The sequence below is a fragment of the Bubalus bubalis genome, chromosome 5 (genome assembly GCF_019923935.1).
Source record: "Bubalus bubalis isolate 160015118507 breed Murrah chromosome 5, NDDB_SH_1, whole genome shotgun sequence".
Taxonomy (NCBI): Eukaryota; Metazoa; Chordata; class Mammalia; order Artiodactyla; family Bovidae; genus Bubalus; species Bubalus bubalis.
The window spans coordinates 77,610,376-77,682,036 of NC_059161.1; the positions used below are offsets into that span (position 1 = coordinate 77,610,376).

At 44.2% G+C, this 71,661-nt stretch overlaps 1 protein-coding gene, 1 long non-coding RNA gene and 1 other non-coding gene across 3 annotated transcripts; 2 read left to right on the forward strand and 1 right to left on the reverse strand.

The window, feature by feature from the left end:
* Window positions 1–3,141: 3,141 nt before the first annotated feature.
* LOC112582775 lies at window positions 3,142–13,753 on the reverse strand. Its single transcript, XR_003107146.2, has 3 exons — window positions 13,478–13,753; window positions 8,437–8,576; window positions 3,142–3,201 (listed from the first exon to the last, which is right to left on the reverse strand). It is a non-coding gene; the product is annotated as an uncharacterized LOC112582775 (long non-coding RNA).
* A 1-nt stretch (window position 13,754) lies between these two features.
* On the forward strand, window positions 13,755–36,001 carry PM20D1 (peptidase M20 domain containing 1). Its single transcript, XM_006065674.4, has 13 exons — window positions 13,755–14,009; window positions 16,697–16,783; window positions 18,293–18,525; window positions 19,191–19,277; window positions 20,679–20,812; window positions 21,209–21,328; window positions 22,118–22,193; window positions 22,551–22,612; window positions 22,823–22,901; window positions 24,841–24,912; window positions 30,849–31,017; window positions 33,984–34,083; window positions 35,282–36,001. Exons 1-13 carry the CDS (start codon window positions 13,841–13,843, stop codon window positions 35,403–35,405), a joined length of 1,512 nt encoding a protein of 503 aa, XP_006065736.2. The 5' UTR covers window positions 13,755–13,840; the 3' UTR covers window positions 35,406–36,001.
* Window positions 36,002–40,714: 4,713 nt separating this feature from the next.
* TRNAS-GGA lies at window positions 40,715–40,786 on the forward strand. The gene has a single exon. It is a non-coding gene; the product is annotated as a tRNA-Ser (tRNA).
* Window positions 40,787–71,661: the final 30,875 nt, after the last annotated feature.

Below are 71,661 nucleotides of genomic sequence, written 5' to 3' on the forward strand. Positions count from 1 at the left end.
GAACGAATGCATGTGTTCAGGTGGTTTTACAGAGAGACAAACAAGTCACCTCCAGGAAGAGGTGGCCTTGCTTTGCCCAGTCCCTGGGGGGAAAGAAACAGAAAGCTAAGACTTCTCCTTGAGTCTCCCAGCTCCTCTCTGGGGTCTGGTTTTCCACTCCTGGGAATGAATAAACTCCCATGATACAGCTGAAGAACAGAGATAGGGTGAAACACCTGGTCCAAGGGATCCTCCAACTCAAGACCAGTTCCCAGAGCCAACATTGTGATTTCTGGGGCTATCAGGGAAGTCGAACTTCCACTGTTTCATGTGCTAGTACTTCAGCATTCATGAGATGTCTCTCGAACGGGCCAATTCTATCAATACCCAGCAGAGCTTTCAGAATCCCCAGTTCGGGGGAGCACTAGCCTAATCCCACATTTCCTTCCCCTGTTTGTGAGACAATGCAGGGAGCAGAAGGCCAAAGGACTCGAGTGTCCAACAAGCTTGGCTGATCTGGAACTTTGTTTGCTAACTGTAGGAAATAAGAGGAATCACAGAAAAAGAACAAAGACTCCTTCTGTCTGAAGGAGACAGAAATAGGATGAAGTGGCAAGAGATGGAGGACTAGAGATCAGACAAAGCAAGGAAGGAAGGACGATCAGCAGGATAGACGCATGGAAACAAAGACATCAAGAGCGCTAGAAAAGGGAGAAACAGGTGAAGGAGGAAGAGGATAGGTTGCAGAGGCAGAGAAGCCACTGAGTTCCAAAACAACAACGTATCTAAAATAAATTAATCTTGCCTCACCGTGCTATTTAAATGCCCTTCAAGATCTGAGTAAGCTGGCAATGGGCATCCCTCCCTTTTGAATTGTATATGTATTTTTAATGATACTATCTTAGCCTGACCACTAAAAGTAGAACATGAGACAAAAGCTCCCACACAGGTATTTGAGAAGCGATGCCAGGGAGCAGGAGTGAAAGGCTGAAGGAGTGAAACAGGCAGGGAGGGAAAACCAACAAAAGAATGAGTTACTGTGGTAGCCCCTACGGAGGGCAACTGGGGCTCCAACCTCCCGGAGGCTGCAAAGCGCACCTCCAAACTGACCTGGAGAAACGTTTAACCATCTTTCCCAGCTTCTCTTGGTCAAGGGTGACCTATATGGGTTGCAAGGACGTGAACACAGAGTAGTTCCTGAGGGGCCCTTTGCTATGGCATCAGGAAAGCCCCCCAGGGCAGGAAGGAAGAGATGTGCTTGGCTCCAGGAGAAGCCAGTAGGTAAGACTGCTCAGAATATTACCTCTCGAGAGGGTTCAGAGGAGAGTTTTGAGTGGCATATAAGCAGCATCTAAGTCAGATGCGTTTCTTTAACCTGTCTTTAAAACCCATTTTTACCATTAGTTGTAAAACTACAACATGGCTTTAGCAGTCTTTAGGGAAGAAGTGTCAAAACTTCTAGGTTAGCTAGGCTTATTGTGGTTATTATTTCACAATATAAACAAATATCAAATCATTATATTGTATACCTTAAACTAATAAATTATTATATGTCAATTATATCTCAATTTTTTAATTCTATAAGATGATCTCCCCATTCTACCATGGAATGGAGTATTTTAAGACTATGCATTCCTAAACATGGTCTCTAATACAATTCGTTATTAAGAGGTACCAGGGCCCCTCAGAGCAATGACTGGTTACAGGGCCAGGGCAGGGTAGGGACGAAATGAATCTGAAACAGCTTTTTATGCCAGGAGGCAAGAAATTGTTCCCCAGAAATGATGGAGGCATATCACAAGGTCACAGGAATCAGATTCAAGCACCTTCTACTAAGCAAATGTAGGGTAATTGGGGCACCAAAATAAACACAATGATGGATTTTAAACCACTAAAAACAATAATTGAGACTATACCAATACTAGATAGATAGATCTCAGGTGCTCTTGCCAGTGATTCAGTCACGTCCAGCTCTTTGTGGTCCTGTGGACTGTAGCCTGCCAGCCTCCTTTGTTTAAGGGATTTTCCAGGAAAGAATCCTGGAGTGGGTTGCCATTTCCTCTAGATAGACAGATAGAAGATAGAGGATTTGTAGTATTTTTTTAACATCTGGAAAGGTTAGTCCCCACCTACAACATTTTTATGATATAGTTTTCTTATTGAAGGATGTAGTATTCTTTCCTATTTAGATCTCCTTTTGATAATTTACGTAGTGTTTTCTCATATAGATCTTACACATTTATCAAGTTTATTCCTAGTTGTTTTTTTTTTACCTTTTTCTTATATAATGTAATCTTGTATTTTCTAACTGGTTGATGTTTGCTATTGATTTCTGTATATTAACTTTGTACCCAGAGTACCTGCTGAATTCTTACAATATTAATAGTTCTGTGATAGTTTGGCTATCGAATATTTCAACTTTGTCAGTGATACATACTATGTCTACAAATAATTATAATTTTATCTCCTTTTCAAATCTTTATACCTCTAATCTCTTTCTCTTATTTATTTGTCTTGACTAGTTCCTGCAAAAATGATATTAAATAATACTGGTGAAAGTAGACATCCTTCTCTTATTCTCTGACTTTAATGCTAAAGTTTCTACTTTTTATCATTAAACATAATTCTGACTTTAGTATTGGAAAATATACTTTATAATTTTTTTCACATTTTTATCACAAAAGGATTGAGAAAAATCAATGTCTTTCATGACAGTGTGAGACACTACATTGACCAGCTCCCCATTGAAACTGGTAACATTTTTTTTTTTTAATTTAAGCCTCGGTAAATGGTCCTAAAAGGGAAAACAGCAAATTAAGAAATATCTATTCAAGAAATAGCTATTAAAAGAATATAGATATAAGATATTATAAAAAACACAGAGGTAAATTTTCATGACCTAGGATTTGGCAAAATATTCTTAGATATGACACCAAATGCACTATGCTATGCTGAGTCACTTCAGTCGTGTCCGACTCTGTGCGACCCCACAGACGGCAGCCACCAGGCTCCCCCGTCCCTGGGATTCTCCAGGCAAGAACACTGGAGTGGGTTGCCATCTCCTTCTCCAAAGCATGAAAGTGAAAAGTGAAAGCGAAGTCGCTCAGTTGTGTCCGACTCCTAGCGACCCCATAGACTGCAGCCTACCAGGCCCCTCCATCCATGGGACTCTCCAGGCGAGAGTACTGGAGTGGGGTGCCATTGCCTTCTTCGCCAAATGCACTATAAAAGAACAATAAAAGAAAAAAAATAGGTACATTGCATTCATCACGATTTAAAACTTCTGTGCTTCAAAAGATACAGTCAAGAAAGTAAAAAGACAACCCACAGAATGGGATAAAATATTTGCAAATTATACATCTGATAGCAGTGACTTGTATCTAGAACATTAAAAAACACTTACAACTCAAAATATTCTAACAGACATTTCTCCAGGGAAGATTTACAAATGGCCAATAAGCACATGTCAACATCATCATTTGTCACCTGGGAAATGCAAATCAAACCCACAATGAATTATCCACATATATACGTTCTTAATATTCTTTTCCATTATGCTTTATCACAGGATACTGACTATAGTTCCCTGTGCTATACATTAGGATCTTGTTGTTTACACATGTATAACTAAGTCACTTCACTGAACAGCAGAGATTGGCACAACATTGTAAATCAACTATTCTTTAATATACACGAAGGTTTATACTAACATTATTCATAATAGTCAAACAGTGAAAATCCAAATGTCCACCAATATATAAAAAGATGAATAAATGAAATGTGGTATACTCATATAATGTAACATTATTTGGACAGAAAAAGGAATGAAGTACTAATACAGGTAAACCTTGAAAAATATGTTGAATGAAAGAAACCAGACACAAAAGATCACATATTATATTGTTCCATTTACATGAAATGTCCAGAGTAGTCATGTATATAGAGATAGAAAGTAGATTAGCGATTGCTTAGGTCTAGGGAAAAATATCAATAACCTCAGATATGCAGATGACACCACCCTTATGGCAGAAAGTGAAGAGGAACTGAAAAGCCTCTTGATGAAAGTGAAAGTGGAGAGTGAAAAAGCTGGCTTAAAGCTCAACATTCAGAAAATGAAGATCATGGCATCTGGTCCCATCACTTCATGGGAAATAGATGGGAAACAGTGGAAACAGTGTCAGACTTTATTTTCCTGGGCTCCAAAATCACTGCAGATGGTGACTGCAGCCATGAAATTAAAAGACGCTAACTCCCTGGAAGGAAAGTTATGACCAACCTAGATAGCATATTGAAAAGCAGAGACGTTACTTTGCCAACAAAGGTTTGTCTAGTCAAGGCTATGGTTTTTCCAGTGGTCGTGTATGGATGTGAGAGTTGGACTGTGAAGAAAGTTGAGCGCCAAAGAATTGATGCTTTGGAACTGTGGTGTTGGAGAAGACTCTTGAGAGTCCCTTGGACTGCAAGGAGATCCAACCAGTCCATTCTGAAGGAGATCAGCCCTGGGATTTCTTTGGAAGGAATGATGCTAAAGCTGAAACTCCAGTACTTTGGCCACCTCATGCGAAGAGTTGACTCATTGGAAAAGACTCTGATGCTGGGAGGGATTGGGGGCAGGAGGAGAAGAGGACGACAGAGGATGAGATGGCTGGATGGCATCACTGACTCGATGGACGTGAGTCTGAGTCAACTCCGGGAGTTGGTGATGGACAGGGAGGCCTGGCGTGCTGCGAGAGCAACTGAACTGAACTGGGGAAGAAAGGTGAATGGAATTAGGGGATGATGGTTAAAAGGTACAAGGTTTCTTTAGGGGGTGATGAAAATGTTCTAAAATTGACTGTGGTGATGGTTGCACAACTCTGTGAACATATTGAGTTGTATGCTTAAAAAAAAGAAATATGACATCTAGACACCTTGTAATGAAACTTAAGAACACTAAAAACAAAGAGAAGTCCTTAAAAGGAGCCAGAGAGAAAACAGCTCACTACAAAACATCAATAATTACATTACCAGCCAACTTCTCAACAGAAAAAAATGGAAGCCAGAAAACAGTAAATTAATGTCTTCAAAGTGCTAAAACAACCATCAACTTAAAATTGTATCCTCAAGAAAATTATCTTGCAAGAATGAGTATAAAATAAAGATATTTTCAAATAGACAACAATTGAGAGAGTTGACTGTCATGACTTTCAGTAAAGTAGCTTCAAAAGAATGAATTTGGGGAAGAATAAAAATTATTCCAGAAGGTTTGAGATTCAAGAAGAAAGATTAAACAAGGAAACTGGTAAACATATTGGTAAATATAAAGAAATGTCTATATATAATAATAGCAATAACTATGTTATTTTTTTTAATAAATTTAAAAATTAAAATAACAAACTATAAGAGCATATAAAGAGAAGGCAACCAGAGTTAAAGTGTTCAAATGTCTTCTTATTTTTCAGAAGAAAAGAGTTACAGTATTAAATTCAAATTTATTAAGTATGAATATAAAATTTCAATAGTAAATCATAAGATAGCAAAGAATATAATTTCCAAACCAGTGAGGCAGAGGAGAATAGGATAATAAAAAAATGCACATGATGAAAATTTAATAAGCTGTTTAAAAAGCCAGTACATGGGGGGAAAGAAGCATAGAAAATGTAGTGCTAATAAAAAGAAGATAGAAATAAGCCCAAATACACAAGAAATCACAAAAAATATAACTAATCTCAGTAGTAAAAGAAATTGTCTGATTAGATTAAAAATTAAATTCAGAGACCCTGTAAAACATAGGGTCACAAAAATGGAAGAAAACATATACAAGACAAATATTAACCAAAAGAATGAGGTAGCTATATTAATTGCAAAAAATTGGCTTTAAGACAAGGAGGCCGTGAAGCATAAATAAGACCACTATGTCATGATAAAATTTTCAACAGTTCTAAATTTGAATGTACCCAATAAAAGTCTCAAAATAAATAGAGCAAAATTGATATTTTAAAAACTGGAAAAAATGGCAAATCCAGCAACATAATGGAATATTTCAATATACTGTTGGGAACTCATACAGATTTTTTAAAAGTTAGGTATGAAAGAGTTAAGCAATAAAATAAACAATCTTGATGTAGTGAATATACATAGAATTCTGCACACAACAACTAAAATGTACACTTCTTAAGTACATATGAAATATTTACAAAAATTGTTCATATATTAGGCCCTATAGCAATTCTCAACAAATTTCAAACATAGGTATCATTCCACATTTTGTGACACTGCATTGTAGTTAAAAATCAGTTACAAAAAGGGAATAAAAAGGTATGCATTTTTAAAAATTTTAAAAACACTTCTGAAAAACTCACGGTCTAAGAAGAAATTATATGGAAGCTTTAAAACACTTAGACCTAAACAATAATGAAAATATCAAAACCCATGGTACACAGGGAAGAGTGCATCAAACTAAATTTATAGCTCTAAATGCTTTTATTAAAAAAGAAAAAAAGACAAAAATTAATGAACCAATATTCAACTATGGCAGTTGGAAAACAAACAAATGTGAAGAAAACAAAAGACAGGAGACAGTAAGAACTGCTAACATCCATTCAACGATTACTATTTGCCATGTGCTCTTCTAAGTCCTTCATGTACATAAACTAATTTAAGCTTCCCAACAACTCTAAGAGGTACATACTGTTAGTATCTCCATTTTACAGATGAGGAAACTGAGGCTCAGAAAGGTTAAATGAATTTCCCAAGATCATTCAGCACAACTCAATGAATGTGGAAGGCCTAGGAATTTAGCTCAGACAATCTGGCTCCAGAGTTTAAACTCTTAGCTAATATAAAGTTGAAAACTTAAGTGAAATGAATAAATTGCTAGTAAATATAATGTACCAAAAATGGAATCAAGAAAACAGTAGAAAGCTGAAAAGTCCTGTAACTATTAAGTGAAATCATCAGTTTAAAGTCTTCCCACAGAGAAAACATCAGGTCCAAATTATTCTGTTTTTTAGAATTATGAGAAAATATCTTAGATATTTGATCCTACTTTATATACACTCTTCCAGAAAATGCAAAAAACAAACAAACAAAACAAGTGGGAGGAAAGTCAAGCTCAGATTTCCCTTTCTTTCCCCTCCCCTCCCCTTCTTCTTCTCCTCCTTCTTCTCTCTCCACCACCTCCACCCACAACCAACTCTCTCCCTCTCTCTCTCTCCCTCTCTCTCTCTACCTCCTTCCCTCCCCATAAAAGCAGATCCTCATGGTCCAGCATGCCTGCTAGAGCTGCCAGCCATCACATGTGAAACTGGAGAAAGTGATTTAAGCAGAGAGTATCTACTTATCCTTCATTCTCCAAATTTAGTCACATGGCAAACCTAGCTACAAGGGTGGGTCTGGGAAATGTGGTTTTTTATCTGGGTGTCAATGTGTTGAGTTCATCGGGGTTCTTATTACTTAGAAAGAAGGAGAAATGAACATAGGGGCAGCTAGAAATCACTACAATATTCTCTAACTAGATTTCTACTATACACTTGATACCAAATCCAAAAAAGAAAAATTACAGACCAATCACACTTAAAAACAGAATTGCAAAAACCCTAAAAGAAGACCCAGCAATGGGTTTATCCAAGTTGAGTTTATCCTAGGAATGTCAGGGTGATTTACATTTTTTCAACTTATTGATAGAATTCATTGCATTAACAGGCTAAAGGAGAAACATGCTCCACCAGATGTTGAGACATATTTTAAAGTTATAGTAATTAAGACAGCCATATTAGCATAGGAATAAACAAAGCCAATGGAACAATATAGAAAGCCCAGTAATGGGCTCATTCAACTGAAAACTTAGTAAATAGGCAAGTTGTCCTTGTAGATCACTGAGGAAAGGATAGACTGTTTCATGAACGGTCCTGGGAAAACTGCTATCTAGTCGGAGAAAAATAAAATTAGACCTGACCTCATACCATTTATAGAAAAGCAATTTCAGATGGATTAAGATCTTTGATGTAAAAGGCAAAAGTTTAAAATGATAGCATATCAAAATATATTTATAACCTTAAATAGGAAACGACATTAAACAAGAAAACAAAAGATTGATAAATTCACCTACATTAAAATTAGACTTCAGTTCATCAAAAGAACATAAAGAAAGTGAAAATACAAGACACAAATGAACATAAATATTTACAACATAAATATAACCAACAGAATATTACCATCCGCAATATTTAGATACTCTGAAGAGTCAATAAGAAGGAAAACAACTCAAAACAAAAATGGGCAAAAGAAGTAAACAGCCATTTTGTTGGGAAAACACAAATAGCAAATAAACATATGAACAGATACTTAAACTCCTTAATAAACTGGGAAGTACAAATTAACACCACAATGAGATATCATTTTCCAGCCACAAAATAGGCCAAATTATTCATCTGAAGTGTCTAGTGCTGGCGAGAAAGTGAAGCAACAGGAACTTACATGCTATGCACAGCCCAATGCTGGGAATACAAACCGATTCAGTAGCCTTGGAAAATGATTCAGAATTTCAAGTTGAATACTCTCATACAGTACAACCCAGCTTTTCCACTCTGGGATATACACCAGAGAATCTCTCTCACCTGTAGCCCAAGAGACAAGTACAATAGATGTTTATATATTCACAGAATGCAATATCATGCGTAGTGGAATGTGAACAGACCACAGCTAGATATAACAGTGTAAATAAATGCCACAAACAAAATTTTGAGTGAAAAAACTTTTCACAGGACTATGGATTGCATGCTCTCATTTTTATGAAAGCAAGCAAAACCAAACTCTCCTCTCATACATATACATATATGTCAGGGCTCACACATATGTGGTAGAACTATTTAAAGCACACACATAGACACACACGATTTCAGATAGTGGTTACTTGGGCAGGAATTGAGGGATAGCGGCAATGGATCACATACACATCTTCAGTGTTATTGACCATTGTGGGGAGGTCACAGTTGTTTGCATTATTATTTGCTTTACGTAGTCATTGCATATACTCATTAACTTTTAAATATTACATGATAAGAGAATTTAAAGAATATTTAAGGACAGGGTATACCTTAAATACTCATGATAATGCCAAAAGAAAGAAGCAGAATATAGAACTCTGCGTATAGTATGCATCTGTTTCATTTTAAAACAGATACATACTTCATGTATGAATATATGTGAGTGTAGGAAAAAACTGGGCAACATCAAAATATTATGAGTGAATATCTTTGGATATTGGGATGGCACCTGATTTTTTTTTTCTTTCTCTTTCCTGTGTTTTCCAAATAGTTCACAGGAGCATAAATGTATATTAAGTTGACAATTAAAATTTTTAAGTTTGGGGGGAGTTCCCTGATGGCCTGGTGGTTAGGATTCCGAGCTTTCATTGCCATGGCCCAGGGTTCAATCCTTGGTTGGGGACCTGGGTTCCCACAAGCCCAGCAGCTTGGTAAAAAAAAAAAAAAAAAAAAAAATTAAGTTTGGTAAGAATTAAACTACTTTTAATAAAAATTCTGTCAATGTCCCCTTTTAAAAAATCATTTCAACTCTATTTTTTTTCACATTCAGAAATCTCATCTAATTTGTGGTGCAAAAATAGACATATCCATTAGGACCTTGTACTTCCACAGAGTAGTTTTGCTTGAGAGATGACAGGGGAGGTGATAATGGCCCCATGGTGAAAGGACAGATGCTAACATGGCGTGACGGTGGCGCCGCTGGGACTATGACCCAGATTGGGGCACAGGTATACCTACAGCTCTGCTGCACCCCTGCCCCAACCCACTGCCTAACTTCAGGGCAGACTCTGGCCAACAAGCAACTTCAGTTCAGTTCAGTCGCTCACTTGTGTCCGACTCTTTGCAACCCCATGGACTGCAGCATGCCAGGCCTCCCTGTCCATCACCAACTCCCGGAGTTTACCCAAACTCATGTCCATTGAGTAAGTGATGCCATCCAACCATCTCATCCTCTGTTGTCCCCTTCTCCTGCCTTCAATCTTTCCCAGCATCAGGGTCTTTTCAAATGAGTCATTTCTTCTCATCAGGTGGCCAAAGTATTGGAGCTTCAGCATGAGTCCTTCAATGAATATTCTGGACTGATTTCCTTTAGGATTGACTGGTTGGATCTCCTTGAAGTCCAAGGGACTCTCAAGAGTCTTCTCCAACACCACAGTTCAAAAGCATTACTTCTTCAGTGCTCGGCTTTCTTTATAGTCCAACTCTCACATCTATACATGACTACTGAAAAAAAAAACCATAGCTTTGACTAGATGTACCTTTGTTGGCAAATTAATTTCTCTTCTTTTTAATATACTGTCTAGGTTGGTCATAGCTCTTCTTCCAAGGAGCAAGCATCTTTTGATTTCATGACTGCAGTCACTATCTGCAGTGATTTTGGAGCCCGAAAAAATAAAGTCTGCCACTGTTTCTACTGTTTCCCCATCTATTTGCCATGAAGTGATGGGACTGGATGCCATAATCTTAGTTTTCTGAATGTTGAGCTTTAAGCCAGCTTTTTCACTCTCCTCTTTCACTTTCATCAAGTCTCTTTAGTTCTTCTTCACTTTCTGCCAAAAGGGTGGTATCATCTGCATATCTGAAGTTATTGATATTTCTCCTGGCAATCTTGATTCCAGCTTGTGCTTCTTCCAGTCCAGCGTTTCTCATGACGTACTCTGCATAGAAGTTAAATAAGCAGGGTGACAATATACAGCCTTGACGTACTCCTTTTCATATTTGGAACCAATCTGTTTTTCCATGTCCAGTTCTAACTGTTGCTTCCTGACCTGCATACAGATTTCTCACTCAAGAGGCAGGTCAGGTGGTCTGGTATTCCCATCTCTTTAAGAATTTTCCACAGTTTGTGGTGATCCACACAGTCAAAGGCTTTAGCATAGTCAATAAAGCAGAAATAGATGTTTTTCTGGAACTCTCTTCCTTTTTCCATGATCCAGCGGATGTTGATAATTTGATCTCTGGTTCCTCTGCCTTTTCTAAAACCAGCTTGAACATCTGGAAGTTCATGGTCCATTGTTGAAGCCTGGCTTGGAGAATTTTGAGCATTACTTTGCTAGCATGTGAGATGAGTGCAATTGTGCGGTAGTTTGAGCATTCTTTGGCATTGCCTTTCTTAGGGATTGGAATGAAAACTGACCTTTTCCAGTCCTGTGGCCACTGCTGTGTTTTCCAAATTTGCTGGCATATTGAGTGCAGCACTTTCACAGCATCATCTTTTAGGGTTTGAAATAGCTCCACTGGAATTCCATCACCTCCACTAGCTTTGTTTGTAGTGATGCTTCTAGTTCTTTTTGGTGAGAAATGGCAACACAAGTATGTGGCACGAGTATAGTACATGGTGAAGGTCCACTTTACAGACCACGGAGAGCCGGAGCTGGGGAGGCTGGGGAGAGAGCCTCCCCTCTCCCCAGGTCAACCTTGCGGGAACCTGGAGGGAGGCAGTACAGAGCTGGGAGCAGTGGGCCAAGGTAGCCAGAAAGCCACACATCTAGGGTCTGTGCTGATCTGGGCAGTGGTGTTCAGAAGAAGCTGGAACTTCCTCACTTGTGTTTTGTCATCATCTTCAGAGTAGCACAGACTTGGGTCTTGATGTGCTTGAGCCTTAAGAATGGAGGGGCGGGGGACCCTACAAACAGGACCACACACCCTACCAGGGGTGTGGACAGAGGGCCAGCGCCATTAGCTGCCCATAGCACAAAGGGCAGGTTCGGGGCAGGAGGCGGAATGCATTCCCTGGCCCCATCCCAGCAGGGAGACGGGAGGACTATGGTTCCCCTTGAGCCCACTCCTAGCAGCAGGCAAGACAGGGAAGGGGTGAGCAGGGACCTCCTAGAGCAGCTGAGTCTCCCCAGCCCACCAACCAGGGCCCGGCCCTACTGCCAAACTTAAGTGTGGCCATATTAGACCAACCAGCCTCAAGCCTGCTGCCAGCTGACCATGGTCACAGTGTGATCTCAGGCCAGACTGGCAGAACTTCCCCCAGCTGAGCCCAGGCCAAATGAGTGACCCACAGATCATGAGACACAAAGTTGTTTAAGCCTCTAAGATCTGGGCATCTTGTTCTGACATGCATGGCTGGTTCCCTGAAATCAGAGCCAGGGGCAAATATTTCGCAGGAGAGACACAATCCCAAAGGGTAGTGAGTGTGGGTGGAGGCTGGGCCCTGGTTCACCAGGAGTCACACAGTTGGCCCTGCAGCAGATGTGACCACACCCCCAGGACAGCTGACGAAAGAGGAAAGAGGGGAAATGACCACTTTCCATCTAGTCTCCCTCTTCCCATTAGCCAAGTTTTGCCCCTTGGGCAGTGAGCTTCCACACCATCAAAGGGCACCCCAGCCCCTTGGACAGCCATTCAGAAACCCAGGGGCCCTTCAGTCCACCCACAGCCAGAAGTAGCAGAAGAAGCAGCTGAAGGAGACTGTGCCCTCCCCAAGCACCAGGCGGGCGGCTAGAGGGTCTAAGCTGGACCCCAGGTCAATTGCATCTTTAATATTCTAGGGATTAAGCTGTGTAGTGAATACAGAAATGTTCATTTTATTATTATTTACATCTTTCTACATGTGTGAAGTTTTCATAATATTGTTTCAAAATTCTATTGAAAAACAAGTATATGATTGCAGGGTTTTTGTTATTTTGGTTTTTCAAGTAGGATAAGTGAAAGAGTTGGAGCAAAACACTTCCTTTCTGAGCTTTTGCAAACACCAGGAGTGTGAATTTGCAAGTTTGGTCATGACTAGTTACTGACCATAGAGCACTTATGAGTTTTTTTTAGAGAATTGTAAAATGTGAAAGTGATACCATATTAAATTGCATCAAGGGATCTGAAAGGAAAAGTTTTTTTGGTTCCAAGAAATCTAATTTTAAGTGTATTTTACAAGATTTTTTTTTTCCAGAATGACCCTCTACTCTGAAAGCTATCACATTTCAGTTTGTTGGACACACTGAAGTTAGTTAATACATGAAAGTGAAAGTTTAGTCGCTCAGTCGTGTCCGACTCTTTGTGACCCCATGGACTGTAGCCCACCAGGCTCCTCCGTCCATGGGATTTTCCAGGCAAGAGTACTGGAGTGGGTTGCCATTTCCTCCTCCAGAGAATCTTCCCGACCCAGGGACCGAACCCGGGTCTCCCACATTGTAGGCTAGACGCTTTACCGCCTGAGCCACCAGGGAAGTCTAATAACACATAATCTTTCTAAAAATCCTTCAGTCTTAATGCATTTGCCTAGAATTGCAAAAATGGAATTTAACATTGATATCAAAAAACACTTCCAGCGAATTCCTAAGCAGAAGCAATCCCTCTGATCCAAAATACTTTAGAATAATGTCCATGGACAGAACAATATTGTCCTGATTGAAATGAAACCGAGCCGAGTGTTGGAGAGCTCCCTCAAGGTACCTAGGAGAATGGTCAAACCCTAAGCTTCAGAGGAAGAGAGATCAAGGTCTGATAAGCTTGGTTCATTTACTTACCTCTTCCCCCTTTTATCTGATTTGTTGTCACGAAGAAAGGGATTGACTAGCATCTCAAAGCAGAGGGTGAGACGCACGCAAGACCTGCTGGTTAACTAACCTGGTGCCCCACTACACCTCAGCTCCACCGCGACCCGCTACCCCCTGGAGGCCACAACCCCCGAAAGGCCTTGCGGGCCTGGGGCAGGGCCGTCCATGGATTGGTGGGCCAGCGTCTCCAGCGGAGCGGCGATTGGCCAGCTCTGGGAATGGGCGGGGCTAAGGCAGTTGCGGGAATTGGAGCCGTGACAGGGGGAAGAACTCCGTCTGCGCGTTTAGGTCCAAACTCCAGCCGCCGACTGGCAGCGAGGACGTGAGAGGAGCATGGCTCGGCCGTCCGTCTGCCTGCTGGCCTCGCTGTCTGCGCTGCTCCTAGGTATCGCCGCCGTCTCCAGATCGAAGGGCCTGCGGGGCACGGAGAGTCAAAGGGAGCCGCGAATCCCTTCTCAGTTCAGCCAAGAGCAACGCATCGCCATGAAGGAAGCGCTCAAAGGTGAACCCTGGTCCCCTTCACCGCTTATTCTCAGATAAAGGTAACCGTCTCCTCGGGCCAACCCGTGACTCCCTTCCCCTGCCGCAGAGGTCCGCCCCTCGAGCTTCAGCTCCGCAACACCCCACCACCAAGCCCCAGACCCATTTCCGGCCCCTGGAGACCGCACTCTGCTCCTAGACCTGCCTTCTGGGGACTCCAGGGCGTTCCTTGCCTACCCTGGAAGCTTCAACTTCGCCCGGGTTGACCAGGCTGTCATCCACCCAACCCCACCCCCACACCAACCTCCGCTTGCCTGGAACATTACAGCCTGTAACCTTTGGCAGTCTTCACTTGTTAAGTTTCTTAGGACTAAACGATCTGCACCTTATGTACCCATGAGGAAACTGAAGTTTAGGTCAGCTGAACCATCTTCCCCAGGACCCTACATCTTGGAGTAAGCACTGGGTGACAGCCTCTATTGCCTGTAGGATCCTGCGGGTTCTAGATGGCTCCATAAAGAAGTATGGGGCTGTTGCTGAAGTGTGAGATGTTCCTAATTTCCTCTACCAATTAAAGAACATCTTTCCCCTAGACATCAAACCAAGCTAAAAACTTACTTACCTTCTCAGTCTGCATTATCCAGGAGAAAAGAGGTGGTGGCTCAATATTGAAAGGATGCGAAAGACACGGGTTCAATCCCTAGGTCGGGAAGATCCCCTGGAGAAGGAAATGACAACCCACTCCAGTATTCTTGACTGGGAAATCGCATGGACAGAGGAGCCTGACAGACTGCAGGCGTCAGTCCATGGGGTCGCAAAAGAGTCAGGACATGACTTAGGGAATAAACAACAATGAAAACAATGAGATCCTTCCTCACCGTTGGGCTTACCTTCAGTCTTTTCCCTTCCATTAAGTAATGGATTGAAAGAAACTGCCTAAATAAACCTGCAGGCAAATGCAAAAGCTAGCCCTTGTTGTTAAATGTAAACTGTGTTTGTGCTGGAGTGATAGGCCTGGGAGGCAGAGCAGGACTTTCCCAAAGCATCCTCGTGTAAAGAGTTCTCTGAAAGGCATTGGGCAGCCATTCACCAGAGTCTCTTTGCACAAAAGAAAGCAAAAGCTAGGTAAGAAACTAAAATACGGACCGCATAGCACCATGACTTAGAACCCCGAATATATGGAATATTGAAGTCACTCAGTCATGTCCTACTCTCTGTGACCCCATGGACTATACATATATCCCACCAGGCTCCTCCGTCCATGGGATTCTCCAGGCAGGAATACTGGAGTGGGGTTTCCATGTCCTTCTCCAGGGGATCTTCCCAACCCAGGGATCAAACCTGGGTCTCCAGCATTGTGGGCCAAGGGCAAAACATCTGAGTTCAGGTCTTGAGTCTGCCTCTCAATCTCACATAGGCAGTTCCTGTAGTCTTTTTGAACCTTGGCTTCCCCACCTATTGGTAGGCTATGGTGCAGGGTTGATTCTTCACAAAACTGAGTACAGAAGTCAGAGGCCTCCCTTGACATCAAGCTGCTCTGGGTATTTTTCTTCCTACTGTTTTTGGATAGCCATCTAATCAAATTGACTTCCCTGGTGGCTCAGACGGTAAAGCGTCTGTCTACAATGCGGGAGACCCAGGTTCGATCCCTGGGTCGGGAAGATCCCCTGGAGAAGGAAATGGCAATCCACTCCAGTACTATTGCCTCGAAAATCCCATGGACAGAGGAGCCGGACACGACTGAGTGACTTCACTTTCTTTCACTTTCTAATCAAATTATCTTATGACCCCACCCCCACCCCCTACTGTTTGCATTTGACAGTGGAACTCTAAGAATATAAAACCTTCCCCAAGGAATGAACCTAGTGGCAACTCAAGAACTGGACTTCTGGGTAGAATGGATTAGATCGTTTATAACAAAGGAGCTTGTTTGGGAGCTTCTAAATCCCTGCCCCCTTCCCAGGCATCATGTGCCCCCAAAGCTGACTTGGGCTGAGATCAGTGACACTCTGGATTAACCAGTCTATGAGGAATAAGCCTACTCTCTGTACACAAAGAGTACTTCCCTTGTGGCTCAGATAGTTAAGAATCTGCCTGCAATGCGGGAGACCTGGGTTCAATCCCTGGGTTAGGAAGATCCCCTGGAGAAGGAAAAGGCTACCCACTCCAGTATTCTGGACTGGAGAATTCCATGCACTGTATAGTCCATGGGATCACAGAGAGTCAGACACGACTGAGGGACTTTCACATACTCACTGTACACAAAAAGATACAAAGCTTTGTTCGCAAAGGGACCCAGGACAGTGGGCTCCTTGGATTCATCAAAGGGTTGGTGGTTTCAGAGGCAGAGTGAGGCCTTAGCAGCAATTTATAGCAGCTTCCCACTTAGGATCAAAATTTACTCCTGTCTGACCTCCCCCACCCCATGCCGGTTTGGACTTTATCTTCCTTTAAGAACCATATTAACCTAAACAAAGGACTTGAGTTTAAATCCCAGTTCTACTGCTTGTTTCTGGACAATCTTGAGCAGCTCACCTAATGCTTCTAAGCTTGTTTCCTCACCTTTGAATTAGGGAAAACAACAGTGCCTACCTGGAATGATTGTTTTGCCCGCCACAATAGGATAATGAGTGCAAGAGAACTTTTTATGTACACAGGGCTGTAGAAAAATCAGTGGTTGTTATCATCTTCCATCTCTGACTCCAACAGGTGCCATCCAGATTCCAACAGTGTCTTTCAGCCCCAAGGAGCTCAACACAACAGCCCTGGCTGAGTTTGGAGAATACATTCGTAAAGGTCAGCCACAAACCGTGGGAAAGGGTTAGGAGAGGTAGCACTGGAGACACAGTGATTTTACAAGGTGATAAAGAAGTTTATCTTGTGACTGACCAGAGGGCAACCTAATGTGCTTGGGCCTCTTTGGACGTGTTTGTATACAAGGGGGAGGGATAGAAGGGAGAGTTCAGGAGTTAGAGTAGACACAGAGTAGAGACTAGATTTACCCTTTGAAGAACCAAGGCATATAGCCATTGGGTTGGCTGTCAATTTTTGCCCTTTAATGTCAGTCAATAAAATAAAAAGATAGGACTTGGAATTCCTTCTTCATTTGCAAGTTTCCAGAACTGCACCATGGGCTCCTCCCCTCCCTACCTCCATACACACACCTACAGCCCACACACAGGCACACTCCACCTACCCAGGCCCTGCTCCAGATTCATTACTAACACTGAGCTGCTAGACAGTCAAAAACTTTAAACTGTCGCATAATTGCTCTCTTCTCACCCCACTGCCCATGAGCTAAAGAAGGATGGGTCAAGGGGAGAAAGGAGGCTTGGAGCTCCCCCTCCCCATAGAGAAAGCTCATGCAGAGTAGTGAGGCCACTTTACTAAATCAAACAAAAAACAGCCCCCTCTCAAGTCATCAGGAGTGGGAGAGGCTGACACAGCACAGCAAGTAGTCCCTTCTCTAACACTCTGGGACGGGCAGTTGGGGTGGGGTGGGAATCTGGGATCAATCCCCAGTGGCCAGGCTGAAAGTCTTCACTAAATAAGAAATAAAATTGGGAAAGAAATGTTCAGCAATAGTAGACTAGATAAGCAGGCTGACAAGAAAAAATGTTTATTCTTCTTCAGTTTTTTGTTTGTTTGCCTGCTTGCTTGTTTTCAGTTATCCACAGAGGCATGTATGGATTCTTCCAACACAGCACAAAGGGAGATCAAAGTTCTTTCTCCCATGTATCTAAAGCCACCTGTGTTATTACCTATCTGTAACTAGCATAGTTGACCCTGAGAACACTTGAACACGGAAGTATGGCCATGTGCTCGACAGGATCATCTTTTATCTCCATATAACACAAACATTAGGAGTATTGTTTTGCAAAGGAAAAATATCTCTGATTTTTTAATATACATAGATAAGAGTCATGTTTGGTTCCAAATAATTTGGATACTGGGACCTATTATATTTAAAATTTAATGTAATCCTAGTCTGCATCACTCTGTAACTTGTATTTGTGACAACATTAGAGGTCGGGTCAGTCCAGATATTGAGCTCTTATCTGTCATAAATGATGCGGTCTTGATATGCATGTTATTACACAGTAATAGCACATTATGAGGAAGAGATATTTCAGAGATTGTCTGGGCGAATCAGGAATCAGACTAGCTTTGGCCCAGAGGGCTTCCTAAAGGAGGCTGCCTGTTTTAAAGGGGAGGAAAAAGGCAGGGAGAATCAGTTAGTAAGAAAACCAAAGGCAACTGTTGAATCTGGCTTTCTCTCATTGCTTTGCATCTCTTTGCTTCTAGTCTTTCCTACTGTGTTCCATACCAGCTTTATCCGGCATGAGGTCGTAGGAAATTACAGCCACCTGTTCACTATCAAAGGCTCAGACCGCAGCATGCAGCCCTACATGCTCCTCGCTCACATTGACGTGGTACCTGCCCCGGACAAAGGCTGGGACGTGCCCCCCTTCTCTGGGTTGGAGCGTGATGGCTTCATCTATGGTCGAGGCACACTGGACAACAAGAACTCTCTGATGGTCTGAAATGCTGTGTTCCCTCTGCCTTAGAGTCCTAAAGATCAATCCAGGGTGGGCGTGCTCTGCTAACCCCTGGGAGGTGGGAGGTTCTGGTAGAGAAGACCTTGGTGCCAGATCTGAGTTCCAGTCATCAGTTGGTCACTTCTCTGGGTCCTGATTTCTCAGCTGTGAAATACAGATCAGAGTAGATGATCCCAGGTACCCTTTCAGCTCTGACATTGATAAATTTATGCTTTTCTCCAGGTGGGGATGGTTTTATGTGAGCTCTGTTTCCCTACAGGGATTCCCAGGCAGTTCAGTGATAAAGAATCCACCTATCAATGCAGGAGATGCAGGAGTTGTGGGTTCAATCCCTGGGTGGGGAAGATCCCCTGAAAGAAGAAATGGCAACCCACTTCGGTATTCTTGCTGGGAAAATCCCACTGACAGAGGAGCCTGGTGGGCTACAGTCTGTGGGGTCACGAAGAGCCAGACACAACGGAGTGACTGACCGTGCATACACCCGCTGCTTTCCTCCATTCCATCCCTGGGGCCATTGTAATGTGTTCTCTCTAAAAGGAATCACATCCTAGCCCTGTTCCCAGCTGCTGAATATCTCTGATGCTTTGGTACCACCACTTAGATAATAAGCCTTTCTCTTCTCCCATTGTCCTTCTGTCCCCCAGGCAATCCTGCAGGCCTTGGAGCTTCTGCTGATCAGAAACTACATCCCCCGAAGATCTTTCTTCATTGCTCTGGGCCATGATGAGGAGGTAGAATGCCTTCATCCTAAGCCTATCTCTGGGTCCCCTCCTCGGGGAGGGAGTATGCTTCACTTTGGTCTGGTTTGCTCCCTGGCTGCACACTTTGCCAACTTCTCTGTGAATATGTCGTCTTGCCTGGAAAATTCCATGGGCAGAGGAGCCTGGTGGGTCACAGTCCAGGGAGTTGCAAAGAGCTGGACACAACTGAGTACACACACACTGTGTATGTGTTGCCAGAAATTTCTAAGGACTTTGACCAAAATGTAGATGCCTGGGCTCTGTGCCACAGACACGATGTTTTTTTCTATTTCTTTTTAAGAGCAGTTTTAGGTTCACGGCAAAAATTAGAAGATACAGAAATTTCCTTTCTTCTCCAACCCACACACATGCACAGCCTTACCCAATATCAACATCCCCCACCGGAGTCATACATTTGTGACAACTGATGAACCTACCTGGACACATCATAGTTACCCAAAGCTATTGTTTACATTAGGGTTCACTTTTGGTATTGTACACTATAATGGTGTGTCATTATGGTATCATACAGAGTATTTTCACTGCCTTGAGAAACCTCTGTGTTCTGCCATTCATCCCTCTCTCCTTCCCCAAACCCTGGCAACCGCTGATCTTTTGACTACCTCCATAATTTTGTCTTGTCTAGAGTATTATATCGGAGAAGGCAATGGCACTCCACTCCAGTACTCTTGCTTGGAAAATCCCATGGACAGAGGAGCCTGGTGGGCTGCAGTCCATGGGGTCAAGAAGAGTCGGACACGACTGAGCGACTTCACTTTAACTTTTCACTTTCATGCACCGGAGAAGGAAATGGCAACCCACTCCAGTGTTCTTGCCTGGAGAATCCCAGGGACGGGGGAGCCTGGTGGGCTGCTGTCTATGGGGTCGCACAGAGTCGGACATGACTGGGGTGACTTAGCATAGCATAGCATAGAGTGTTATATAGTTGGAACTATACAGAATGTAGTCTTTTCAGATTGGCTTCTTTCACTCAGTGTTATGCACAGATATGTTTAACAAACTCCCTGGTGACATCTGCAGCAGGCACATAGTCCATCAACTACACCTTGAGAAACACCGGTGTAATGGGAAGAGAGAGAACAGGCAGATCAATGACTGTGTTTTATTTCTAATGATGCCACTTACTTTGACCCTGGGCAAATCACTTCATACTCTGGGTCCTGGTTTCTTAGTTTGGGAAATGAGGGGGTTGGGCCCTTCCAGCTCTGACATTCCAGATTCTTTGAGGCAGGATTGTTGAGGGCCCTGTCCCTCATGAAGGAGCCTGGATGGGGAGGCTCTGGAGCGCCCAGCTATGCTGAATGGGTCTCTGTGAGCTATCTCTGGAGATCTGACTGAGGAGAACTGTGGTTCTGGGTTTAATATTTGCAGATATCAGGGATAAACGGGGCTCAGAAGATCTCAGCCCTGCTACAGGCAAGGGGCGTCCAGCTAGCCTTCGTGGTGGATGAGGGGAGCTTCATCTTGGATGGTTTCCTTCCCTACCTCAAGAAGCCCTTTGCCATGTGAGTATAGCACCCCAGCCCTACCTCAGAAGAGGTTCTCACATGGGAGTTGCCCTCAGTCAGTCTGGTTATCGATAAGCCTACTCCTCTTGCTTTAATCAACCTGCTCCAGGATTCTTGCCTGGAAAATCCCATGGACAGAGGAGCCTAGTGAGCTACAGTAGATGCGGTCACAAAGCATCAGACACGACTGAGCCATATACACAGGCACGCACTTGCTTTAATCATCCCAAGCTTTGACCAAGTCCGAGCTCTCCTTTCCCTATCTCTTCTAAAGTAAAATCTTTAAGCAGCATGAAACAGACCTCTTGGCTTACCAGATCCCTGCACAGATGGGCCTGGGGGTCATTCAGGGTGGGAGGAAGTCAGGAGGGCCTTCTCTGATCCTTCTTACAGGGTTTCCGTTTCCGAGAAGGGTATGATTAACCTCATGCTGCAAGTCAACATGACTACAGGCCACTCTTCAGCTCCTCCAAAGGAAACAAGCATAGCCATTCTCGCAGCTGCGGTCAGCCGGTGAGCAATTCCTGGCCTTGCTACCCCCACCAGACTCCGGCTAGAAGACCTGGTACTTCCCCACTTTGAGTTGAGGAGGCTAAGCTTCCTGTCCTGATGGTGGGCTGAGAAGCTATGATGGAGGTTATAGGGAGGACAGAGCTAGCAGTACCCTGGCAAGGGTTATAGGTCAGAAAAGGACCTATCCATACGACAAGCAAGGGCCAGCAGACAAAAGCTAGGTTAGGTAGATGGAATGGTCCAGGCCAGAAATGATAGATCACAAGCTGGAAGAGAACCATCTAATTTCTCCCCTTGCCCCAGCAAGATGACTTCAAGATAAGCAAAGGCTGCTGTCTGTGGATGAGGACAGCAGGGTTTGTAATACCAGAGCTTACCTCTGGCTGGTTTTCTTGGAGAGTAGGAAGAAAAGCTATATTCTTTCAGCTAAATATTTAACTATCTACCACGTTCGAGACTTTGTGTCCAGTAATGGGCATGCGGTGGTGGAAGAGACAGACAGTCCCTTTCCTCCAGGAGCTCAACAGCTAGTGGGAGAGGCTGACAGCTTTGCTACAGTGTGGTAGGTGTGATGAGACTGCGGTGCCCTCTCTCGGACTTGGTATTCGGGGACAGCTCCTGTGAGTGCAGTAGAAGTAGCCCCGCTTGTGCTTGGAGATACGGAATGGTGGAGGTGATGGGGCGGTGAGCAGGAGACCTCCTGGCCGGGCCTGTGGAAATGTCCTGTCTCTCGTCTTCTCCATGGACTGCTGAGTTGGGTGAGTCTCAAGAGCTCCCTTTCTCTTCCAGACTGGAGCAGACACCAATGCCGAACATGTTTGGAAGTGGGCCGTTGATGACGGCACTGGAGCAACTGGCAAATGAGGTGTGAGGAGTCTCACAGACTCTGGTCAGCTGTGGAAGGGGAAGAAAGGGTGGTGGAGAAGCTGCCTTCAGAGTAATAAAGGGGCCCTACTGGTAACCAGTGCTCTGCCCATTCTCCCCTATTTCCAGCTGCTGGCTGGGCCAAAACACAGCTTGTTCACTGGGGCTGTTGGTGCTCAGGCTGAGAACCTGAGCCCCAACACCAGCCACTCTGAGGGAGGTGGCTCCCACTCACCCTTGAGGCTACTGCCCCAGGCCCTCGAGGCGGGTCTGAAGCAAGGACAGGCCCAGGTCCCGAACAGTGAGCCTGTTATGCTGACCCCTTTGAAACCCTCTGACCTGGTGCTTTCCCTTTCAGTTTCCCTTCCCTACCAATATAGTCTTGAACAACCTGTGGCTCTTTCGGCCCCTTGTAAGCAGGTAAAGTTTTATCTTTCCATTCCTCACATCCCCACCCCAAACCTACCCACTTCCCCATCTCCTCTCTTGGGCTTAACCAGGCCTGACTAACCGTCCCTCAGCCACCAGACACTACATCTAACTGGTACGCAGGACATCCCTCCTAGTCTTAAAGATCTCCAAGGTTCAGGAAAGGGGGTATCCTACAACCCTCTCTTCTTTTTGCCTTAGGGTGATGGAGAGGAATTACATAACCAATTCGCTGGTCAGGACCACCACGGCGCTCACCATGTTCAATGCCGGGGTCAAGGTAACACCACCTGACTCCTCCCACACACCCCTCCATCCCTTGGCTTTATCTTCTTGGCTTCTCCTTCCTTCTCTGGCTACAGTTTGGATAGTAGGAAGGCTCAGTGCTGAATTGTCCTATGTCATCAGATGGGTAAACCTCAGGAGCAAGGGTTCTAACTGACATCTGCAAACTCCATGAAGTTGCTGGCCAAGTTTCATGTATGTGTGTTTCAGAGGCCTCCCTCAGGTTCTTTGGGACTGTACCCATTCAAAAACATAACCATTACACTGACATGAAGAGACATTATTTGGGAGTTAATTTTTGTGACCTATACTCATTTAACATGTAATATATCCATCTAGCATTTTGGTCATGTAGGCTAAAGATTCCCAACCTCTTTACCACCTTTTTATTATTCTTCCTCATGTTTTGAAAGCTTTATCCACCTCACAAATTTAATGAATGATTAATATCTTTTCCCTGAGTTGAATTAGAGAAACTCACCTACTATTTTAAAAATCTATAACATTTGTGATGTATACAGCCTTAAAATACATACATTGTCATTCTCCAAAATAAGGTAAATTTTGGGTGGCCTTCAAAAATATAAACTCTATATGAGATTTACTTTTTTGGCTTGTGGGATCCTAGTTCCCTGAGCAGGGATTGAACCCTGGCCCTTGGCAGTGAGAGCGTAGACTCCTAACCACTGGACCACCAGGGAACCCCTAAGGTTTACTTTTATAGAAATAAGTCTCAAGTGAACCAATACTTTGATAAAGTTTTTTCTGAGAACTATTTTTCAGCAAATCGGTCTACTTTCAGCTGGACCAGCCACTAAGGAGCTTTTCTGTTTGAACTAGCCACACTAGCTCACCAGGGCTGAGGCTTTTCTGAAATCTTGAAAGGAGTTAGACCGTTCCAGTTTCTACCAGTACCACCAGCGCAACGTCAAGGAGGATCATTCACCCAATGCAGCCTTGCGGAGCTCTGCTGATGTGCAGCCCAGGTTGAGAATAAGTGAATGGTGCCTCAGAATTCATCTCTGCTGTGACTGGCTGGTGTGTTTGGCATGTCAGCCAGACCTGAGCTGTTTTCACCAGCTGCCTAGAGAATTCACCAAAATAATAGTACTGTGTACTATGTCCTTGCATTTGAATGGTGTTTTTATCTGTCCAGAATACTTTCACATCTGTTTTTCCATTTGGTCCTCCTAACAGAGGAGGAGCCAGCTGAGAGACAGAGACACAAAGAGGTTGTCATATCTGAAAATCACACAGCCAGTTTGTATCAGCCCGGTTCTCCTGGCCCTAGCCTGGTGCTTTTTTGCACCATAGCAGTTCAAAGAAAGATATACAGTTGGGGAATCTCCTCTCTCATGGGTTCTGAGGAGAAATTCCCTCCATAGCTCAACCCTTTTTTCTAATTAGTCCTGAGTTTTTTCCTCATCAGACAGAGAACAAAGTTCACAGTAGGATATGGAAAATCACTACCACCATCGGTTATAGTGATCATCCCCCTCAGGGCTTAATGGGGCCTCAGAGGCTCTGGGGTGCCCCTCCTGAGTAAGAACCAACTCTGACCACTGCAGAACTGCCCTAGGCACCCTGGGAAAGAGCGCACACAGAAGACCACCTGCAGCGCTGTACAGGCCGAAAAGAGGTGTCCTGGCAGCTCCAGAGAAAGCAGTCTTGCTCTGAGTAGCTCTCTGTGACCCCTCCAGGACCAAGAAACGTGAAGGTCTGGCCTGAAGCAGAGACAGGCCTCTAGCATTGAACATAACCACATGTCAAGGGCCCAGAGAAGACAGTGGCTGGCTAAAAATATTAAGCCTTGAGTTCTTCAGTCAAATCAGCTTCCTCTCCCTCTACTGGTGGTAATTGGCTTTTCCTGGGCAGGGGTTAGGTGTGAGGGACTAGAGGTCAGCTCAGGCCAAGGTTTGTGGTTCTCTCTCCAGGTGAATGTCATCCCTGCTGTGGCCGAGGCCATCATCAACTTCCGACTTCACCCTGCACAGACTGTTCAGGAGGTACGTACCATGTGTTCCCGACGACTGGCTCAGCCCCACTGAGGTGTGTCCGTTGGGACTGGGTGGAGCTGGCCCAGGGCCTCATTTGTTCAGTGATTTTTCAAAGGCTTCCTATGTGCCGGGTGCTTGGCTGGGATAGGAGATCTCTGGCTTTAGGGAACATGGAGTCTAGGAGTGGGAGATGAATGATGATAATTAATGATAAACAGGAAATGATAATAGTAGCAACACAGATAGTGGGCTTGCTGTGCTCTTGGCACTGTTCTCAGGTATACATATACTATATATATATATACTATATACATAGTATATACTATATACATAGTATATATATATATATATACACACACATACTATATACATGTACAGTAAACATATACTATACATATACATTTAACCCCTGCAGCCGTTCTGTGAAGTGGGGAATGTATTATCCTCATTTAACAGGGAAAATGGAGGCACAGATCCGCACAGCAGGTAAGTAACATGCCCAGTATTATACATCCAGGACCAGTTCCAGAGTCTGTGCTCTCAGCCTCACACTATACTAGGATTACAACAATTAGGGATGAACAAATTACCATAGAACCTGAGCCAAAAAAGGGGGCTGATGCTACCTCGAAGAACCAAGAAAGTCTTTTCCAACCACTAGAAAGGACTTAAAGGACAAATAGGATTTGCTAGAAGTAGGCCATTCACAGAGTCGGACACGACTGAAGTGACTTAGCAGCAGCAGCAGGACATTCAAGGTCCAGGGAAAATGAAATCTAAAGAGTAGAATAATTTGGGGAAAAGTGATGGAAGATGAAAATGGAGTTGTATTGATAGTCTGGGGGTCAAGGCTTTGTGTGCCATGCCAACGAGTTTGGGCTCTAATCTGTGGACAAATGTCAGAGGTCTTCAAACAGGGCTGTGATAGACTCAGGCTCTCTTTTAGAGAAGCACTGCTAGTGGCGACCCTGAGGCAGCCTTGAAGTAAGAAGAAGCAATTCAACTGTTGCAACATCTCAGGCAGTGGGTAGGGAGGTCTTAACTGAGGCTATGATCATGGGGTAGAGTAGGTGCCCGCAGAGGAGTGAGAGGTGGGCTCCTCAGGACACAGTGTGTGATGGTCGCTGGTCGTGGGGTAGAGTAGGTGCCCACAGAGGAGTGAGAGGTGGGCTCCTCAGGATGCAGTGTTTCATGATTGGTCGTGGGGTAGAGTAGGTGCCCGCAGAGGAGTGAAAGGTGGGCTCGTCAGGATGCAGTGTGTGATGGTAGCTCGTCATGGGGTAGAGTAGGTGCCCGCAGAGGAGTGAGAGGTGGGCTCATCAGGACGCAGTGTGTGATGGTCACTGGTCATGGGGTAGAGTAGGTGCCCGCAGAGGAGTGAGAGGTGGGCTCCTCAGGACGCAGTGTGTGATGGTGGTTGGTCGGGTGCCGGTGCCTGTAACCAAGATTGGGAATTCAAGAGGAAAGCAAATTCTCAGAGAAATATAATGGTTTAGAAATTTGAGAGGCTTCTAATATATTAATAGACAGTTATAAATACCTTAGTTCCAAAGAGATAATAGAGACAGAAGCTGGAGTATTATTAATTGAAACCTGTAGAGCCAATAAAATACCATGGGAAGGGTGTGTAACTCCTTGGAGAGAAGAGGTTGCAGACAGACTTGTGATGTTCTGCTATGAACATCAATTTAAAAGTTAGTAAAATGAATGTGTAACTGCAAACCATGATGAGTGCTATGAGGAAAGGGGGCTGCTGCTATTGAAGAATCTAAGAAGGAATGAGAATCTGTCCACAGGTCAGGCAAGACTTCCCTATGTGATTGACATCTCTAGGAAAGACTAGGTTATTTAAACATCAGGTTGAGCTAAAAAGAATTCAGAAGGTAAATCTGATCCTTCTGAAAATGATCAAAAAACCCACCTGACAACTATGAGATGAGTATTATATTCCAGGATTAAGCAAGGTGAGGGGCAGGTGGTGTTTCCTGATGATCCTCCTGGCGGATCCTCAGGGTCCGCCACGCTTCAATTTCTGTGGTCCTTTCTCCCTGGGGCCTTCCCCGTGGAGGATGCTGTGTCCTTGCACAGGCTGGGGGGCGTGCCCGTGTTGCAGGGGCTGGGGGCAGCCTGCCCAGAGTCACCCAGCATTGGCAGGGGGCTGGGACAGTGTAAGCCCTGGTCTCTGCTGCTTTTCATCCAGTGCCAGTCTTTGTCCTCTCCCTGGGGGCTCATGGGGCCAGGAAATCACTGAATTCCCCTCACTGAACTTCTTTCCACCAGTTTTTTTCCAGCCTCATTCCAACTCCATGCCCTTTCCAAGGGCTGTTTTCCACCAGCTGGGGCTTTCATCTCCCCAGGTTTTGGCACGCTGCCCTCCTCTCCAGTCCCCTGCCGCAGTGGCTTTCCTTCCCTGCCGATCTGATGAGATCTCTGGGCTCCGTAGGCCCACCCTGCTCCCCTGCCCCTGTGGGGAATGGAAAGACCCCATCACCCCAGGAGCACACAGTACCTCTTCGTCCTGGTCACACCTCTTCCTCATGCCCTGATTCTAAATGGCTCCCTGAGCCCTCTTTGTCCATCTTTACCTGGTCTCACCCATAAGTTTTTACAGGAAGGATCTGAATGAACTTTGTGGCCCAATCTGTGAGGAACAAGAGCCTTCAGAAATGTAACAGACTGCCACGTGGGAAGGAAGGCTTGTCCTGTGTGGCCCTCGAAGGGGAGAGATAAGGCCACTGGGAGATGTTTCTGGGAGCCCCCACTTAAAGCAGAGTTTTGGAGTATGGCACCTCACATGATAATGAGCTTCTCAGAGGCTGGATGTCCACCTATCTAGAGTGTTTTACAGAAAATTCCTGTCTTCCTTCATTTATTCATTCACTAAGTGGGCTAGACATTCTTCCAAGCACTTGGGAAAATGGTGAACAGGCCAAGATTCCCATCCTAAAGATGTTTACATGCTAGTGGGTGTAAGTAATCAAATATATGAACAAGTGGGAGAAGTAGGCACCACAAAGGAAATCATAGGACAGGGTGTCACAAAATGGTTGTGAAGTGGGGTTGGGGCAGTAAGCAGCTTTGTATCCATGGTCAATCCTCTCTTAGGGGCTTCCCCTATGGCTCAGCAGGGTAAGAATCTGCCTGCAATGCAGGAGTCACAGGAGAGGCAGGTTCAATTCCTGGGTTGGGAAGATCCCCTGGAGGAGGAAAATGGCAACCCACTCCAGTATTCTTGCCTCAAAAATTCCATGGACAGAGGAGCCTGGCAGGCTACAGTCCGTGGGGTCGCAAAGAGTCGTACGTGACTAAATGACTGAGCACACACACAGTCCTCTCATGAGGCATTTACAATGAAACCCAAAAAGGAGCAAAGCCCTGGGAACAGCATTCAGGAGGCAAGAGCACAGGCCTCTATTCTCAACAAAGGTGAAATCCTGCTGATGGCTCGAGTACTATTGATACTTTATCCTGTTGACTCTACAGAATATTTTAAAAATAAATAAAAGAGGTATGAGTAGGTTAGATGCTACAGGAAGCCGTACCTCAGTTCATCATTAAGAAGATGCTCATCACAGAGTTCAAAGATGAGATGGATTGAAACACATGATGGTGAGCTTTCTGCCGCTGGAGATATTGAAGCACAAGCCAGTGACAGCCTGTCGTGGTTGTTTTGATGACCAGCCTCACAGTAGGGTGGAAGCCGGTCTTGCTAACTCTAAGTACCCATTGTCCTTGCCCTCGAACTTATTCACCCAAGAAGAAAATACAGCTTAGCCTAAAATAGAAAACAACATAATGTGGGAATACGGACTGTAGGAGCTCAGAGAAATGAGGAATCAATGTGCTCTGCCTTTGAGGTCCCCGTTACCATTGATGAATCCCTCCTCTTAGTCCCATCCTTGTGCCTCTGATTATTGCCCAGAGTGGTCCCTCCCTTCTAAACAGGCAAATAACAAGTAACATACATTGAGTGCCAGGAACCAGCCTAAGCATATTACGTGCATCCAGTCATAGTAACAACCACCTTACCAGGTAGGTGCTACGGTTATCCTTCTGTTAACAGATGAGCAAGCTGAGACGCAAAGGCTAAGGAGCTTGCGGAGTGTCACACAGCTGCGAGTGGCTCCACAAAGCACAGAGCTGAGTTTTTGTGCATGACCCCTCCATGCTCAGACTGTCTCTTGCCTCTTCTTCATTCTCATATCCTTCCTTCAAATTCTGGCTCAAAATTCATACCACTAAGAAATCCGTCTTGAGCACCACCCTCTCTCTGGCTCTACTCGATGCCATTTCAACCTGTAGGCACTTTGGAAACAGTAAAGCACCATCCTTGTGAAGTCAGATGCCCAGCCCAGCGATGCCACCTCTGTAAACCTTGGGCAAACTCCTTAATGAGACAACTCCTGCTGTTTTTTTTAGTATTATGGTTTCACATCTTTTAAAATGTATGTATACAACATTCATTGCGTACCTTTTATATTCTTGGTACTAGACATAAGGAAACGAGGCCTTTGAGTCCAGACCTAGCCTAGCAGCTGGTGGGAAACCTGGGCTCTGTAGTGCTTATCGCAGGCATGTGGGCTCAGTCATGTCCCACTCTTTGCAATCCCGTGGACTGTAGCCCGCCAGGCTCCTCTGTCCATGGGATTCTCCAGGCGAGAGTACTGGAGTGGGTTGCCATTTCCTCCTCCAGGGCATCTTCCCCACCCAGGAATCGAACGCGTGTCTCCTGCATCACCAGGCAGACCCTTTACCACCGAGCCACTTGCCCACTGAGCTCCAATCTGTGTGCCTGCTTCAGTTTCTGGAGGCAGGAATCTTTAAGTAATGTGGGGCAGGGCACAGCAGCCACTTCTGGGGATGACTTTAGGAGCCTTCCAGAGGGTCAAGAACATATCCAGATGATATATTATTAATTCTTGTATCAGAGTATTTGAGACATCTGTGCTGGAGTAAAAATAAGCTCTGACAAGTGAGTTGCCCCTCCCCTCAGTCCAACAGCACAGAATTTGCTTTGCCTCAAATGATGGTTTCTAAGTCAGAAGAAGGAACCCTCATTTCCTTTCCAGACCTGACACTGACCTAGAAGAGGTCTTCTCGAGATAATGCCCCCCAGTTAAGAGACAGACACTCCCCTTTCTAGGGCAGAGACCATCCTAAAGCAAGTGTTTATCAGATAGCTTGAGACTGGTGCTGGAGCTTTCCCTAGATGGCTGGGTGGGTTTGTGGGGCTAGACCGTCAGCATCCTCATCCATTCCCACACAGCTTCATGTGATCTGATCCTCAGGGTCTGGTCTACATCCTGCCTGGGACCAGGACTTTTGCTGAGTTCAGCTTTAGTTACTTCAGACTGAAATTTCTAGAAGCTTCCTCATGTTCCTTCCTGAGGAAAGGAGGCTCAGAGAGAAAACTTGAATACTAGCCCCCCAACCTCTAGCTTTTTGTCTGTTGAGCTCATCTTCCTGGCCCCAGTGTAGATGGTTACAAACAGGAAGCAGGGATGCCCAGAGAAGGAAGAAAGTGAATGACCTGTCACCACCTGTCTGAGACTCCCAGGCTGAAGTGAGGTCATCACATCTACCCTTCTGCCTCGAGATGGTTGAGATTTCCACTGTGCTGTCTCCTACATTTTCACCTAGCCCATGGTTCTCAGCCTAAGGGAAATTGCCCAATATCCTGATTTTCTAGTTCCTGACCTGCCTCACGGCTATAAGGCAAACCTCCCAAGCATCTAACCTAAATCTACCATGCTGTAGATTTCCAGGAAGAACAGCCATTCTATCTCGTACAACCAGTAGGCTGAAATTGAGGTCTCAGAGCTACAATGAGTCTCCTCTGTAAAGGCTCTGCCTTGCTGGAGAGAAATCAGGACTGTATAGGTTCATACAGTACTTGAATAGCAAATCAATAAGAAATCAGACTTTTCTTTGTTTCCTCTCTCAAGGTTCTAAAACTAGCCAAGGACATTGTGGCTGATGACCGGGTCCAGTTCCACGTGTTGGATGCCTTTGACCCCCTGCCCGTCAGCCCCTCTGATGATCAGGCCGTGGGTTACCAGCTGCTCCGCCAGACCATACAATCTGTCTTCCCGGAAGTTAACATTGTTGCCCCAGGTAATGACTTCATCAACTGTGGCTGGGGGAATTTGGCGGGGGCAGAGGGGGTGTGCTGGAACTGTTTCCTATCTAATATCCACTGCCCCACCCCCATGCCAGCTGTTCAGCCTGGAAACAGCTGGCTGCTTCCTCTCCTGATGGGACTGGAGCTGTATTTTCCCCTCCAAGTGGAAGTGAGAAAGCAAACAGGAAAGGATCAGAAACAATAAATTAGGTCAGCCAAGCCTGGGTCCTGGCTTAACCTAGGCCGGCCACTCTGGCCTAGAGGGGAGGATCGGTTCAGATTACCCTTCCTCTGGAGAAGCCACAGAGGGGGTTGGGTTCCACCCATGCAGTCTGGTTCTGATCCGTTCTAAGATAACAGCTCAGCAACAGAGCTCAGAAGTTGCAGCCCAGGAACTTCTCCTGGCTGTACCATTGGAATTAACCCCCTTCACCTCTCCCAGTAGCAGTGCCTCTATGCCCCTTCCCCAGTCTTCCAGCATGCCTTCCAAATCTATGCTGTATGGATCGTGGTTCTCAAATTTAAGAGGACAAGAGGATCACCTAGGGAACTTATTAAAATGCAGATTACCTGGACCCACTCCCAAAGATTCAGGTATATTAACTCTGGAGAGCACCCTGGAATCTGCCTTTTTAACAAATATCCCAGGGGATTCTGACACCAGCTGATGGCTGACCACAGTTTGAGAATTTCTGGTCTGTGATGTGAGGAAAAGATGCTCTAATGGAAGACTTGTGTTCACTTTCCTTTTATATACCTTCAATCATGGAGTCTCTCATTTTTCTGAGCTAATTCTTAGGACCTGTTAGGCGTGGAGCTTAAAGATATTATAGTGAAATTCTACAACCATAAACTCCTTGGGTATTGGGGGGGAAAAAAAAAACCACTCTTAGTTTTTAATCAACTTAAATCTAACTCATTTCTCAGAAATTCAACCTTAGGCATTATTGAAGCCCCCAAGCAACCCCACCACCCCCACCTTGAATCAGGCCTCAAGGTCTCATGCAATAGCATAGCATCAGGATCCCTTAGTCTGTGGTCATCAGTCCTTGTGTTTGCCTCTGAGACATCCATTATCCTGCCCACAAGGTCACTTCAGGTTGCAGATTTCCTCTGATTCCTTGACCTGTCTTAGGGGTGAGAGCTCTGGATCCAAGATCTCCCCCTGAACATCCCCTCTGAGATTTCCTGCCTCCTTGGACTCCTGCCACAGAGCAGGACCTGGGCCCCTGCCATCGAGGAACCCTGGCTTTCAGGATCCCAGGTTCTCCTCTGTTGGCCTCAGAGGCTCTCTACCTTTCCCTCTCCCTGTGGGACACCTGCAATAATCTCACCAACACAGTTAGGCTTATACAGAATAAAGATAGGCAGACATCAACTGGCAGAAATCTCCAGGAATTGTGAAGGGACCCATTTGAAACCAGGAGTGGAAAGTAGAACAACGGACCTGGAGGTTATCATACTAAGTGAAGCAAATCAGACAGAGAACGGCAAATGTCATATGGTGTCACTCGTGTGAAATCTAGGACCATGATACAGGTGAACTTACTTGCAAAACAGAAACAGACTCAAAGACATGGAACACAAACTTGTGGTTATCAAGTGGGAAAGGTGTTGGGGAGGATAAATTGGGAGTTTGGGAACAACAGATATACACTACTATATATTAAGTAGATAAGCCGTGGGGACCTACTGTGTAGCACAGGGAACTACATTCAGTGTCTTGTATAACCTATGATGGAAAAGAATCTGAAGAAGAACAGGTGTATCTGAACGTGGATGGCTGGGTCACTTCGCTGTCCACCTGAAACTGGCACAACACTTGTCAGTCAGCTATACTTGGATTTTAAAAAGGGTGCTCAAGCAAAACGCGCGTGCGGCACGTCATCCCAAGTTTGCTATAAAGCAATAGCCAATTATATGTTTGAAATTTTTCTGTCACTTTTAAATTATTAAAAATACCTATCCAACTACATGAATACAGAGCTATGACCCTGTCATGAACTCAAAAAAACACATCTGTACTTGTGGGATCTTTATGCATAAGCCTAATAGCTTCATGATAAATCGGTTCTGCCTGAAAGTACTTAAAAATGGGATACATTTCTAGAATAAAAGCGCTAACTCAATCAAAATAAAACACAAATTACCATCTCAAATTCATCTCACCACACTTTAACTGATAAGCTAGGGAGTCTTTTTTCAAAGAACATTCATAATGGGGAGGAGTCCCAGCCCCGGCTGGGGAGGGGGACGACCTACTACCTTCAGGAGAATGGGACACTAGAGAGTATCCTGGGACTATCCGGACCTGAAGTTTGACTCTGGGAAGATACAGTCCTCCTTCAGAAGACGGGAATAACCAGAAATTATGTTCTATTTTTATTCTTGCCTGGAGAACCCCCATGGAGAGAGGAGCCTGGTGGGCTACAGTCCATGGGTCGCAAAGAGTCAGACACAACTGAGCGACTAAGCACAGCAGCACAGCATGTTCTACTTTAAGAGGATTTCCGTCTATAGCAATAAAACTCCCCCAGAGAGTGTTTGTTTCTGACCTGAGTGACACACAAGAAAGCTTGGGCAATAAAGAAATGGTGCTTAGATTTCTGGATATCTAGGTTACTACTGATAGAATAACCTGGCCATGGGTATGAAATGAAGCTGCTGGCTTCCATGTTCATCATGGAGAGAGGGCACTTAGCCTTGGACCGTGTAAGGGATGTCTCTCTAATGCCCTTGAGAGGTGAGTCCATGTTCCTGGCTGAAATGGTATCTTAGAAAGGTTTTGAAAATGGGTAGGCTGAAGGACAAAAATCCTTGGCTGCAGTCTCCTAAGGAAGATCCAGACGTCTTCCATGGTGACACAAGGGTCCCAATTTTCCAGGTAGCCTACTTGCCACCACTTCCTTGGCTTGGCTGCTTACATAAAGCTCCGTTTCTCTGGATTCTTCCTTTCTAGGTACTTGTATTGGCAACACAGACAGCAGACACTATCTGAATCTTACCACTGGCCTCTACCGGTTCAACCCCATCTACCTACAGCCTCAGAACTTCAGTAGGTGAGTGAGTGGAACAGGTTTGGACAGCTTGGTGGAGAGAGGAGATACATCTGACCTGTCCCTTTCCCACTCATTCTCCTGACAGTCCACAGAATGGGGGAAACCTGGAATTTGTACAAACTAAAAGATACTGTGGAGCCCAACTGGCCAGCTTTTCTCAGTGCCAGAGTCTTGCCACTCCCCAGAATTTGGTGGAATCAGTGACTGTTTTTCAGGGATGGAGATAATCAGATGACTGGAAAGAACCTGGTAGAATTAGGGCCCTTGAATCCCACCTCTTCCTTCCTTTGAGAGAAGCCCTCCCCTCTGGATCTCATTTCCCCCAAAAGTGGGTACTCCAGAATTCTCAACTTCCACTTAGTGAACTGCAGACACATTTGAGGTCAAAGATGAACTCATGCTTTGAATTCTCAAAACATACTTTGGGAATCTAAAACATATTCACCAGTTTCACCTGCTGTGTGTGAACTACTACTTTGTAGGTTCTTCAGCAAGTTTTTAGTCCTGGGATATAGGGGCATGCTTTCCATTTACCTCTCTGCTCCTTACCATACTCAGCTCTGATTTCCTCATCATAAGTCAAGTTGTTTGAATATATATTTGAATTTGAACTTAAGAACAGATTTCATGGGAAGGAGGTTCATTGGTTTTTTTAAGGAGTGTAGGTGGGGTTAGCTATTCTTTATCTCCTTTCATCTTCGAGGTTACATGTGTGCTTTGGTAGTATTGTTGTGTGGAGGCAGGCTGTGGGCATCGGATCTGGTAGTGAAATTTGAGGTGAAACAGAGAACCCCATAGGTAGCCTGCGTTCCTATCCACTTGTGCCCCTAATAATGTGGGGAGGGGTGGCTGGCATAGGGATAAGTCTAGCTGGGACTCCAGCCTTAGAGAGAGAATTAAAAGATAACTTTAATAATTTCCCCTCAGAGGAGAAATTATTAAATAGATTCCAGAGCAGATGATGGTTTGTACTCCCCAGGACCATCATCTGCCCCCACTGCACTTTGCCATGGATGTAGATCCTGGAGAGGTGACCAACCTGTCATATGAGATCTCACTTCTTCCAAATGGCTGCTCCCACCTTGCCCACTTCCTACCCCTGGAGGGTCAAAGGCCAGTGGCTACAGGGGTGTAGGGTGCTCTGCAATAACCTGTGTACTAAAGCAATGGCCTCTCCCTCAAAACTTCTCTCCCTCAGCATCCATGGAATCAATGAGAAAATCTCAGTCCAAGCCTACGAGACCCAGGTGAAATTCATCTTCGAGTTTATCCAGAATGGTGACACAGACGTGGAGCCAGTTCCTCACCTGCATGAACTGTGAGGTTGGGGACCAGCTGGATTAGGGATGCCTGATGCTGGACCAGGACTAACCCAAGGGGGAAAGCCAGTGTTGATGAAACTTTTGGTCAAAAATCACGTTATAATGACCTCACCCACCTGCCTTGGTCACTCCTAAACTCATGGCCAGGAAGAAGGGGAGGACCAGCAGGAAGCTGGCTTCTCCCTCCCTCCCGACCTCCTTGGTTTGCCATCCGTTATGCCTTCTTTTTCCTCTCTTATAATAGAAGGTATCTGGCTTGTCTGCCTTGCACTGGTGATGTCACTGCTCCTTGTTAAGGCCTAACTGAGCAAATACAGATTTGAAAAATATCAACCAGATTTTACCTTTTAAAAGTTTAATTTAAGGCACGCTTGTTGGGCTGCCTTTTCCTCGGCTTATGAATTTGTTCTTGTCGTAACTTCCTTTCCTTTTTTTCCCCCTCTCTTCTTGGATTGTTTATCTGGTTCTTCATCTCTCCCCTCCTCCCCCTGCCTCTCACCTCTTCCCCTCCCCTTTATTCTACACCTGGAGCAGGACTTAAACTATGTCACTACCACAATTACCACAACAGCTGCTCAAATAAAGTGGTCTGTGCAGCACCGTCTGGTCACTGGGGGTAAACTGAGGCTGGGGGCTTTGGGAGAACCCCAGACCTCCTGGTTCTGGAGGTTGGAGCCTGGAGAAGACAACCTCCATCCTTGGGCTCCTCCCAAGGGTGCCCTGGGTTTCGCTCCCCTGCCCTGTCCTGCCCCCTGCTGCTGCTGCCCCACCCCAGGAGGCACTAATCTGCGGAAACATTTCCCTGGCACATCCTGTGAGCTCTGGGGGGTCCAAGCCGGAGCATATTGGAATCTGCTCAGTAGCTGTCAGGTGCAGGGCATTGAAAGGCAGCATTTCTCGGCTCGAGGCTGGGAGCTATGCTTTGTGGATCACAAGGGAGTCAAGGTCACAGAGGGAGACACAGACGGAGCTGGGACTTGAGATGACATTCCCTCTTTTTCTCCTGTCCAGACAGGACCTTCCTCGTCTTCCTGGGGTTTAACAGCAGTGGACCAGTGACTTCTTTTCCCTCCTCGCAATCCCCTGCCCCTTCCCACCCACCTGTGGGTGTGAGCAGCTCCTCAGGAGCTGGAGCCTAATGGAAAGTGTTCAACATGGACAGCAGGGATTATTTCAGGTTCTCTGCTACTCCCCCTAAGAGTCACATCCCTTCCCTCGCCCTCCTTTTTTTGGCCAATTCTGTATTTAATTCAGCCTTTGTTAGAGTGTGAGCTGAAGAACAAAAAGGATTCTTCACATCTGTACCGAGCTGTACAAAGTACTTTCACACACCCATATCACCCAATTTGTGCTCTGTCGTGTCCGAGTCTTCAGGACCCCATGGAGGGGGTATAGCTCAGGGGTAGAGCATTTGACTGCAGGACCCCATGGACTGTAGCACACCAGGTTCCTCGGTCCATGGGATCGCCCAGGCAAGAACTGGTTGCTGTTTCCTCCTCCAGAGGATCTTCCTGACTCAGGAATCAAACCCGAGTCTCCTGTGGCTCCTGCATTGGCAGGTGGATTCTTTGCCACTGAGCCACCTGGGCAGCCCCACTTATCTCACTGGAGCCCCATGAGAGCTACGTGAAGAGGCATCATTCTTCTCACTGAGGAGAAATTGTTTCTCTGAGAGATTACAAGTCTAGCTGGAGGCAGATTCAAATGCATGTCTCTGGCCCCAAGCTCGATGTTACTCCATGATCCAATGTGACGGATGAAATCTACTTTAACACGATTAAATATTATTTAACACTGACAACAACTCCAAAGGTGCTATTGCCCCTGTTTTTAACAAATGAGGCAACTGAGGCTCAGAGGTTAAATAATTTGTCATGCAGGAGTTAGGGGCAGAGCCTATCTGAATCCAAAGCTTGTGTGCAGAGGAGTCATTTGCCCAAGAAGACACAGTTCTGAAGGGGCAGCCTCAGAATTCAAATGCAACTCAAAAATCCCCAAATCCAGTGCTTTTTCAATCATCCTACACTGCCTGCCCCCAAGAACCTCTGGTGTGTGGCTCATTCATTCTGATTCAGGGAGATCTCAAGGACAAAGGCAGTTCTACTATTGAATTCGGTTCTGAGCTCAAGTTCTCTGTTCCCCTGGCTGACCTCTTGCTATTCACACTTGTCCCACTGTCTGCCAACATTCCTTGCCACTCCCACCCTTAGCTTCTGTGTTCAGCTCTTCTCCCTTCTTGAGTTTGGGGACACCCAGGCCTCTAATGATCTGTGGGATAACTGGGGGAAAAGTGAGCAGGGGTCCCTGTCCCTGTTGGGTCTCCCTTCTCTCTTCTAGCATCAGAACAATAGTCTTCCAAGCCCCCGGGGAGGGAAGTTCTCCAGAGGGAACTGCTCCAAATCCTGGCTCTGAGAACACAGACATTCCAGCCCTTTGGCCTCTGAAGTTTTCTGAAAAGAACAGTTGAACGTGCTGGCCAGAACAACATAACATGATGCTGGGCAGGATGGGACGATGAACCTGGGACTTTCCCCCACCCTTACTCCATGCACGTATCACTCCCCAAATCCATCTGAAAGAGATCCAGCAGATAATCACAGTTATACTGCACACTCCCATCAAGGACTTGGCTCAAGTATCTTATTCATACCTCACTCCCAAAGGTTGGAAGCAAGACACAGTATTCATAGGCAAAGAGAGTAGGGGAAAGGAGTAAATTTGGGCTGAAGACCCTTGATTTTTTTTATTAATTTATTTTTTTATTGAAGGATAATTGCTTTACAGAATTTTGTTGTTTTCTGTCAAACAACATGAATCAGACATAGGTACACATATACCCCCTCCCTTTCCAACCTCCCTCCCATCTCCCACCCCATCCCACCCCTGTAGATTGATACAGAGCCCCTGTTTGAGTTTCCTGAGCCATACAGCAAATTCCCATTGGCTATCTATTTCACATATGGTCATGTAAGTTTCCATGTTACTCTCTCCACACATCTCACCCTTTCCTCTCCACTCCCCGTGTCCATAAGTCTATTCTCTGTGTCTGTTTCTCCATTTCTGCCCTGTAAATACTTGAGTACTGCCCTGTAAATACTTCAGTGCTGCTGCTGCTGCTAAGTCGCTTCAGTCGTGTCCGACTCTGTGCAACCACATGTACTGCAGTCTACCAGGCTCCCCCGTCCCTGGGATTCTCCAGGCAAGAACACTGGAGTGGGCTGCCATGTCCTTCTCCAATGCATGAAAGTGAAAAGTGAAAGTGAAGTCACTCAGTCATGTCCGACCCTCAGCGACCCCATGGACTGCAGCCTACCAGGCTCTTTCATCCATGGGATTTTCCACGCAACAGTACTGGAGTGGGGTGCCATTGCCTTCTCTGAAATACTTTAGTACTGCCCTGTAAATACTTCAGTACTGCCCTGTAAATACTTCAGTACCATTTTTCTAGATTCTGTATATATGCATTAGAATACAATATTTATCTTTCTCTTTCTGACTCACTTCACTCTGTATAATAGGTTCTAGGTTCATCCACCTCATCCGAGCTGACTCAAATGCATTTCTTTTTATGGCTGAGTAATACTCCATTGTGTATATGTAACACAACTTCTTTATCCATTCATCTGTCATGGACAGCTAGGTTGCTTCCGTGTTCTAGCTATTGTAAATAGTGCTGCAATGAACAATGGGATACCTGTGTCTTTTTCAATTTTGGTTTCTTCAGGGTATATGCCTAGGAGTGGGATTGCTGGGTCATATGGTGGTTTTATTCCTAATTTTTTAAGGAATCTCCATACCATCTTCCATAGTGACTGTATCAATTTACATTCCCACCAACAGTACAAAAGCATTCACTTTTCTCCACACCCTCTCCAGCATTTATTGTTTGTAGACTTTTAGGGGCTCCCCTGGTGGCTCAGATGGTAAAGCATCTGCCTGCAATGCAGGAGACCCAGGTTTGATCCCTGGGTTGGGAAGATTCCCTGGAGAAGGAAATGGCAACCCACTCTTGTCTGGAAAATCCCATGGACAGAGGAGCCTGGTAGGTTATAGTCCATGGGGTTGCAAAGAGTCCAACAGGACTGAGTGACTCCACTTTGTTCTGACTGGTGTGAGGTGATAGCTCATTGTAGTTTTGATTTGTATTTCTTTAATAATGAGCAATGTTGAGCATCTTTTCATGTGTTTGTTAGCCATCTGTATGTCTTCTTCAGAGAAATATGTCTGTATAGGTCTTTTTCCCACTTTTTGATTGGGTTGTTTTTTTTCTGGCATTGAGTTCTATGAACTGCTTATGTATTTTGGAAATCAATCCTTTGTCACTTGTTTAATTTGCTATTATTTTCTCCCATTCTGAGGATTGTCTTTTCACCTTGCTTATAGTTTCCTTTGCTGTGCAAAAGCTTTTAAGTTTAATCAGGTCCCACTTGTTTACTTTTGTTTTCATTTCCGTTACTCTAGGAGGTGGGTCATAAAGGATCTTGCTTTGATTTATGTCATTGAGTGTTCTGCCTATGTTTTCCTCAAAGAGTTTTATAGTTTCTGGTCTTACATTTGGGTCTTTAATCCATTTTGAGTTTATCTTTGTGTATGGTGTTAGGAAGTGTCCTAATTTCATTATTTTACTTGTAGCTGTCCAGTTATCACAGCACCATTTATTGAAGAGGTTGTCTTTGCCCCATTGTATATTCTTGCCTCCTTTGTCAAAAATAAAGTATCCATAGGTGCATGGGTTTATTTCTGGGCTTTATATCTTGTTCCATTGGGCAATATTTCTGTTTTTGTGCCAGTACCATAGTGTCTTGATGACTGTAGCTTTGTGGTATAATCTGAAGTCAGGAAGGTTGATTCCTCCAGCTCCATTCTTCTCTCTCAAGACTGCTTTGGCTATTCAGGGTCTTTTGTGCTTCCATATAAATTGTGAATTTTTTTGTTCTAGTTCTGTGAAAAATGCCATTGGTAATTTGATAGGGATCACATTGAATCTGTAGATTGCATTTGGTAGTATAGTCATTTTCACAATATTATTCTTCCTACCCAGGAACATGGAATATCTCTCCATCTGTTTATGTCATCTTTGATTTCTTTCATCAGTGTCTTATAATTTTCTGTGTACAGTTCTTTTGCTTCCTTAGGTAAAATGATTCCTAGATATTTAATTCTTTTTGTTGCAATGATGAATGGGATTTATTTCTTAATTTCTCTGATTTTTCATGCTAGTATATAGAAAAGCAAGTGATTTCTGTGTATTGATTTTGTATCCTGCAACTTTGCTAAATTCACTGATTAGCTCAAGTAATGTTTTGGCTTTCCTGGTGGCTCAGAGGTTAAAGCGTCTGCCTGGAATGCGGGAGACCTAGGTTCGATCCCTGGCTTGGGAAGATCCCCTGGAGAAGGAAATGGCAACCCACTCCAGTACTCTTGCCTGGAGAATCCCATGGAGGGAGGAGCCTGGTAGGCTACAGTCCATGGGGTCACAAACAGTCGGACACAACTGAGCGACTTCACTTAGGGTTTTCTATGTACGATATCATGTCATCTGCAAACTGAGAGTTTTACTACTTTTCCGATCTGGATTCCTTTTATTTCTTTTTCTTCTCTAAATGCTATAGGACTTCCCAAACTATGTTGAATAATAGTGGTGAAAGTGGACATCCTTGTCTTGTTCTCTTGATCTCAGGGGGAATGTTTTCAGTTTTTCACCATTGAAAATAATGTTTGCTGTAGGATTATCAAGGTAAGGAGCAGTGGCTGCGCTTTGCTGGAGCAACCGTGAAGAGATACCCCACGCCCAAGGTAAGAGACACCCAAGTAAGAGGGTAGGTGTAGCAAGAGGGCATTAGAAGGCAGACACACTGAAACCATACTCACAGAAAACTAGTCAATCTAATCACACTAGGACCACAGCCTTGTCTAACTCAATGAAATTAAGCCATGCCCGTGGGGCAACCCAGGATGGGCGGGTCATGGTGGAGAGATCTGACAGAATGTGGTCCACTGGAGAAGGGAATGGCAAGCCACTTCAGTATTCTTGCCTTGAGAACCCCATGAACAGTATGAAAAGGCAAAATGATAGGATACTGAAAGAGGAACTCCCCAGGTCAGTAGGTGTCCAATATGCTAATGGAGATCAGTGGAGAAATAACTCCAGAAAGAATGAAGGGATGGAGCCAAAGCAAAAAGAATACCCAGCTGTGGATGTGACTGATGATAGAAGCAAGGTCCGATGCTGTAAAGAGCAATATTGCATAGGAACATGGAATGTCAGGTCCATGAATCAAGGCAAATTGGAAGTGGTCAAACAAGAGATGGCAAGAGTGAATGTCGACATTCTAGGAATCAGCGAACTGAAATGGACTGGAATGCGTGGATTTAACTCAGATGACCATTGTATCTACTACTGTGGGCAGGAATCCCTCAGAAGAAATGGAGTAGCCATCATGGTCAACAAAAGAGTCCGAAATGCAGTACTTGGATGCAATCTCAAAAACGACAGAATGATCTCTGTTCGTTTCCAAGGCAAACCATTCAATATCACAGTAATCCAAGTCTACGCCCCAACCAGTAATGCTGAAGAAGCTGAAGTTGAATGGTTCTATGAAGACCTACAAGACCTTTTAGAACTAACACCCAAAAAAGATATTCTTTTCATTATAGGGGACTGAAATGCAAAAGTAGGAAGTCAAGAAACACCTGGAGTAACAGGCAAATTTGGCCTTGGAATATGGAATGAAGCAGGGCAAAGACTAATAGAGTTTTGCCAAGAAAATGCACTGGTCATAACAAACACCCTCTTCCAACAACACAGGAGAAAACTCTATACATGGACATCACCAGATGGTCAACACTGAAATCAGATTGATTATATTCTTTGCAGCCAAAGATGGAGAAGCTCTATACAGTCAGCAAAAACAAGACCAGGAGCTGACTGTGGCTCAGACCATGATATTCTTATTGCCAAATTCAGACTAAAATTGAAGAAAGTAGGGAAAACCACTAGACCATTCAGGTATGACCTAAATCAAATCCCTTATGATTATACAGTGGAAGTGAGAAATAGATTTAAGGGCCTAGATCTGATAGATAGAGTGCCTGATGAACTATGGAATGAGGTTCGTGACACTGTACAGGAGACAGGGATCAAGACCATCCCCATGGAAAAGAAATGCAAAAAAGCAAAATGGCTGTCTGGGGAGGCCTTACAAACAGCTGTGAAAAGAAGAGAAGCAAAAAGCAAAGGAGAAAAGGAAAGATATAAGCATCTGAATGCAGAGTTCCAAAGAATAGCAAGGAGAGATAAGAAAGCCTTCCTCAGTGATCAATGCAAAGAAATAGAGGAAAACAACAGAATGGGAAAGACTAGAGATCTCTTCAAGAAAATTAGAGATACCAAGGGAACATTTCATGCAAAGATGGGCTCCATAAAGGACAGAAATGGTATGGACCTAACAGAAGCAGAAGATATTAAGAAGAGGTGGGAAGAATACACAGAAGAACTGTACAAAAAAAGATCTTCACGACCCAGATAATCACAATGGTGTGATCACTGACCTAGAGCCAGACATCCTGGAATGTGAAGTCAAGTGGGCCTTGGAAAGCATCACTACGAACAAAGCTAGTGGAGGTGATGGAATTCCAGTTGAGCTATTTCAAATCCTGAAAGATGATGCTGTGAAAGTGCTGCACTCCATATGCCAGCAAATTTGGAAAACTCAGCAGTGGCCACAGGACTGGAAAAGGTCAGTTTTCATTCCAATCCCAAAGAAAGGCAATTCCAAAGAATACTCAAACTACCGCACAATTGCACTCATCTCACACGCTAGTAAAGTAATGCTCAAAATTCTCCAAGCCAGGCCTCAGCAATATGTGCACCGTGAACTTCCAGATATTCAAGCTGGTTTTAGAAAAGGCAGAGGAACCAGAGATCAAATTGCCAACATCCACTGGATCATGGAAAAAGGAAGAGAGTTCCAGAAAAACATCTTTTCTGCTTTATTGACTATGCCAAAGCCTTTGACTGTGTGGATCACAATAAACTGTGGAAAATTCTGAAAGAGATGGGAATACCAGACCACCTGATCTGCCTCTTGAGAAATTTGTATGCAGGTCAGGAAGCAACAGTTAGAACTGGACATGGAACAACAGACTGGTTCCAAATAGGAAAAGGAGTATGTCAAGGCTGTATATTGTCACCCTGCTTGTTTAACTTCTATGCAGAATACATTATGAGAAATGCTGGACTGGAAGAAACACAAGCTGGAAGCAAGATTGCCAGGAGAAATATCAATAACCTCAGATATGCAGATGACAGCACCCTTATGGCAGAAAGTGAAGAGGAACTCAAAAGCCTCTGATGAAAGTGAAAGTGGAGAGTGAAAAAGTTGGCTTAAAGCTCAACATTCAGAAAATGAAGATCATGGCATCCGGTCCCATCAGTTCATGGGAAATAGATGGGGAAACAGCGGAAACAGTGTCAGACTTTATTTTTGGGGGCTCCAAAATCACTGCAGATGGTGACTGCAGCCATGAAATTAAAAGACACTTACTCCTTGGAAGGAAAGTTATGGCCAACCTAGATGGCATATTCAAAAGCAGAGACATTACTTTGCCAACAAAGGTCCATCTAGTCAAGGCTATGGTTTTTCCTGTGGTCATGTATGGATGTGAGAGTTGGACTGTGAAGAAGGCTGAGTGCCGAAGAATTGATGCTTTTGAACTGTGGTGTTGGAGAAGACTCGTGAGAGTCCCTTGGACTGCAAGGAGATCCAACCAGTCCATTCTGAAGGAGATCAGCCCTGGGATTTCTTTGGAAGGAATGATGCTAAAGCTGAAACTCCAGTACTTTGGCCACCTCATGCGAAGAGTTGACTCATTGGAAAAGACTCTGATGCTGGGAGGGATTGGGGGCAGGAGGAGAAGGGGATGACAGAGGATGAGATGGCAGGATGGCATCACCGACTCAATGGACGTGAGTCCACCAACTCCAGGAGTTGGTGATGGACAGGGAGGCCTGGCGTGCTGCGATTCATGGGGTCGCAAACAGTGGGACACGACTGAGCGACTGAACTGAACTGATGTTGAGGTAGGTTCCTCTCTGCCCATTTTTTGAAGAATTTTAATCATAAATGGCTGCTGAATTTTGTCAAAAGCTTTTTCTGCATCTATTGAGATTATCATATGGTTTTTATCTTTCAATTTGTTAATATGGTGTATCACATTGATTGATTCGCGTATATTGAAGAATCCTTGCATTCCTGGAATAAACCCAACTTGATCATGGTGTGTGAGCTTTTTGATGTGTTGCTGAATTCTGTTTGCTAAAATTTTGTTTAGGATTTTTGCATCTATTTTCATTAGTGATATTGGCCTGTAGTTTTGTGTGTGTATGTTGTCTATGTCTGGTTTTGGTATCAGGGTGATGGTGGCCTCATAGAATGAGTTTGGAAGTGCTCCTTCCTCTGCAATTTTTTGGAAGAGTTTTAGAAGGATAGGCCTTAGCTCTTCTCTAAATGTGTGATAGAATTCTTGTGTAAAGCCATCTGGTCCTGGGCTTTTGCTTTGGGGGAGTTTTTTTGTTTGTTTTGTTTTGTTTTGTTTTTTTATCACAGCTTCAATTAAGTTGTAATTGGGTTGTTCATAATTTCCATTTCTTCCTGGTTCAGTCTTGGAAGATTGAACTTTTCTAAAAATCTGTCCTTTTCTTCCAGGTTATCCATTTTATTGCTATATAGTTGTTCATAATAGTCTCTTATAATCCTTTGTATTTCTGCATTATCTGTTGTAACCTCTCCTTTTTCATTTCTAATTTTGTTGATTTGATTCTTCTCTCTTTTTTTCTTGATGAGTCTGGCTAAAGGTTTGTCAATTTTGTTTATCTTATCAAAGAACCAGCTTTTAGTTTTATTAATCTTTACTATTGTTTCTTTCATTTCTTTTTCACATATTTCTGCTCTGATCTTTATGATTTCTTTCCTTCTACTAACTTTGGGGGTTTTTTGTTCTTTTTCCAGTTGTGTTAGGTGTAAAGTTAGGTTGTCTATTTGATGTTTTTCTTGTTTCTTGAGGAAGGATTGTATTGCTATAAACTTCCTTCTTAGAACTGCTTTTGCTGAATCCCATAAGTTTTAGTTGTCATGTTTTCATTGTCATTGTTTCTAGAAATATTTTTATTTTCTTTTTGATTTCTTCAGTAACCTGTTGGTTATTTAGAAATGTGTTGTTTAATCTCCATGTGTTTGTGTTTCTTACAGTTTTTTTCTTGTAATTGGTATCTAGTCTCATAGTGTTGTGGTCAGAGAATATGCTTGATATGGTTTCAATTTCCTTACATTTACTGAGGTTTGATTTGTGACCCAAGATGTGGTCTGTCCTGGAGAATGTTCCATGTGCACTTGAGAAGGTGTATTCTTCTGCATTTGGATGGAATGTCCTGAAGAAATCAATGAGATCCTTCTCCTCTAGTGTATCCTTTAAGACTTGTGTTTCCTTATTAATTTTCTGTTTTGATGATCTGTCCACTGGTGTGAGTGGGGTGTTAAAGTCTCCTACTCTTACTGTGTTACTGTCAATTTCTCCTTTTATGTCTGTTAGTGTTTGTCTTATGTACTGAGGTGCTCCTATGTTGGGTGCATAGACATTTACAATTGTTATGTTTTCCTCTTGGATTGAGCCCTTGATCATTATGTAGTGTCCTTCCTTATCTCTTGTAATCTTTATTTTAAGGTCTATTTTGTCTGATATGAGGATTGCTACTCCAGCTTTCCTTTGCTTCTCCTTTGCATGGAATATATTTTTCCATCCTCTCACTTTCAGTCTATGTGTGTCTTGAGGTCTGAAGTGGGTTTCTTGTGGACAGCATATATATGTATCTTGTTTTTGTATCCATTCAGCCAGTCTATGTCTTTTGGTTGGAGCATTTAATCCATTTACATTTAAAGTAATTATTGATATATATGTTCCTATTGCCATTTTCTTAATTGTTTGGGGTTGATTTTGTAGATCTTTTTCTTCTCTTGTATTTCTTGACTATATAAGCCCCTTTAACATTTGTTGTAAAGGTTGTTTGGTGGTACTGAATTCTCTTAACTTTTGCTTTTCTGAAAAGCTTTTGATTTCTCCATCAATTTTGAATGAGATCCTTGCCAGGTACAATAATCTTGTACTGTAGTTTTTTTCCCTTTCAGTACTTTAACTATATCCTGCCATTCCCTTCTGGCCTGCAGAGTTTCTACTGAAAGATCAGCTGTTAAGCATATGGGGTTTCCTTTGTATGTTACTTGTTGCTTCTCCCTTGCCTCTTTTAATATTCTTTCTTTGTGTTTAATCTTGTTAGTTTGATTAGTATGTGTCTTGGCATGTTTCTCCTTGGTTTTATCCTGTACAGGACTGTTTGTACCTCTTGGACTTGATTGACTATTTCCTTTTCCATATTGGGAAAATTTTCAACTATAATCTCTTCAAAATTTTTCTCATACCCTTTCTTTTCTCTTCTTCTTCTGGGACCCCTATAATTCAAATTTTGGTGCATTTGATATTGTCTCAGAGGTCTCTGAGATTATCCTCAGTTCTTTCCATTCTTTTTACTTTATTCTGCTCTTCAGAAGTTATTTCCACCATTTTATCTTCCAGCTCACTGATCTGTTCTTCTGCTTCAGATATTCTGCTCTTGATTCTTTCCACAGTATTTTTTATTTCAGTACTTGTGTTGTTTGTCTCTGTATGTTTTTTCTTTAATTCTTCTAGGTCTTTGTTAATTGAGTCTTGCATTTTCTCCATTTTGTTTTTAAGGTTTTTGAGCATCTTTACTATCATTATTCTGAATTCTTTTTCAGGTAGTTTGCCTATTTCCTCTTCATTTATTTGGACTTGTGTTTCTAGTTTGTTCCTTCATTTGTGTAGTATTTCTCTGCCTTTTCTTTTTTTTTTTTTTTTTTAACTTATTGTGTTTGAGTTCTCCTCTTCCCAGGCTTCAAGGCTGAATTCTTTCTTCCTTTTGGCTTCTGGCCTCTTAAGGTTGGTCCAGTGGTTTGTGTAAGCATCTGTATAGGGTGAGATTTGTTTGTTTGTTTTTCCTCTGATGGGCAAGGCTGAGTGAGGTGGTAATCCTGTCTGCTGATGATTTGGTTTGTATTTTTGTTTCGTTTGTTGTTTAGATGAGGCGCCCTGCACAGGGTGCTACTGGTGGTTGGGTGATGCCAGGTCTTGTATTCAAGTGGTTTCCTCTGTGTGAGTTCTCACTATTTGATACTCCCTAGGGTTAGTTCTATAGTAGTTTAGGGTCTGGGAGTCAGTGCTCCCACTCCAAAGGCTCAGGGCTTGATCTCTGGTCAGGAACGAAGATTCCACAAGTGGTTTGTTATGACATTGAGATTAAAGCAAATATCCAAAAATAAGATGCCAAAGATGAACCCCAGACAAATGGCAGTTACAAAATCAGGGAAATAATAATTAAAATAATGGAATATATACATATACATATACACCCATGAGTAAAGTCAAAACAGTCCAACAAAAATAAAGTACAATATATTGACCCAGTGAACAAAGAAAATCAAAAAGTATATTTACCAGTTAAGAACAAAACTAACTAGAGCACAAACTGGAAAACAAAACTAAAGCAAGATGCCAAGTGGGCAATAGAGCAATTAAAACAAAACTAACAAATATATTGAGAGGACAGAAAAGAAAGAAAGAATAGATATGCAAAGTTAAATAGAGGTAGATGAAGAAGATTTATACACATTGAAGATTAACTGCAAGGGGAAAAGAACAGTAGGAAGGCAAACAAAAGAATAAATGTAGAACAATAGGTATTAAAAATTAAAATTATAAAAAAGAGAAAAGAAAAAAAAAACAGAAGAAGAAAGAAAAGAGGAGGAAAAAAAGGAAAACTCCACAGAACTACAAAAGCCCAATGTAGAGGCAGAGATTTATAACAACATTAAAAAATGTGACTGAGAAAAAATTTAAAAAGCTCAGATGTTTAATTAGATTTCATAGTGCCAATAAAATCAGCAACTACTATGGGGGGGAGGGGGAGGAGGAAAAAAAAGAAAAAATACAACAGAATCCACAGAACAAGTCAAAACCTAAGAATAATAAATGTTTCTCTTGAGTCTCTGCTGTCAGGGTCCTTTCCCTCGCTGGGAGTCACAGTCCACCTCACCACCCTAGGATGCCCTCCAACACTGTGCTGATCTCTGGGCCTGCTATAGGGGCAGCTCAGATCCTAATCTGGTCCTACTCCTGTGTGTTCTTGCCTCCAATGTCCACAGCTATCAGAACTAGTGCATTTTCTTTTGTGGGAGCTCTCAATGACTTTTATATGTTCCATAGACACAGAGGCCTGCTAGTTGATTGTGTGTATTTAATCTGCAGCTTGTACAGCTAGTGGTAAGGTTTTAGGTCTTCTTCCTTAGCCACACTGCCCCTGGGTTTCAATTGTGGTTTTATTTCCACCTATACATGTGGGTCGTCCACTGGGGTTTGCTCCTGCGGGTGCCCTGGAGGACTTGGGTTTGCCCCTGTGAGGCCCAGGTGTGGAGGTGGTGCAGCTGCTTGGGTCGCAGGGGTTCTGGAAGCACCAGGTACTCAGGGGAGTTGGCGGCTAGGGCAGCAGGAAATACAGTGCTCTAGAAGGGTATGGCAACCAGTAGTGGCCAATACACTCCAGTATTCTTGCCTAGAGAACCCCCATCCCTGACAGAGAAGCCTGGCAGGCCACAGTCTACAGGATCATAAAGGGTCAGACACAACCAAAATCCTGCACACATAGACACAAGACTTTTTTTGCCTGTAGCAGGTCTGCCCCAGTGAGAGTTGAGTGTAAAGGTGGCACAGCTACTTGGGTCGCAGGGACTCTGGCAGCACCAAATATGCAGGGACACGGACTGCTTCTGCTGCAGGAGTTATGACCCTATCAGAGTCTTTTTTCGAGCCTCTTATAGCTGGCCATCAGAAGACCCCTCTGGCCAGTCTTTCTCCATTGCTCCGCCATTCAGGCCCTTAGAGGGCTCCCTTGCCTGGGATCCTTCTCAGTTGTTCAGCACATCAGGCACACAGAAGGGGGCCCTGGCTGGGGTCCTACTCTGTAGTTCAGTGAGTCAGGCATTTGATGGGCCAGCCTCTGTATTGTTCATCTGTGGATGCTGGCGTGTGGGGAGAGAGAGGCTAGGGTGCTGGCTCCACCCCCTACGTGTGGCTCAGCAGCATCGCCTGGCTTCCATGGCTGCTTGGCTTTCCTCCACAGGCATTTCCCACCACAGTTCTCTTCCCTCACATCCCTTCCATCTGTCTCTCCGCAGTCAACAGCAGCCCTCAAACTAGGATTGCTCCTCAATCCCTAAACTCCAGCTCCCAACCACTGCCCCTTCCAGGAGACCTGCGTTCCTGCCCGGCATATGTATGGCTGCAACAAGGACTGTCTGATTCTCATTTCATTTATTCTCATTCCATTCTCTATTCCATTCCATTCTCATTTCCATTCCAGATCAGGTGTTTCACTCTCAAGCCTTAAATGTTTTTCCTCTGACGCAGACAGTTGCCCTGAAGCGGGGATTGGACCCCTGCTTCAGTTCCCCCTCCCGCCGAGGGCAGGTCCAGTCCTTCTAACACTCCTGTTTTTCCCCTGGTTCCTTCATCCTACCGAGTTTTGCGTGGTTCTATAAATTCTTTTCCTCTGGTCAGGTACTCCTGTCCACTCTCAGCTGGTGTTCTGCTTGCACGTCTGTGTCTGGAGGTGTATTCCTGATGTATCCGTGGGGAGAGATGCACTCCACATCCACCTACTCCTCCGCCATCTTGTTCTCTCCTGAATTCCCTTGATTTTGATCGTAGATTGCTGTAAACTTGGCCATTCTCAATCCAATATTCTTTTCTTCCAGAGGAAATAATAGAGACAAAGTTCTTTCTGAAGAGCTGGACACTTCTTTAATTTTTAAAATATTTAAACCTAATTAAATATTTTAATAAAAGTGAAGCTATTTGCAATTTCTGTGTTCAGTGTCCATGTGGCTGTTAATAAAAAGCATAAGTATCATGTTTCATATGTGACATCTAGACCTACTATTGACTTTTAAAAATGCACAGCATGGGAGTTGCAAGTTAAATTTTATTTGGAGCAAAGTGAGGACTGCAGCCTGGGAGACAGCACCTCAGATAGCTCTGAGAAACTTCTCCAAAGAGGCAGAGAGAAAGATCAGTACATATGTGATTTTGGTGAAGGGGGAATACATGCAGTCAAGCACATATTTTCCCAGAAGGTTTCTACCAGTCTCATGAAACTTTTGCTAATCACAAGGAAAAGTTGTCACCATGAAGGATTTTAGTGTTTTTCTAGATATGGGGGGGATACAAGAATTGGACTCGTAAAATCAGCTTCTGAAAACAGAAGACCTATCCTATCAGTTTTCCCCCCAAGCACAGAGTGCCTCATTTCTGCTCTCTACCCTGAAATCCTTTCAGTGGGTATTGAAGGTCAGCAATAGCAGCAGCACAACTTTATCATTGTAGAGGTAGATGGTAAGTGTCAATTTGTAGTTGACAGAGTGCCATCACGGCCATAAATTTGACTTTGGGAGGCATTTCATGACTGTTTCACTATTTCACGGTGCAAGGAAGGCTCATTCCTAGGTCTGGTGAAGATTTTGAAGATAGGCTACTCACTCAGTGTGCTATTACTGAACTAGGTCTTATCAGTAGTAATCAAAGGACTCTGGACCAACCTGTCTTCATCTGTTATGGTCCAGGAAAAATTCCCTCTTATGGTACCTTCCCGTATCTAGAGTTACACTATTACAGTCATTGATCACGTACAGAACTATATATTTGATCAACTGCTTCAAATTGCTTAGTTGTTATTATTTTCATTGGAGGTTCAGTCACACATTTGGTAGTGCAAAAAACAACTATCTTGTAAAACAAACAAAGTACAAATAACATAGCTAGCCATATTATTAAAGTCTTAAGTAAGAATGAACTTACACTAGGTGCATCCCAGTATATTCTCAAGTCATCTGACTTAGACTATTCTGTACCAATTTTTATCTTTCAGGGAAATTTTATGTTGGCACTGTCCATAAGACTCCTAGCCCAGTTTCCTAGTGTTACTAAGGCTGGTTATCCTTAGTATAATTTAATTGTTCCCAAGATAAAGAAGGGGGGCTTAAATCTGAAATGACCACAATCTAGTGTTAATGTCATAAACCCATCCCATAATTGTGGGAGGTTTTATTCCTTGAATTTTTGCTGCTGCTCTGATTGAGCTTGAATAGCTTAGAGGAAAATTCATATTATGGCCAGGGTCAGAGAAAGTATTATTAATTCACCAGGTGAGAGAATTCCACCTAGTAATATCAAGAGTAGCCTAAATAGGACTGAACTTTCTTCCAGTTAGACTCTTGGAGTGGAGAAGTCCACCAAGGTAATCTAGAAGTAATAGATGCAGATAACTGACCACAACTCAACAATTGGGGTTGATTTTTAAATCTAGCATAGGATCATATCCATGATAGAAAATTTTTTATTTATATGCAAAAGTCTAAGAAGTCAAGATCACACAAATCAGGTCCAGGATCTTGGTAAGCTGTCTACTTCTCATGTCATTTTCTTCTCGTCCTGGTGTAGGTGTAGTTTCCTCTATTTGAGCATCGTTTTAAGATGAGTTTGAGGTCAGCAGTACTCTCTCTAGGTCAGTCCAGTATAGGGGCCTTTAGAAGTGGGAATTCAGAGAAGGCAATGGCAACCCACTCCAGTACTCTTACCTGGAAAATCCCATGGACGGAGGAGCCTGGTAGGCTGGGTTCCATGCGGTCACTAAGAGTTGGGCACGACTGAGCAACTTCACTTTCACTTTTCACTTTCATGCATTGGAGAAGGAAATGGCAACCCACTCCAGTGTTCTTGCCTGGAGAATCCCAGGGACGGGGGAGCCTGGTAGACAGCCGTCTATGGGGTCACACAGAGTCAGACACAACTGAAGTGATTCAGCAGCAGCAGCAGCAGAAGTGGGAATTAATCCAAGAGTCAATTTCCCTTCAGTTTCACTGTACATGAACTAGTTAAGAATACTTGATTTAAAAGTCTTTCCATCCAGGTTGGAAACAGCCCTTTAAATTTTGTCTTTTCCAGTATATGTAATCCCCTGTTTGCAGGTCATGGAGCATCTGATCTTCATCCAGAGATTACCGAGATAAGCTTCAGAAACAAAACTTAGAGTGTCCTTTTAATAATTTGATTAACTTCATATTAATATAACATAACAACAAGGAACTATCTGGGAAGTGAGTGAGTAAATACAGACCCTCATTTACATAACTGGGATTTAACATTAATTGAAACATAATCATTTTAACCTCTAAAATTACTCTCATTTCTACCAAACATATCCAAATTAAGATTAATTTGTTTGCAAAATAAGTCTGGTCTCAAAAAATATATCTTGGCCTGATAATTTATATAACTATAATTGATCATACAGGCTTTTTGCTTTACTGAAATTGTTATAGGGAGTCTCAAATAACTTTTTTTTTTCCCAAACTTAAAACTTCAAACTGAACTTTATAAAAAAAAAACCTCTCAGGGCTAGGAAAATCATGCCAAGGGCTTATTACACATTTCACCTTACAAATCTAGGTGAACTTCTCCCTTTACAAGGTCCCCAAAATACCTTAAGATTTCTGAACCTGTTGGTGAGGTAGCTTTCCTTTTGTTGTTCAGTCGCTCAGTCCCGCCTGACTCTATGACCCCGTGGACTACAGCACGTCAGGCTTCCCTGTCCTTCACCATCTCTCAGAGCTTGCTCAAACTCATGTCCATTGAGTCAGTGATGCCATCCAACCATCTCATCCTCTGTCGTCCCCTTCTCCAATTTATCTTTCCTGATTTATCTGATGAAACTGCCGGAAACCTAATAGATTATGACATCTGGAAGATGCAGATAGAAAAAAAATGTAAGTGTTTCTATTCTGCCTACAAAAGTATGATTTACCAAATTACTGTAGGTCATAATTAGTTTGATGGGAAGGTTTTCCTTTCACCTGTAAAACACAGATTCAACCCAATAATTTTTCATACAGAAGCCATAAAAATTACAACCATTTTCACCGGTTTACTCAGTCCTTTTGTTAACTAACTTTTTTTGTTAACAGTTTATAAAGCCATCCGGTTTCTCCTTCAGTTCAGTTCAGTACAGTTCAGTCACTCAGTCGTGTCCGACTGTTTGAGACCCCATGAATCTCAGCATCCCAGGCCTCCCTGTCCATCACCAACTCCCGGAGTTCACTCAGACTCACGTCCATCGACTCAGTGATGCCATCCAGCCATCTCATCCTCTGTCGTCCCCTTCTCCTCCTGCCCCCAATCCCTCCCAGCATCAGAGTCTTTTCCAATGAGTCAACTCTTTGCATGAGGTGGCTAAAGTACTGGAGTTTCAGCTTCAGCATTATTCCCTCCAAAGAAATCCCAAGGCTGATCTCTTTCAGAATGGACTGATTGGATCTCCTTGCAGTCCAAGGGACTCTCAAGAGTCTTCTCCAACACCACAGTTCAAAACCATCAATTCTTTGGCGCTCAGCCTTCTTCACAGTCCAAGTCTCACATCCATACATGACCACTGGAAAAACCGTAGCCTTGACTAGACAGACCTTTGTTGGCAAAGTAATGTCTCTGCTTTTCAATATGCTATTTAGGTTGGTCATAACTTTTCTTCCAAGGAGTAAGTGTCTTTTAATTTCATGGCTGCAGTCACCATCTGCAGTGATTTTTGGAGCCCCAAAAAGATAAAGTCTGACACTGTTTCCACTGTTTCCCCATCTCTTTCCCATGAAGTGATGGGACCAGATGCCATGATCTTCGTTTTCTGAATGTTGAGCTTTAAGCCAACTTTTTCACTCTCCACTTTCACTTTCATCAAGAGGCTTTTTAGTTCCTCTTCCCTTTCTGCCATAAAGGTGGTGTCATCTGCATATGTGAGGTTATTGATATTTCTCACGGCAATCTTGATTCCAGCTTGTGCTTCTTCCAGCCCAGCGTTTCTCATGATGTACTCTGCATAGAAGTTAAATAAGCAGGGTGACAATATACAGCCTTGACGTACTCCTTTTCCTATTTGGTTTCTCCTTCAGTCAGTTCAGTTCAGTTCAGTCGCTCCTTAGGATTCTTTAATTTCTTACCCAGTTCAGCATTATGGTCTAAAAGTCAGAAACTTACATTTATGCAATTCTGTTAATCTTCTTGAAGAGGAAGCTTTTTTGCAAAAGCATCAGCATAAAACCGTAACTGTCTATAATGACAAGGCCCATTTAAAATCTGATGACGGTGCAATTGACAAAGTGACATGGTTACTGCTGTGACATGACGCTTGCAGATAATACTGAGAATTATGACTGATAACATCTTACCAGCACATTGCAGAGTTTTAGGAACGCCATATGAATTTTAGAATATCTATACTAGTAACATTTACCATACGCTATAACCCGAGAAGATCTATTACTCATTTGACAATACTCCCAATGTAATTTAATGTATCAAATGAACCTGGTTTACATCTCTCTTGGGTATGTTTCTGGGGCCCTTTGAAGCATACCAAAGTTAGCTAGAAGTCAAAGGACTTCATTAAATTTTGATATAGGAAGTTTTGTCAAAAAATATCAAAAAAGCATTTAGAACACTCAATCAGATAGGATCATAGGTCCCTGTGAAGCCATAGTTATTCACTTAGCCAAAGTAACAAATTTCAAAGACCAATACAGAGCAGATCACTTAAAAGTAAAGAGCTTAAAATCTGTTATCAAAGGCAGTTCAGCATCTTAAGAAAACTTGTGATGCACAAAATCTTTTCTCAGGGCCCACTTTTCACAAACCTCTTTGTAGCCATAACTTTCTATACCATCACTATTTTCCCACTCAGAAACAGACATCTATAAGTCAGACCTACTTCTTTTTCCCTTACTAAAATGCAATTCTATTCTTCATGCCTTTTTTACTGAAAACACATCCTACTTTCCTTAAGCAACCATGAGCTGACCTTTGTATTAGCGTTCTGTAGATTGGTTAGCATAAATACTAATGATAGTTTCTAAAAACACTTCCTTTCTTATAGAGAACATCTCAAGATGGCAGCACACATATTCATGAATAGGCTAAAATATCCTTAGTCTCTCTGTAAGAGGAAGCCAGTGATTATTAATTACTGTTTCAGTATCTCATTTTATTTGGGAGTGACCTAGGTATTCAATAAGCTTTCATCTCCTAACTTAGCACAACCCTAGTAGTTCAATTTCTCAAAATCTGGAGAGACTAAAACATAATTACTCTTAATGGAGCTTATCTGAAAGCTCTTATCTCATTTACGTTTTCTTTCCTTAAAAGTTTCTTCACATTAAGTTCCTTTCCTTGCTGACAAATTTGTAACAGATACAATGAGATCTTATTTAGTCTATATTAAACCTAAGCACAATGAAAGTATTATACCGATGACTCTAAGACATGTCTGTATTAATTAGATCAACAGACTTGAACATTAATGCCAGGTTGTCGTTGCTCAGTCACTCAGTCATGTCCAACTCTTTGTGTCCCCATGGACTGCAGCATGCCAGGCTTCCCTGTCTTTCACCATCCCCCAGAGCTTGCTCAAACTCATGTCCATTGACAGGTACTAATTTAATACTGAGTATTTCCCAGTTCACATGAATGTGAAACTCATTAATTTAATTTTTCTTATATTTAGAATTGTTTGATTTGTAAGCACTTACTTTTCTTCAGGCAAATTAAATTAGAGCTCATTAGCAAATTAACCTCAGAATTCTATCCAAAGACAGATACATGCTGAGACATACATATATTCAGACAGACACAATGAGAGATCTAGCTTCATTCCTTGTTTTTGGTGTTTGTTTTTTAGTTTCAGGAATTAGAGATGGCCTTGATAGATAAGTGATCCAGAGAGCTCTGATCTCAAGGCACAGTGAATGAAAACCAGGTTCTCCTAAGTCAGACTTCATCCCTCAGGACATTTTCTTTTTCCTTCAGGCTAACTTTCTCTTGAACAATTCTTCAAGAGATAAGAATACCAGACCACCTGACCTGTCTCCTGAGAAATCTGTATGCAGATCAAGAAGCAACAGTTAGAACCAGACATGGTTCCAAATTGGGAAAGGAATACGTCAAGGCTGTATATTGTCCACCCTGCTTATTTAACTTATATGCAGAGTACATCATGCGAAATGCTGGGCTGAAGGAAGAACAAGTCAATGACAGACTGCTGCTGCTACTGCTGCTAAGTAGCTTCAGTCGTGTCCGACTCTGTGGGACCCCATAGACAGCAGTTCACCAGGCTCCCCCGTCCCTGGGATTCTCCAGGCAAGAACACTGGAGTGGGTTGCCATTTCCTTCTCCAATGCATGAAAGTGAAAAGTGAAAGTAAATTCGCTCAGTCGTGTCCGACTCTTCGCGACCCCATGGACTGCAGCCCACCAGGCTCCCCCGTCCATGGGATTTTCCAGGCAAGAGTACTGCTAGCAGCCTTTTTTCATCCTGATGAAGTTTCAAAAGAAGTTTCTGGATACCAAAGTAAGAACCAATAGAACCAATCAAAGTTCTATTCAGTCTCTTTGATGTTGTGGCCAACATTTTCTTACTGTGTGCACAAAACTATCAATTTTGGAATATCAAAAGAACCTCAATTTGGTCATTTTAGGTTGAGATCTCCTTTAGTATAATTTCCCCAAATTAAGTAGGTACTTGCAAGTTTAAGTTTTGTATGTACATAACCCTGGCTATGGTGTTAGTTAAAGGCTGGCTCTTTGATGCTCCTTATTTCTGTATTTCAGAGCCTCTATTTCCCGTTTTAAGTTGAGTTTGTCAGAGGTAAAATTCCCTAGTGAAACTGTGTGGGGGGGCCTTGTGCTGCTTGTGAGCTTAGCTCCTCTAGCCGTCACCCCAGACATTTCAGTTTGTCACGTGACTGTATGTTCCTCGGTTCTTTTCTCGTCACAGCAAAGATTTGGAGTGACGGACATTAAAGCCCTCAGCGCATCACAGCTCTCGGGTCTTGGACAAACCGTATTATAGCTCTTAGGCAAATCAGTGTTACAGCTCTATTTTATTTAGAAGATAGCAGGAGAATCCATCCTTGAAGTGTGAGGGTGTGCCAACCCAAAGACTCAAAGAGAAGAGAGTGGAGGAGTGCGCGGGGGAGGGAGGGAGAGAGAGAAAGTGAGAGAGGGAGAGAGAGAGAAAGAGCGCATGCACGCGGGAGAGAAAGAGAGGGAGAAAGCGCTTTGGCTCCTCCTTTTATATGTTTTTTTCCTCCACCTGGGCCTTCCCTATGCAAATTGGGCTTAGCCAGGAGTGCGGTTTGTTCTACCTGAAGTCTTCACTCCAATCCTTGGACCTTTCTTTGACCTTCCTTTGTTCTATTTTTGCGGGCTTTTCCCTTCCTTGTCTTTTAGCCACCGCCATTTTGGACTCCTTTTCCCTATTCTACCTACCTAACATTCCCCCCTCAAGAGATGGGAAGCCCAATTATTTGGGAATAGGGGTGTCGAGGTCTTTCTGGCTACTTCCTGCTGAACTGGGACGGCAAGGGGTATTGGGCCTCCCCCTCTTGCTAGTCTCAAGCCTCAGAGTCCTTATAGCGGTGTCCATCTAAGGGTGTGTGATATTTTCCGTGGCCAGCTGTAGTTTTATATCTTTGTTGAACTGGCACTGCATGTTGTAGCTGGTTGACCTGGGCAGAGACAAAACAGGTTAGACAATTGACAGTACATGGAATAATCATAAGCATCATCAATATAGCATAACAAGGACTAGTAGGGGCATTAGTCAATTTTCAATTCACATGGCTAGGATGGCTCAAGTCCCTCCTTGTTCAGGGATCAGAAGATCTATCTCCTGTCTGTTTTGGAGTACAGTCTCTGTCAAGCTGTGTTAGCTCTTTAGAGTTATCCTGAGAAATCTTATACCCAGAGACCAGATTTTTGGTGTGTTCATTGGAATGGCACTCATTTGTAGTTCTGAATAGGTATCTGAGATCTTCCGGGGCTCACAGGTGTATTGAGTGTCCTCTTCTGTTTTCTTCCACGGCTTAACTCATGAGTAGTGAATTCAGGAGTCACGTCCTGGTATCTTGACTGCTGTGGGGGTAGAAAGTATTACAGGGTAGGGGCCCGTCCATGTGGGCTGGAGTTGAGCCTTTAAGGACCCATCTTTCCAGACTTTAATTAGGACTTGAGTCCCTGGAGCATATAGTGGTAACTCTTTAGAATCTTTTGGGTCCTGGTTCATACCCCACAAGCGTATATCCTGTTGGAATTGCCCAATGGCCATGGTATAAGACTGGAGGGTCTGAACCTCTGGATCTAGGAAGAGGTCATTGACATAAACAAAAGGTCTGCCATATAGCATCTCATAAGGACTAAGACCAACCTCTTTCTTAGGGGCAATGCAGGTGTGGAGGAGAGCTATTGGTAAAGCCTCCTTCCATCCCAGGGAGGTCTCCTGGGTTATCTTTTTTATCCCTGATTTTAAGAATTGATTGGCTCTTTCTACTTTTCCTGAAGATTGAGGCCTCCAGGCACAATGGAGATAATAAGTAATGCCCAAGGCTTTCGAGACCCCTTGGGTGACCTTAGAAGTAAATGATGTCCCACTGTCACTTTGTAATGACCTGGGCAGACCAAATCTTGGAATGATTTCATGGAGCAGTTTTTTCACCACCTCCTCAGCCTTCTCTGTCCAGGTGGGAAAGCCTTCAATCCATCCTGTGAATGTATCTATCATGACTAATAGGTATTTATACCCTTGAGAAATTGGCATCTGGGTGAAGTCCATCTGCCAGTCCTCTCCTGGGTAGGCCCCACATTGCTGGACGGGCTGGGCTAGCTGGGGTCTTCGAGCTCCTTGGGGGTTGTTTAATTGGCAAGTGGGACAAAAGGAGACCACCTGTCTTATAGTTGTTTGGAAGCCTGTTCCTCTGAAGGAACTTTCTAGTAATCTTTGGAGGGCCTTTTCTCCTAAATGAGTAGTGGCATGTAAGGAGTTAACCAGCTTCCATTGGAGGTTCCCAGGCAGAAAAAGGAGTCCCTCCTTTTGGAACCGCCCCATATGATCTTCTTGAAAGCCCTCGCTCTTAGCTTTAAGAGTCTCACCTTCAGTATATGAAGGAGTTTCTGGCAAATTAGGCTGTGGAACTAAGGTGGCAATCCCTATTAGGTCATGGTTCTATATTGCTGCTCTCCTAGCTGCCTGATCAGCTGCTTGGTTCCCTCGTGCCACTTCTGTGCTCCCTTTTTGGTGTCCTTTACAGTAGGAGACTGAAACCTCAGTGGGCAGATGGACTGCCTCCAAGAGTTGAAGAATCTGATCACCATATTAGATTGGGGACCCTCGGGTGGTCAAGTGGCCCCTTTCTTTCCAAATAGCCACATGTGCATGTAGCACCAGAAAGGCATACTTGGAGTCAGTGTAAATGGCTGTTCTTTTTCCTTTTCCCAGCTCTAAAGCTCGAGTCAGGGCTATGAGCTCAGCTAATTGGGCTGAAGTACCTGGCAGAGGCTTAGCCTCTATGGTCTCAAAATTGGAGACTACTGCATACCCGGCTCTTCTTTTTCCATCCAAGACAAAGCTGCTTCCATCAGTGTACCAGATTTCCTCAGGATTGGTCAGAGGATCTTCTGACAATCCCTCTCGGGGTTTTGTCCAGTGGTCCAAGGTTTCTAGGCAAGAGTGAAAGGGGAGAGAGCCCTCGGGGGTAGGCAGGAGGGTAGCTGGGTTAAGAACCTCACAAGGAGATCTAGTGAGGCCTGGATTTTCCATCAGCATTACTTGATATCTGAGGATTCTTTGATCAGACATCCATAAATGGCTTCTCCCATTTAGGAGTTGTTTTACTTGGTGCCTGGTAAAAATAGTTTGTCCTCGAAGGAGAGTTTTAAAGCATCTTTTATCATGATTGCAATAGCTGCAAGATTTCGAAGGCAGGGGGGCCAGCCTCTGGTGGTTGGATCGAGCCTCTTGGATAAGTAAGCTACAGGCTGGGGCTCAGATCCTAACCTTTGAGTTAACACTCCCAAGGCTATTCCCTCTCTTTCATGGGCATAAAGTTGGAATGCTTTTTCTGGGTCTGGCAACCTCAAGGCAGGTGCCTAAGTTAAGGCCTGTTTTAGTGTAGCCTCTGAGCCCATCTTTGCATGAAATGTTCCCTTGGTATCTCTAATTTTCTTGAAGAGAACTCTACTCTTTCCCATTCTGTTGTTTTCCTCTATTTCTTTGCATTGATCGCTGAAGAAGGCTTTCTTATCTCTTCTTGCTATTTTTTGGAACTCTGCATTCCGATGTTTATATCTTTCCTTTTCTCCTTTGCTTTTTGCTTCTTTTCTTTTCACAGCTATTTGTAAGGCCTCCCCAGACAGCCATTTTGCTTTTTTGCATTTCTTTTCCGTGGGGATGGTCTTGATCCCTGTCTCCTGTATGATGTCATGAACCTCATTCCATCGTTCATCAGGCACTCTATCTATCAGATCTAGTCCCTTAAATCTATTTCTCACTTCCACTGTATAATCATAAGGGATTTGATTTAGGTCATACCTGAATGGTCTAGTGGTTTTCCCTACTTTCTTCAATTTTAGTCTGAATTTGGCAATAAGAAGTTCATGGTCTGAGCCACAGTCAGCTCCTGGTCTTGTTTTTGCTGACTGTATAGAGCTTCTCCATCTTTGGCTGCAAAGAATATAATCAATCTGATTTTGGTGTCGACCATCTGGAGATGTCCATGTATAGAGTCTTCTCTTGTGTTGTTGGAAGAGGGTGTTCGTTATGACCAGTGCATTTTCTTGGCAAAACTCTATTAGTCTTTGCCCTGCTTCATTCCATATTCCAAGGCCAAATTTGCCTGTTACTCCAGGTGTTTCTTGACTTCCTACTTTTGCATTCCAGTCCCCTATAATGAAAAGAATATCTTTTTGGGGTGTTAGTTCTAAAAGGTCTTGTAGGTCTTCATAGAACCGTTCAACTTCAGCTTCTTCAGCATTACTGGTTGGGGCGTAGACTTGGATTACTGTGATACTGAATGGCTTGCCTTGGAAATGAGCAGAGATCATTCTGTCGTTTTTGAGATTGCATCCAAGTACTGCATTTCGGACTCTTTCGTTGACCATGATGGCTACTCCATTTCTTCTGAGGGATTCCTGCCCGCAGTAGTAGATATAATGGTCATCTGAGTTAAATCCACCCATTCCAGTCCATTTCAGTTCGCTGATTCCTAGAATGTCGACATTCACTCTTGCCATCTCTTGTTTGACCACTTCCAATTTGCCTTGATTCATGGACCTGACATTCCATGTTCCTATGCAATATTGCTCTTTACAGCATTGGACCTTGCTTCTATCATCAGTCACATCCACAGCTGGGTATTCTTTTTGCTTTGGCTCCATCCCTTCATTCTTTCTGGAGTTATTTCTCCACTGATCTCCAGTAGCATATTGGACACCTACTGTCTTGGGGAGTTCCTCTTTCAGTATCCTATCATTTTGCCTTTTCATACTGTTCATGGGGTTCTCAAGGCAAGAATACTGAAGTGGTTTGCCATTCCCTTCTCCAGTGGACCACATTCTGTCAGATCTCTCCACCATGACCCGCCCATCTTGGGTTGCCCCACGGGCATGGCTTAGTTTCATTGAGTTAGACAAGGCTGTGGTCCTAGTGTGATTAGATTGACTAGTTTTCTGTGAGTATGGTTTCAGTGTGTCTGCCCTCTAATGCCCTCTTGCAACACCTACCCTCTTACTTGGGTTTCTCTTACCTTGGGCGTGGGGTATCTCTTCACGGCTGCTCCAGCAAAGCACAGCTACTGCTCCTTACCTTGGACAAGGGGTATCTCCTCACCACCGCCCTTCCTGACCTTCAACATGGGATAGCTCCTCTAGGCCCTCCTGTGCTTGCGTAGCCATGGCTCCTTGGACGTGGAGTTGGTCCTCCCGGCCACCGCCCCTGGCCTCGGGCATGGGGGCATGGGGTAGCTCCTCCCAGCCACGGCCCCTGACCTCGGACGTGGGGTAACTCCTCTCGGCCACCCCCCCAACCTCGGACACGGGGTAGCTCCTCTCGGCCGTGCCTGGGCCATCACAGCCTGGTGCTCTCAGCCACTGCCCCTGACCTCGGACGTGGGGTAACTCCTCTTGGCCGCCACCCTTTGGGCATGGGGTCCTCCTGGCTTCTGCCCCTGAACTCAGACGTGGGGTAGTTCCTCACGGCCGCACTTAGTGCGCCGGTCACAGCTGCCTGCACTTAGTGCGACGGTCAATAAAGGACAGAAATGGTATGGACCTAACAGAAGCAGAAGATATTAAGAAGAGATGGCAAGAATACACAGAAGAACTGTACAAAAAAGATCTTCACAACCCAGATAATCTTGATGGTGTGATCACTGACCTAGAGCCAGACATTCTGGAATGTGAAGTCAAGTGGGCCTTAGAAAGCATCACTACACACAAAGCAGTGGAGGTGATGGAATTCCAGTTGAGCTATTTCAAATCCTAAAAGATGATGCTGTGAAAGTGCTGCACTCAATATGCCAGCAAATTTGGAAAACTCAGCAGTGGCCACAGGACTGGAAAAGGTCAGTTTTCATTCCAATCCCAAAGAAAGGCAATGCCAAAGAATGCTCAAACTACCGCACAATTGCACTCATCTCACACGCTAGTAAAGTAATGTTCAAAATTCTCAAGCCAGGCTTCAGCAATGTGAACCGTGAACTTCCTAATGTTCAAGCTGGTTTTAGAAGAGGCAGAGGAACCAGAGATCAAATTGCCAACATCCGCTGGATCATGGAAAAAGGAAGAGAGTTCCAGAAAAACATCTATTTCTGCTTTGACTGTGTGGATCACAATAAACTGTGGAAAATTCTGAAAGAGATGGGAATACCAGACCACCTGACCTGCCTCTTGAGAAATTTGTATGCAGGTCAGGAAGCAACAGTTAGAACTGGACATGGAACAACAGACTGGTTCCAAATAGGAAAAGGAGTACGTCAAGGCTATATGTCGTGACCCTGCTTATTTAACTTCTATGCAGAGTACATCATGAGAAACGCTGGGCTGGAAGAAGCACAAGCTGGAATCAAGATTGCCAGGAGAAATATCAATAACCTCAGATATGCAGATGACACCACCCTTATGGCAGAAAGTGAAGAGGAACTAAAAAGCCTCTTGATGAAAGTGAAAGTGGAGACTGAAAAAGTTGGCTTAAAGCTAAACATTCAAAAAATGAAGATCATGACATCCGGTCCCACCACTTCATGGGAAATAGATGGGGAAACAGTGGAAACAGTGTCAGACTTTATTTTGGAGGGCTCCAAAATCACTGCAGATGGTGACTGCAGCCATGAAATTAGAAGACGCTTACTCCTTGGAATAAAAGTTATGACCAACCTAGATAGCATATTCAAAAGCAGAGACATTTGCCAACAAAGGTTCATCTAGTCAAGGCTATGGTTTTTCTAGTGGTCATGTATGGATGTGAGAGTTGGACTGTGAAGAAGGCTGAGTGCCGAAGAATTGATGCTTTTGAACTGTGGTGTTGGAGAAGACTCTTGAGAGTCCCTTGGACTGCAAGGAGATCCAACCAGTCCATTCTGAAGGAGATCAGCCCTGGGATTTCTTTGGAAGGAATGATGCTAAAGCTGGAACTCCAGTACTTTGGCCACCTCATGCGAAGGTTGACTCATTGGAAAAGACTCTGATGCTTGGAGGGAGTTGGAGCAAGAGGAGAAGGGGACGACAGAGGATGAGATGGCTGGATGGCATCACTGACTCGATGGATGTGAGCCTGGGTGAACTCCGGGAGTTGGTGATGGACAGGGAGGCCTGGCGTGCTGCGATTCATGGGGTCGCAAACAGTCGGACACGACTGAGCGACTGAACTGAACTGAACTGCCTTCTTTTGAGGAGTTCCCCACATCAGTGGGATTGAATCATCTTGTCCCTTTAAGCTTTCATATATGCTATGCTATGCTATGCTATGCTAAGTCACTTCAGTCGTGTCCGACTCTGTGCGACCCCATAGACGGCAGCCCACCACGCTCCCCCGTCCCTGGGATTCTCCAGGCAAGAACACTGGAGTGGGTTGCCATTTCCTTCTCCAAGGCATGAAAGTGAAAAGAGAAGTGAAGCCACTCAGTCATGTCCGAATCTTAGCGACCCCATGGACCGCAGCCTACCAGGCTCCTCCGTCCATGGGATTTTCCAGGCAAGAGTACTGGAGTGGGGTGCCATTGCCTTCTCCGAAACTTTCATATAAGGGCTGGGCAATTAGACCATAGTTGGGTATCCAGATTCTACAATATCCAGTTAGCCCCAGGAAAGCTCGCAATGGTTTTCAAGTCGTGGGGGAGGGCAACTGGAGGATTCCTTGTACCTGATCAGAGGACAGCCTCCTGGACCCGTGTGTAATCTGAACTCCCAGGTAAGTGACCTTTGTCTCGACCATCTGTGCCTTAGCATGGGAGACTTTATATCCCCTTTCTGCCAAGAAGTTTAGAACGTGAATTGCATGTTGTTGGGCACTTTTCTCATCTGGAGAGCAGATTAGTAGGTCATCTACGTATTGTAATATTTTCCCATTAGGTCCCAGGTCCAGATCTAGGAGATCCCAGCTAAGGGCCTGTCCAAACAGGTGGGGGCTATCTCTGAACCCCTGAGGTAATACTGTCCAAGTCATCTGTTGGTGTTTTTCTCCTGGGGCCTCCCACTCAAAGGCAAAAAGATATTGGGATTCTTTAACCAGTGGTATGCAAAAAAATGCATGTTTGAGATCCAAGACTGTAAACCATTTGGCACTGGGTGGGATTTCTCCCAAGATTACATAAGGATTGGGTACTGTGGGATGGAGGGGGACTACAGCTTCATTTATGATCCGGAGATCTTGAACCATTCGCCAGGTTCCATCTTTTTTCTTTACTGAGAGGATTGGGGTGTTACATGGCGAACTGGTGGGGACCAATAGCCCACAAGCAAGGAATTTCTTTATTAAAGGCTGTAGTCCCTCCCAAGCCTCTCTTTTGAGAGGGTATTGTTTCTGGTTAGGAAACCGAGTGTGATCTCGGAGGACAATGATGACTGATTCAGCTTGGTGGGCTCATCCAGGAATCCCCTGGTCCCACACCTGGGGGTTAATTTTGTCTTCCCATAGTTTTTGGTCCCTTTCTATTGAAGGTGTAATGGGTTCTTCAGTAGTAACCAGGAGCTGTAGAGCTCTAGGGGCTGAAAAACTTCCCATCACAAGGGTGGTCCCCAGTTTAGTGAATATATCTCTTCCCAATAAGGAGGTAGGACACTCAGGGACCACCAGAAACTGGTGGGAAAATATTTGTCTATCCCAGCAACAAAGAAGTGCTCAGGTGAATCTTTTAGTAGTTGCTTTTCCTGTAGCACCCAAAATGGTACAGGTTTAGGAGGAGAAGGCTCCGGAGTAGGAGATCAAGACAGAGTAGGTAGCCCCTGTGTCAACCAAGAAATTCTCGGACCTACCTGCCACATCCAGTTGCACCCTTGGCTCCAGCCCTGTGATGGTTATCTGTGACAGGCGGGCTGGCTGGAGCGGGCCGCTTCAGTCCTCTTGAACCATCGTGAGGGTAGGCTTGGCGCTTGACCTTGAGGCTCTTGGGTCCCAAGGGCAGAGTGCCGCCCAATATCCCAGTTGATGGCATTTGTGGCAAGCCGCCCAATATCCCAGTTGATGGCATTTGTGGCAAGCCGTTTTAGGAGACTTGTCACAGTTTGGACACTCTTTGGCCCAATGCCTCGCCTGTCTACAGATCAGGCATCTGTCTCGTGCCTTGTCCCTCAAGGACTCGGGGTTTGCCAGAGGGCTTCTCTGGAGGGCGGCCAGCATCTGGGCATGCCTTGTCTCTTTCTTTCTCTCCTTCTCCTGGGCCTTGGCCTCCTTCTCCTGTTCTCTGTTATAAAAGGTATTGGTGGCTGTCTGGACCATCTCATCTAAAGAGGCAACAGGGTCCTGCTGTTGTAGCTGTTGTAACTTAATTCTGATATCTGATGCACATTGGGACAGGAATTTGTCCTTTAAAATCATCTGTCCCTCGTAAGAGTCTAAGTCCAGATTGGTAAACTTTTGGAGTGTCTCTTTTAGCCTTTCCAGAAAGGCAATGGGGTTCTCATTGGGCTCCTGAGTTATTGCTGAGACCCGGGCATAGCTGATTACTTTTTGTTGGGCTGCTTTCAGTCCTGCCTTCACACAGATTAGAAAATGATCTCTTTCCCAGATGTGTTCAGGGTCATTATAATTCCAATTAGGATCGGAGGAGGGGACTGCAGTTTCCCCTACTGGGTATCTATCACTGGACATGTGACGCCCTGTTGCATACCTCCGGGCTTCCTTTAAGACCCTAGTATGTTCAGGGTCAGATAAAGTTTGACTAAATATGGCCATGATGTCTTTCCACGTCAAGTCAAAGGCCAAGGTAATATGTTGGAATGTATCTAAATATTTGCCTGGGTCATCTGTATAGCTTCCCAGGTCTTGTTTGATCTGTCTTAGTTCTTTGATCTGTCTTAGTTCTAAGACGGAGAAGGGCTTATGGACCCGGGTTGGTCCAAATTCTCCAGTTTCAACTAAGGGACATACTCAAGCTGGCTTTTGAGGGGGGGGGGGGTGCTCCTGGATATGGGGGCACGTTTGGATACAAGGAAGGAGCACCAGGCAACTCGAGAGCTGTGGGAGGTGAGCCTTCACGAGGGGGTTCCTTTTCTTGGTTGCCTGTGCCTAACACCATTTGCCTAGTGGGCTCACTTCTAGGGTGTACAACAATCCCATACTTAAGACAGAGTTCCTTCATATCTCTTAGTCGGAAGAAAATTTGGACATAGGGGATCTCTGTCCATTTCCCTTGTCTTTTGCAGAATAATTCTAATGGCAGGATGGTATTGTAATTTAAAGTTCCATCCTCAGGCCAATGTTCCTCGTCCCCCAGTAGATACTGTGGCCACACAGTGGCACAAAAGAATTTCAAGCAACTTCTCCTTAGAGCTAGAGGGTCGAACAACTTCCAGTTACCAAGGATGCATCTCAAGGGCATCTGCCGGGAAGTAGATTGGTTATTTCCCATCTGAAAGACAGTCATGACAGGGAAAAAAGAAAAAGACCTCTTTCGATTTTCATGGGTGGACTTCCTTAGGGGTGAGTCTTTCTGAAGCTTATCCGACCCAGAACTGTTGCAATCTGAGAGCCAGGCGTCCCTGGGTCAGGGTGCAGATCCCCAGGCAGGCTGAGGCATGACAGCCTCCTTAGAGATCAAATCCCCAGGCAGGTCGAGGTGTGACGGCCTCCTGAGAATTGGGTCCCTGGGCAGGTCGAGGCCTGACGACCTCCTGGGACCCCTGGGACTGGCGGATCCCCGAGCAGGTTAAGGCATGACAAACTTTCGTGGACCAGATCCCTAAACAGGTCAAGGCGTGATGACCTCCTGGGACCCCCAGACTGGAGTTGGGCGTCCCCAAGATCTCCATTGTGACCAGTACTTGGTAGGATTAGGGGGTTGGATATTATAGAGTATTTCCCTCCCAAGGCCAGCTATTTTCTGGTTGTCTCTCCAGAAGATTGTAGAGGCAAACTTGTGGGTCTGGCTGGGCCTCAGGAAAAGAGCATGAAACAGGAGGGAAGGGGACAGAGCACAACCTTTGAAAGAATGACATAGCACAAGGGTGTAATGTAAACCAATTAAAATCAATTGGGTCCAAGATGACAAGTCAAATTCAAGTAAACCTTAATCCTCAATCTATAAACCAACAGACACACCCTGAGGTGGCAGGACAGCTCCAAGGCACAGTCAAAAGAGGGAGGAGTGGGTGGTTCCCCAATGGCTGGGATGATCCTCCCACTCATTAGCATATGAATTCCACCCCCTCTCAAAACCTAGCCAGGCCTAATTCCACGGCCCCAGCCCTTGCCCTCGGCAATGGTTCACACCCTGAAGAGTGGCTTCTCTCTGGATCCTAACAAATCCACCTCTTATCACTTTGTCTCTCAATGAATGTTTGCAATGAGACATCAGAGCCTGAGTTTCATCAGTTCTGGCAGGGCTTGAGTCCCGGGAGAGAGCTGAAGGACAGGAGGAAAAAGCAGTGGGAAAACCGTGCCAAGGAATCCCCTTCATAGCCTGCCGGAAAATTTGCTAAATATCTGACCGGTGCTCAGTTTCATTGGTCTGATCCTTGGCACAGAGAAGAGAAAGGACAGAAGAACCCCCACCCGTTTGGATTACAGCTACTGGGGCTCAGCAGATAGCGCTTTTGGGACATGTTGAGGAGTAGCCTCTCCAGAGTCCCTCAGTTGTGTCCTCTGCCGCCCGCCTGTTCGCGGGAGGTTAGAGGAAACAAGAAACCAGAGATTGAAAAGGTCCCTCCAGCCATAGGAGCGAGGACCTCTTTCCTTAACCGGAGGTCTTCTGGAATCTGAGACTGGGCCGCGTGAGCTTTCTGCTGAGTTCGTTTTTTGCTGTCCCGGTTTCCAGCACGATGGGCCTTCCCCTGCGCTGGGTTTCTTCACCTTCCGCTTCTAGCGCGGGAGCTTCTCTGAGCTGGGCTCCTGCTGTGCTTGGCCTCTTCTGCGCAGAGATTGTTTCAGCGAGGTTAAATCCAAGTCACGGCACCATAGATGTCACACGAGTGTATGATCCTCGGTTCTTTGTCTCGTCACAACAAAGATTTGGAGCGACGTTCATTAAAGCCCTCGGTGCGTCACAGCTCTCGGGTCTTGGACAAACCGTGTTATAGCTCTTAGGCAAATCAGTGTTACAGCTCTATTTTATTTAGAAGATAGCAGGAGAATCCATCCTCAAAGCGTGAGGGCATGCCAACCCAAAGACTTGAAAAGAAAAGAGTGGAGGAGCGCGCAGGGGAGGGAGAGAGAGAGAGAGAGAGAGAGGGAGAGAGGGAGAGAGAGAGAAAGAGCGCGCGCATGCACGCGGGAGAGAAAGAGAGGGAGAAAGCGCTTTGGCTCCTCCTTTTATATGTTTTTTCCTCCACCTGGGCCTGCCCTATGCAAATTGGGCTTAATCAGGAGTGCTGTTTGTTCTACCTGAAGTCTTCACTCTGGTCCTCAGACCTTCCTTTGACCTTCCTTTGTTCTATTTTCGCGGGCTTTTCCCTTCCTTGTCTTTTAGCCACCGCCATTTTGGACTCTTTTCCCTAGTCTACCTACCTAACAAGTTCTTCTTACATGTCTCAGTTTCTCTCTCCTGCAGTCTAAGACCACCAAGGATACTCAGAGCACTGAATCGCCAATTCTTAGCCTCCACCCTCTGCTAGCAGAGCAAGTGCTTTAATTAATGAATGGGTTTCCCTATAGGACCCATAGGGAAACCCATTCATTAATGGCGTGAGGACTCAGCCTTTACCACTCCCATAAATTTCTGTCACCTGAGCAAACTGTAACTGCTCAGGAGGAGTCTCATCTTTTTACTTCAGCGCTGAGCTCTCATGTAATATCTTCACTTTTATCCTAACAAATTACTATTAAGGCAGCTGGATTGAGCAAAAGTGTCAGATCAGCCTTTCCTGACCACTCAGGCAAGACCACTCAGTCTCCCACAACTGAGCAAACCCTGGTACCTTTCAACCAGCCCCCACCCCAGTATCTTTCACCTGGGCAGGTATTCCTTGATATCTTCCAACCAAACCCCACCCACTGTCTAGACACTGGATGGATGTGTCCCAGTATCTTTCAACTCCCCACCCCCAACCAGTATGAGGGAGGAATCGGGAACTGGCAGGACAGGTCTTCAGATAGATATTTTCAGGAGCCAATTTTATTAATATGAGCCCAATTCTTATATTTCCCAAATCTAGAAAAGCACTAAAACCCTTCATGGTGATGACTGTTTCTCATGACTAGCAAAAGCTTCATGAGACTAGCAGAAACCCTTTGGGAAAATATGTGTTTGATTGCTTGTATTCCCCCTTGACCAAAATCACATATATACTTACCTTTCTCCCTGCCTCTTTGAAACAGTTTCTCAGAGCTATCTGAGATTCTGTCTTCCAGGCTGCAGTGTCCTTATTTTGCCCCAAATAAAACTTAACTCTCATGTTGTGCATTACTTTTTAAGTCAACACTACAAATTTAAGAATGCTATAAGTTATTTAATACTACAAAATGTCCTCAGCAAATATTACACTAATTCTTGAGTGCCTCCAGAACCAGAAATTGGAACTCAAAGAGAAGCAAGAAAGTGGTCGCTCAGCACTCCTGGGAAATAACACACCGTGCAGGAATCTATTGCCGTCATGCTATCTGAGAGGAAGGATTTGACAAGTCAATTTTCTTTTCCCTTAGCTAAGCACACTTTGACAGCTAATTCCTCCCTGCTCTCCAAAGCTATGTCATCTCCAAAGTTCACACTGACACAACCCACAATGCCACATCTTTGGGACATTTCAGATACAACTTTTCTTTTCTGAAGATATAGAGCAACTTATGTAGAGAAGTGGTTCTCTGGGACCCGAACTGTGTTCCTCTCAGAAACTCGTGTTTGGCGTGACCAGGTGCTCTGAACCAGCACTGAGAGCTGAACCCCGAGGGTGAGAAGCACCTCTAGGTTTTTAGTAGATTTAGTTCTTTTGTGGCTGTAATCTGTGGTACCTTCTAAAGCATGAGGCTGGGGGTAAGGAGCTCTCTTGCTCAGATATAGGAGGTAAAATCTTATTTTATATGCCCCATGGTTCCTGGTCAGGGATCCCTGGTGCCTCAGACAGTAAAAAACTCTGCCTGCAATGCAGAAGACCCAGGTTTCCGATCTAGGTCAGGAAGATCCCCTGCAGAAAGAAATGGCAACCATTCCAGTATTTTTGCCTAGAAAATCCCACGGATGGAGGAGCCTGGAGGGCTACAGTCCATGGGGTCACAAAGAGTTGGACACAACTGAGAGACTTCACTTTCACTTTTATGGTGCCTCGTCAGGGCAATCAGGAAGCCCTCGTGGTGAGAAGGTCATGAATAAGCTAAGACTTCAAGATTAGATAAGAGTTAACAAGGCAAAGAAGTGGGGAGAATAGGGGAGGGGGGGTAAAAAGGATGTGCCAAACAGAAGAGAGTGTGCAAACAGAGCCTGATGCCTTCAGGAAACCGGAAGGAGGCTTGATGGGCCTTGTGAGTCAGGACAGGAACTCTGGAGCCTGATGTGATGAGAGTGGGAGAGGGGAGAACAGGTGAGGGGACACTTTCCCTCACTTCCACCTTTCCATTC

What these genes read in the sequence shown, in the direction of transcription:
- PM20D1 (XM_006065674.4), top strand. Translation starts at nt 13,841, where the DNA reads ATGGCTCGGCCGTCCGTCTGCCTGCTGGCCTCGCTGTCTGCGCTGCTC. An exon ending in CTCTGGGCCATGATGAGGAG is followed by an intron (nt 19,278 to 20,678) that starts GTAGAATGCCTT and finishes TAATATTTGCAG; the next exon opens with ATATCAGGGATAAACGGGGC. An exon ending in CTCGCAGCTGCGGTCAGCCG is followed by an intron (nt 21,329 to 22,117) that starts GTGAGCAATTCC and finishes TTTCTCTTCCAG; the next exon opens with ACTGGAGCAGACACCAATGC.